At 40.8% G+C, this 72,089-nt stretch overlaps 1 protein-coding gene across 1 annotated transcript; it reads right to left on the bottom strand.

Moving 5' to 3' along the window:
• Positions 1-49,457: 49,457 nt before the first annotated feature.
• LOC125894224 (uncharacterized) lies at positions 49,458-63,235 on the bottom strand. Its single transcript, XM_049585485.1, has 12 exons — positions 63,190-63,235; positions 62,184-62,305; positions 60,850-61,144; positions 59,745-59,830; positions 59,562-59,608; positions 57,702-57,707; positions 56,988-57,289; positions 56,695-56,873; positions 56,267-56,436; positions 55,081-55,295; positions 52,082-52,139; positions 49,458-49,680 (listed from the first exon to the last, which is right to left on the bottom strand). The coding sequence occupies exons 2-12, from the start codon at positions 62,211-62,213 to the stop codon at positions 49,458-49,460; spliced, it is 1,611 nt and encodes a 536-aa protein (XP_049441442.1). The 5' UTR covers positions 62,214-62,305; positions 63,190-63,235.
• Between the last annotated feature and the right edge of the window lie 8,854 nt (positions 63,236-72,089).

Here is a 72,089-nt window from a genome sequence, read left to right as displayed (position 1 = left end):
GCACAGGGCGCAATTGTGTCGACTCGAGCAGCAGGTGCTGGAGCTGCGTGGCCAAGTCTGTGAACTGACTCAGGCCAGGGATGCCTTACAGCAGCAACTTAATGCTTACGAGGCCACACAAGAGGAGGTCGACGCACTGAAGAGTCAGCTGGCAAACTACCGGCTTGCGGATGCCAGCCTGCGGGGTCGAAGGACTGTAAGGGGACAATGTTAACAGCCACGGTAGCTATAAATCCTGCCAACTGTAACCTCTATATGTGAAATTATAGTACTAACTGTAGTCACAATCACTGTATAACAACTGTCATTCTATACCCTCATACCACAACATGACAGTACTAAGCTAGCTCTTCTTCTCTCTGACTCATGTGTGATATATGTGTGATATCTACTACTGATCTACTGATATAATCACTGGAAAATGAAATTATGTATGGTGCTAACAAAATCTTAAGATAATGTTATGGGACTATATAGTCCCAAAGGGGGGATATATATATTTCCCCCCTTTTTCTGTGATTTGAAAGTGTTGTGTGGGACTATGGAGCCCCAAAGGGGGGAATGTAGTGTAAAAAGTCAAAAACCCTCATCTAGTGTTAGACTATATAGGTTGGATAAGATACAAATAGCTATATAACCATGTTTGTGTGTAGTCTGTTACAAAAACTAATACTGCATTTATGTAACATGTAATATAACGGTGTGAACTCTTGGTGACACCTCAGTTGTGAACTCTTATTGTCATATATAACCCGTCACGCTCTGTGTAATAAAAAGCGCATGCACTCACATGATATTATGAACTTACAGGGAACTTCCTATAATTCACCATACACTGTGTAGTGATATAATCAATCAATCAATCCATTTTATTTATAAAGCCCAATATAATGCAGTAACCTACACTCACATGATGTTGTGAACTTACGGTGACACTCATACAAGTTACCACGTGCTGTGTGATGAAGATAGCACACTCACTTGATTGTACTGCCTAAAGCACTTAAGAGTTTATATTATACAGGAAAGGACACACACACACACTCAAATGACTGTATTGCTTAATGTGTACGTAATGGTTCATATTACACGGGAGCACAAGGGACTGTAGCATGTGAGTCCCCAGAGATCACATGTTTTTTTAAAAAATAGAGTGGGAGTGGGTCCGGAAATACTGGTGGCAGATTCCAGTTTGAGCCAGAAACAAAGGCAGAGTCTGCTACCAGTAAAAACGGACCGAGATGGGAAGGACTACAGAAATGGGTGGAGATCTCTTCGACCTCTACCAGCATATAAGCCAGAGCACTGAAAGCAGGTTTTCAGTCATCCTCCGGAGGCTGACTCGTGAGTTTGTCTGTGTTGTTGCCTGTGAACACAATAAACTCGATTGCACCAGATTCTGCCTATCTCTAGTGTTTTTCTAAGTACCTGCCAGCTGAACCTAAGATATTATATTATATCAAAAGACCGAATTATCAGAGACCATAATATTGATAAGCGCTAACTGTATCGGTTCTTTTGAGACGGCGCTGAACTCCTCCACATACACACACACGCCTACACGACACGGCAACCAGTGAACAGCTGAGCAGCCCCGGTGGAACAAAGTGAAAACAACTCAAAAATTACTCGAGTTAACGACAGCTACACTTGTTACTGTAAGTGCAGTTAAACCTCAGCGAGTAAGAAGCCAATACTTTATCAATACGTATTCAGCAAGCATGAACATATAAACATGTAGACAGTGATATTCAATATGCTCCGTCAGCAGTCTCTCATCCACCATCGCTAACGTTATATCTTACACAAGGACAGCACACTAGCAGCTAACGGCTGATAGCAAATGACAGCTGTCTGTATGTAGACTAACTTAGTTTGTTTTGTTTTTTATCTTAAAATACTTATAACCTTAGTTGCTGGCTGAGACAAACAGCCCCAACTTTCTACACCAGCATGTAACCAGTCAAGCTGGCAAAACCAAATATAGGGCACACGCTGAATCATCTACGTCATCAGCCTGATTTGAATACATTTTCCAGAACATTGAGGTGCGGTGGAAATGCAAACCACACAGATTTACTTCCAGGAATTTATTTACCTGGGTAAAAGAATTCCTGGTAAAGTTCCTGGAAATGTTGGTGGAAAAGGGGCTAATGTGACAAAGGCTGCATTACCTCTACCATATAATCAGTTTTAATTTCCCCTCTCATTGTCTTATATTGTTTGTTTTATCTGTTTGCATACCACAGGGTGTGAAACAGGGTTTACACTAGATTTTTATTTGACTGCCAATATGGTTGTTAATATTCCAGAATTCCTGCCATTAAGAACAACTGCCGTCCGTATGTTTTACACAGCCATAGCTTACATTTAAACAGCAGTGAAAGACTTCAAATTAAATAACTTGAAAATAAGCTAAATGAAGAAGCTGCCTATTCAACAGAGTGACTAATCACATTCAGTAACAGAGACAAAGGATTAAAAGGATTCGATGTGCCACAGTATATCAGTTGTCGTGTAGCCGCCTGTCAGCAGCTGCTGGATGTTCACACCAGAAGTGCATTTGCCAGTGCTATTCAGCAAGATATTCAATTCAATCAATTTTCAATCAATTTTTATTTATAAAGCCCAATATCACAAATCACAGTTTGCCTCACAGGACTTTACAGCATACGCCATCCCTCTGTCCTTTGGACCCTCGCAGCGGATATGGAAAAACTACCCCAAAAAATCCATTTAACGGGGAAAAAAAATGGTAGAAACCTCAGGAAGAGCAACTGAGGAGGGATCCCTCTTCCAGGACGGACAGACGTGCAATAGATGTTGTACAGAACAGATCAACATGATAAATTAACAGTAATCTGTATGACACAATAAGACGAAAGAGAGACAGAGACAGAGAGAGATGCAGGACAGATGGTAATGACAGTAGCTTACAACAACATTAATAGAATAGAATAGAATAGAATAGAATAGAATAGAATAGAATAGAGTTTATTGCCATTTGCACAGGTACGTTACAGTCCAGGTACATTGGAATTCTTGTGTGTCTCTCTTTGTCAACTTAGATAAAAAATATAAAAATATAAAATAGACAAGTTCGATTAAGACAAAGAATAAATAAAAGAGCAGCTCAAATAGTGCAAACACACAAACATACAGTCAAAAGTGGTAATACCCTTTTAGAGAAAGACAGTACAGTAGATGTGAGGAGGCTCCGGAGAAGAAGCCGAGTTAGTGACATGCAGTACGGCCGAGTTAGCGAGTTGCAGAAACAGGACATGAGTGTTAGCAAAGGAGAGAGAGAGAGAGAGAGAGAGAGAGAGAGAGAAAGAAGGAGAGAAGGTGCCCGGTGTATTATAGGAGGTCCCCCGGCAGACTAGGCCTAAGTCAGCCTAACTAGGGGCTGGTACAGGGCAAGCCTGAGACGACCCTAATTATAAGCTTTGTCAAAGAGGAAAGTTTAAGTCTAGTCTTAAATGTGGAGACGGTGTCTGCCTCGCGGACCACAACAGGAAGATGATTCCACAGGAGAAGAGCCTGATGGCTGAAGGCTCTGGCTTCTGATCTACTTTTGGAGACTTTAGGGACCACGAGTAACCCTGCATTCTCAGAGTGCAGTGTTCTGGTGGGATAATAGGGCACTCTGAGCTCTCTAAGATATGACGGAGCTTGACCATTTAGAGCTTTATAAGTTAACAGTAGGATTTTAAATTCAATTCTGGATTTTACAGGGAGCCAGCACAAAGAAGCTAAAACAGGAGAAATATGATCTTGTTTCTTAGTTCCTGTTAGTACACGTGCCACTGCATTCTGAATTACCTGGAGAGTTTAAAAACTTATTAGAGCTACCTGATAATAGGGAGTTACAGTAATCCAGTCTAGAGGTAACAAAAGCGTGGACCAATTTTTCTGCATCTTTTCAGGTCAGGATAGGCCTAATTTTCACAATATTACACAGATGAAAAAATGCAGTCCGTGAGGTTTGTTTTAAATGAGAATTAAAAGACAAATCTTGATCAAATATTACTCCGAGGTTTCTTACGGTAGCACTAGAGGCCAGAGCAATGCCATCTAGAGTAATTATGTCATCAGATAAAGAGTCTCTGAGTTGTTTGGGGCCAAGAACAGTAACTTCAGTTTTGTCTGAATTTAACACAAGGAAATTGGTGCTCATCCAGGTTTTTATGTCTTTAAAGCAGTTATGAAGTTTAATTAATTGATTAGTTTCTTCTGGCTTCATTGATAAATACAACTGCGTATCATCCACATAACACTGGAAATTTACAGAGTGATTTCTAATGATGTTACCTAAAGGAAGCATATATAGAGTAAATAGGATTGGTCCAAGCACAGAACCTTGCGGAACTCCAAAAGAAACTTTAATATGTAAGGATGAGTCATCATGAACGTGAACAAACTGAAAACGATCAGATAAACAAGATTTAAACCAGCTTAATGCAGAACCTTTTAGGCCAATTAAATGTTGCAGTCTCTGTAGCAGAGTTTGATGGTCAATTGTGTCAAACGCCGCACTAAGATCTAATAAAACAAGTACAGAGATGAGTCCTTTGTCTGAAGCAATCAGAAGGTCATTTGTAGTTTTAACTATTGCTGTCTCAGTGCTATGGTGCACTCTAAATCCTGACTGAAATTCCTCAAATAAATTATTATCGTGGAGAAAATCACACAGCTGGTCTACGACTACTTTCTCAAGGATCTTTGAAAGAAAGGGAAGACTAGATATTGGTCTATAGTTGGCTAACACCTCTGGATCCAGGGTGGGCTTTTGTAGGAGAGGTTTAATTACAGCTACCGTAGAAGACTGTGGTACATAGCCTGTTAATAAGGATATATTGATCATATCTAATATATCAGTGGTAACTAAAGGTAAGACTTGCTTAAGAAGCCTAGTTGGGATGGAGTCTAAGAAACATGTTGATGATTTAGATGAAGAAATCATTGTGGTCAGTTGTTGAAGAGAAATTGGGGAGAAGCAAGCTAAATATCAATCAATCAATCAATTTTATTTATAAAGCCCAATATCACAAATCACAATTTGCCTCACAGGGCTTTACAGCATACGACATCCCTCTGTCCTTTGGACCCTCAGAGCGGATAAGGAAAAACTCCCCCCAAAAACCCCTTTAACGGGGAAAAAAAACGGTAGAAACCTCAGGAAGAGCAACTGAGGAGGGATCCCTCTTCCAGGATGGACAGAATATATATTAGGTCTTACAGCTGTGTTTGAGGGCAGATAGGTACTATCTGAGGACAGGAGGTCATGAATTTTGCCTCTTATAATTAGAATTTTGTCATTAAAAAAGCTCATAAAATCATTACTGCTAAGGGCTAAAGGAATACAGGGCTCAACAGAGCTGTGACTCTCAGTCAGCCTGGCAGTGGCAGCTGCTGGTCTTGCAAACAGGGGAAGCTCACTTTAAGTTTACATTGTAATAGTTGTCATATTGTGGCGAGGCAGTAACTTATAAAAGGAGCATTTAATTGAAGCTGTTTTTCAACCACACTCATGCCACAGAACCACAGCAAAACACACCTCAAAGATTTTCAGATGGGTGAAAAGACCTGTTACTTTTTCCCACCCTTTGCACCAAATCAATCTGAGGTGTTAATCTGCCCTGCTGTTTAACTCTAAGTTTCTCCTCGTAAGGAAGACTATCAAATGGCTTCACCAAAATCCGGTCGACAATATTCAAATTGTCTGTTATTATGTGCAGCTCACTCGCTGGGGCTGCTGCGCGAGGATAGTGTGACCGCCCGTGAGTGCTTTGGGACGGTGGAGGGACTCACAGCAGCACCCACTGCTCGTTGGGGACAGTAACTGCAGAGCAACAGAAGTCAGAGTCTCCAAACACGAGTACAGTCTCCAATAACACCAGAAAAAGATGCTAGATTTGTCGCTTGTCGTTTTTAACAAACAAAAAGTCACTAAGAGGATTGGAAAAGTCTCCAGATCAACTCGGAACAACGGAATGAAACTTGAAAAATGTTCTGGTGGTGGTTTATATTTCTAGATCGCTGATTCGCTCATTTCGCTGTCAATCAAAAAGGGATTCAGCCTCAGACAGATCATCCAATCATCATGCAGAAGCCCAGCGTCCAGGCTGGCCAAGGCCAGCCCACTGCCCCATAGATCCCCAGAGACACTGAGCGTTGATGGGCGGGACAAAACCGAGCATTTATCCGATGACTGTCTAGTTTCGCTGCGGTGGAACAACCCACTCTATGCTTCCCCATTGTAGTCTTTGGACGCTGAGCTTCCACTGTTTAATGTGCTGTGACGCTACGGGAATGAATGAGAAGAAAGTCGCGTCAGTGACCTGTGATAAGTAGCTGATTCTGAACAAAAGTTGAACGCGTTCTAGCGCATATTTAGTCAATGAAATGTAAACACAACGGTACATATTTGACTTATTTCTTGACATTTTAGGGGAAGCTGAGCTTCCCTTGCAGTCTTAGAACAATCGCCACTGCAGCCTGGCTACAGTGCTGAAAAGAAACCTGGGGTTGTTCTTATTTTCTTCTAATAAAGCTGAGTAGTAGTTTGCTCTGGCATTGCGGAGGCCCCTCTTATATGTTTTGAGACTGTCTGCCTAGGTTAAACGAGATTCTTCCAGTTTGGTTAATCGTCAATTCCTATCAAATTTTCACAGTATTTGTTTAACTTACGGGTTTGCAAGTTATACCAAGGAGCGAACTTTCTTTGCTTTGTTAACTTCTTTTTAAGAGGAGTTACAGAGTCGAGTGTTGTTCACAGCGAGCCTGCGGCGCTATCCACAAGATGACCAATTTGGTAGAGGAAGTCGGTACAGGAAACCTCTGTTACTGAAGGACATGGTATTAAATTTAACGACGGAGGAATCATTTCCTTAAATTTTGCGACAGCAATATCTGACAAACATCTAGAGTAGTAACTGTTGCTGAGTGGCGTGTAATCGAGTAAAAAGAAATCAAAAGTAATCAAATAATGATCCGATAGCGAGGGATTCTGTGGAAAGACTGTTAGGTTATCAATTTTAATTCCATACGTCAGAACTAGACTGAGGTTATGGTTAAAACAGTGAGTGGGTTTATGTACACCCTGACTAAAGCCAATGGAGTCCAATAATGAGATAAACGCGATAGCCAGGGAGTCATTATCGACGTCAACATGAATGTTAAAATTGCCTACAATAATAACTTTATCTGATTTAGGAACTGAACTGGATAAAAACTCTGAGAATTCAGATACAAATTCAGAATACGGACAAAGAGCATGGTACACTATAACAAATAAAAGTGGCTGCAAGGTTTTCCAGGTCAGATGTAAAAGACTAAGAACAAGGCTTTCAAATGAATCATAGTCTAGTTTAAGTTTAGGGCTGATTAACAGACTAGAGTTAAAAAATGGCTGCAACTCCCCCTCCTCGGCTGCTGCCTCCAGGAATGTGGGTATTATTATGACTGGGAGGAGTGGATTCATTTAGACTAACATATTCATCTTGACACAGCCAGGTTTCAGTGAGGCTGAGTAAATCAATATGATTAAGTGACATTAATTCATTTACTAACACTGCTTTAGATGATAGAGACCTGATATTTAACAGTCTGCATTTAATTCTCCTGTTTTGTCTTTCTGTGACAGAAGAGGTTTTAATTTTTATGAGGTTGTTATGCACAACTCTGCTTTGTTTAATTTTAGATTTAGATAATTTAGGTGGTCCTGTATAAAACTATGGGTTGGTCACTGCACTGAGAAGCATGTAGGATTGCAACTCTGAGTCCTGATCTCAACTCTGGGTTGTCAGGGTTTTGAATTACTAATAAACTTTGCCAGGTTTCTCGATAAGAGAGCAGCTCCATCCAAAGTGGAATGAATGCCGTCTTTCCTAATAAGACAAGGCTAGTGGTGAACCGTGGGCTTTGGCTTGGAGCTACGCTTCTCCCGGACATTTACCCAGCCTCCCGGCTACACGGGGGTTACCGGGGAACCGCTAGCAAAGGCTATGCTATGTGGCTCTGCACCAGCTACAGGTGACTGGCTAACTACCGCAGCTACCGGGTGATTTTCCATGGTGCGGAGCTGCGCTTCTAATTCACTGAGCCTCGCATCCAACGCAGCAAATAAACTACACTTATTACAATTACCACTGTCACTAAAGGAGGCAGGGATATAACTAAACATCTGGAACTATGTCGGTACACCTCGAATTGACATTTTCTTTCCTTCAACAACAAACACACATGGTTGGATTTAGGCAACAAAAACACATGGTTAGGTTTAGGCAAACATTAGGTTTAGGCAACCAAAATAACTGGTTAGGTTTAGGCAACAAAAGCATGTGGTTTAGGAAAAAAGAACAGGGTTTGGCTTTAGAATCTTGCAGGATGCGAACACCTTTCTCTCAGAAGAAAGTCAATCAGCAAACACACATGGTTGGGTTTAGGCAACAAAAACACATGGTTAGGTTTAGGCAAACATTAGGTGTAGGCAACCAAAACACCTGGTTAGGTTTAGTCAACAAAAGCATGTGGTTTAGGAAAAAAGAACAGGGTTTGGCTTTAGAATCTTGCCGGACGTGAACATCTTTCTCTCAAGTGAAGGTCAGGGTTTGTTAGACCCATCCACCACCCCTCCCGCCCTCCCCACTTGGACTTTTGTCGCCTTAACTTTCCTCGCCTTAACTTTCATCCTTGTCCTGCAATGTTTCCCCCTGATGCGACCGGGCACTGTTAAACTACAACAGCAAGCGGCCCCGCATCATGCCAACCTTAAAGGATGCCTTTTTTCCCTGTTTTCTGATGCTGCAAGTCACTGCCCAATGGGACCTGGCTTGTCAAACATCATGGTTTGGCTCTTCATTCATACAGGAAGCAAACACAGGGGTCTGAAGTGAATGTCTGGGGGGGGGGTTTTATGGACCCATCCACCACCCCCCTACCCTTTTCAGCTCCTTAAATTATGTCATTACCAGCAGTGTTTCAACCTGATGTTGTCCTGTGGCATATCATACTGCCAAGGCAGGTGCTGTCCAGCAGGTTCATGACCTAACGCAATGTGTCAGGATATCATGCCGTGACAGGTGCCATGTGGACGACTGGCAGCAAATCATAAAACAGTAAAAGGCTCTGTCTGGCCACATTACAAACTGATGCCGCCCCAGTGGCATATCATAACACTTCCAAAGGTGGCACTGAAATCAATGACAAAGTGGCTGTATTTGATGATTTTGAAATGAGAATGGGCTGGATATATAATCCCTCCAGTGAGTTCTGGGTCTGCCCCGGGGCCTTCTATCAGTTGTACATGCCCGGACAACCTCGAACAGGTGGCATCCTGATCAGATGCCCAAACCACCTCATCTTACCCCTTTCGACGCAAAGGAGCAGCAGCTCTACCCTGAGCTCCTTTTGGATGTTCAAACTCCTCACCCTATCCCTAAGGCTGAGCCCAGACACCTCATTCAATCGATCACTAACCAAAGCTCATGACCACAGGTGAGGGCTGGAATATAAATGGACCAGTAAATCCAAAGCTTTGTTTTCCGACTCAGCTCCCTCTTCACCACGACAGTCAGGCACAGCGCCCACATCACTGCAGACACTGCACCAAACAGCCTATCCATTTCACGCTTCATTTGACCCTTACTCATGAACAAGATCCTGAGATGCTTGAACTCCTTCACTCTCCCAACCAATACTGGGCAATCCACCATTTTCTGGCAGAGAAATGGCCTTGAGGTCATGGTGTGATGATGCCAACATAATTACATCTTCTGCAAAAGGCAGAGATGCCATTCTGAGGTCACCAACCGGGGACCATTATGTATTACTCAAATGTAAATATCACAAACAGAAAATGACTTCTGTAGCTAGAGACAGATAAATCATTTCAAAGGTGTCACAGTTTTTACAGGTGACATTAAAAAGTGTGAAAGGGATTCAGGATATTTACACACAGTTTAATGTTTTTTTACATGGCCCTTTTAGAAAGGCGGAGCTTCCCATGACTTGAATTTTTGGATGGATGACTGAAACAACATCATTAAAACCAAAACATGAGAGAAGGAGGCAGACAGAAACAAAATGTCCCTCGACCACAAGACAAAGTGCATGAGAGAAATGAGAGGATTTTATGGACATTGGTTCATTTTGACAGAGACACATTGGACAGTCTCCTCCACTTGCACCCACCAGGAGCCGGGAGTTTCAACACCATAACTCTTAGCTGACAAATTGCCTCTCTCCATCGTCGCTTGAACATCACAGTACAAGCACCAGAAAGGTATTGAATCAGGGATGGTAAAAGAGAAAACAGGCTGCAAATGAGAAAGGCATAAAGGACAGGAAGCAGGAGATTTTCTACTGGACAGATTTGTGCAGTTTCAGCACCACAATTTCTACTTGACAAATGGTCTCATATTTTCTGCCTGTCTCTGTACTGTGACTCTTATTTTCTCCCTTATCTTCACTCTTTCTTTTCTGCACTTTGTCAGAAAGATCTTGCAAGTGAGAACGACAATAACACCAGCTATAAGATCTGTAAAAAGAGAGACTGAAGCAAAAGGTGCAAAGAGAGGAGTTTTTAGGAGGATATATTTTCATTTTTAAAGCAAGGTTTCAACACTAACTTGCTTCTTTTCCTCAAATCTGACTCAGACTGATTCTTTCACTACACCTCTGTTTTTGTCTGTTTTTTCTTCCTTTCCCTGCATGGTGGTAAATATGGTGCAATGAAGAGCCAGACAGATAGAGGGACTAACAGTGAGTCTGTCAGAGCCTATGGGGAAAGCTAAACTGGAGGGAATGAGGATTAAAGGTTTTGACAGAGACACACTGACCAGTCTTCTCTGGTCAGCTCTCATACTGTAGCTGGAGTTTAACCTTCAACATACCCCCCCCCCCCCCCCACCACCACCACCAACCCACCCCCACCCCACCCCCCGCGTGTCACTTCAGCACTTCTATCCTGCCTTACTGAAGCTTCAGCACTGTGTGTTTGACTGTGTGTGTGTGGGCAATTATGTGCATTTACAAACACCACGGTAACACAGACCAAGGTGTGTCTGAGTATGTCTACACATGTCTGGGTGTGTAAATGTGTAAATTCTGTCTGTATTCAGCTGTGTGTGTGTGTGTGTGTGTGTGTGTGTGTCGGTGGGTGCGTGCGTGCGTGCGTGTGTGCATGCGTGTGTGCGTGTGTGTGGACAGGCTGATGCTCATGCTTTATCTGTAAGTGTTCCTTGAGACGACAGGGAGCAGCAGGTGTTCAGCTGCTGATGAGGGAGTGGAATGTGATGGCTGACTGATGCCTGGAACATACATGTAAGCATGTGGTTTTACTTTGGCCACACACAATTATGTGTTGCTGTTTTTATGCCTCTGTGCCTAGCCATGGCCAGAGGCATTATGTTTTCAGGTTGTATGTACATATGTCCGTCCTAATGTACGTACAGATGGACCTACATCCCATTTTTGTGAACATGATACCTCAAGAATGCAATGAGGAATTTCCTCAAATTTGTCATAAATGTTCACGTAGACTAAAGAATAACCTGTGGGCTAATGTGGGCTCAATTTTTTCTCTACTTGCCGGAATACATATGTCAGCTTTAGAGACTTAAGAGTGAGCCGGCTCCCGAACAAAAGAGACTAACTTTGTTTTATACCACTCCTTAGTAATCTTAGCAGAAGACATTGGAGGCACTATAACTATCTATTTTTACCTGACGTTAGCTTCTGAACATTCCGTGAACTGTGTTAGTGTTCTTGGATTCAAGCTGCTAGCACCGGTTTGTTTTTAGCAGCGGCGCTAGCTAGCCCTTCAAACCTCTGAAGTTTCAGCTGATTCCTCAACATCTCGTGTGACTGATCCTGCCCGATACAAACAGCGGGCCCTTTCATGGGCCCTTGCTGGTGAGTTGTAGACCTTCTACCCTGCTTCTACCTGCACTCGGCTTACTTGAATAAGAGAATTAAACGCTGTGGGCTCCGTGACGGAGCCCCTGTGTGTAAATGCTCGTCTCCACCAGCTGATGCTTGTCTCCCAAACCTCACGCTACAGCCAATTCTGTGTTTTTGGTACCTTTGCTGGCCTGTCATCTTCTTTATCCACAGACACAATGCCAGACAGATGTAATGAGGAAAAGAAGCTGTTGGAAGAAGCAAATAAAAAGATTGCTGACTTACAGGAAGACATCCACCGACTGTCAGATGAACTCCAGAAAAAAGAGTCTCTGCTTTCCAGCTTCATGACTCGTCTGCCAAAACTGTCCAGTTTCTTCATAGAAGAGCAGTCAAAACTATCACCTCCGACGACTGCACCTCTCACAGACACAACTGTGTGGGATACGGCAGCCTGCCCACGACCATCCTGCTCTACCCCGAAACATGGGTCCTCCTGTGTCGACGTGGTTCTGGGTAACAAGATCAGGTTATCCTCTACTTAACGCCTGGCTCTCACCAACCAGTTTGCAGTCTTGGATGTTGACAGTCCCGCTCCTCTGGCTTCGCCACCTAAGCCGATGCCAGCTTTCAGTGGCTGCGCTGGGGTGGAGAGTGCAAATGTTCCCGATGAAGTTAAACAGCGTCCCTCTTCCCGAACCTCAACCACCTCCCTATGCTTGAGACTCTTCATCCAGCCCTGGTGATACTGACCCACCTCACCCGCATTGTGGATGTTCTCCCCATCAGCCTCCGACGCTGCCAACCAGCCTCATTCGCATCACTCTCCGGGCCAAACTGATGAGATGGATGCTGCTCCTCAGAACTGTGTTCCCTCTTGTACTCCTCCATTGCCCCCTCTTTTCCCCCTCACCACTCTGATAGTGGGGGATAGTATCATCAGGCATTTCTGCTTCTATAATGCCATCATGCGCTGTTATCCGGGAGCCAAAGTCATGGACCTAGTTGAAGTCCTTCCAGATCTATTGAAATCCCTTCCACCTTCAGTAACCCGTCTGGTTGTACATGTGGGTAGCAACAACACAGCACAACGACAGTCCGAGCAGACAAAAAAAGACTTCAACACCCTCTTCAGTCTGCTCAAAAGATGCGGTCTGTCTGTGTGTCTGGATTAGCGGTCCTCTGCCCTTGCAATCCCCCAGCTCTGAATGCTTCAGCAGGCTCGAGGCTCTCAACACCCGGCTCCAGCATGCCTGCAATGAAGCCAACTTCTCCTTCCTCGATAATTTCAATTTGTTCTGGAACTGACGCTCTTTTTTCCAGTCAGACAGAGTTCACCCAAACAAACTGGGCTGCTCAGTGCTAATGGCTAACATGCAGCATGCTATCCACTCATCACCATATTGATTCGTGTTTACATCACACGCCCCCTCGTCTTCCTCTGTGCCCTCTCGCTGCAATAACAGTCTCACTATCTCCCCCAGCAGGCCACCGCAGTCTGTTTCAATGCCCTCTCACGCTAACAATTCCTATGTTCAGGCCAGCACTGAGCCCATGGTCACCTCCCCCACTGTTTTTGGCTGCCCAGATGGGCCTATCTTAAATACATCAGTAGCTCATTCTCCACCAGTATCCCTCTAATCCATTCCAATCATAATTAGTAATAGACCACCGCCACCCAAGTACTGTTCTATCAACATTTCTAAAGGTGTCAGTTACCAGAACCTTCGCCCATTGCAAAAAGTGTCCGGGACAACTGATGACACTACTCCCGACCTACACTCCCACGTCACTCTAAACATGGCCTTAATTAAAGCTAGATCATTAACAAATAAGACCTTCCTGTTGAAGGATTTTTTCTCCTCCTGTGATCTACACATGATGTTTATCACAGAGACCTGGGTGAAAGATGGTGTTTCCGTATGTTTTTCTGAGCTTCTCCCTCCTGACTGTAACTTTTTTAGTTAGTTAGTTTAGTAGTCCACGTACAACTAGTAAATGGGGTGGGATGGTGTGTGTGTTTAAATCTAGCTTTCAATGCCAACGGATTCCACATATCACTCAATCTAGTTTTGAGCTGCAGCTCATTGAGTTGAACTCGTCTCCTCCTGTGCTACTTGCATTAATTTATTGCCCTCCTAAATATAACAAGAACTTTATTCAGGACTTTGAAAATCTCCTGTCTAATATTCTCGTGATATACAGTACAGGCCAAAAGTTTGGACACACCTTCTCATTCAATGCGTTTTCTTTATTTTCATGACTATTTACATTGTAGATTCTCACTGAAGGCATCAAAACTATGAATGAACACATGTGGAGTTATGTACTTAACAAAAAAAGGTGAAATAACTGAAAACATGTTTTATATTCTAGTTTCTTCAAAAGCCACCACTTTGCTCTGATTACTGCTTTGCACACTCTTGGCATTCTCTCGATAAGCTTCAAGAGGTAGTCACCTGAAATGGTTTCCACTTCACAGGTGTGCCTTATCAGGGTTAATTAGTGGAATTTCTTGCTTTATCAGTGGGGTTGGGACCATCAGTTGTGTTGTGCAGAAGTCAGGTTAATACACAGCCGACAGCCCTATTGGACAACTGTTAAAATTCATATCATGGCAAGAACCAATCAGCTAACTAAAGAAAAACGAGTGGCCATCATTACTTTAAGAAATGAAGGTCAGTCAGTCCGGAAAATTGCAAAGACTTTAAATGTGTCCCCAAGTGGAGTCGCAAAAACCATCAAGCGCTACAACGAAACTGGCACACATGAAGACCGACCCAGGAAAGGAAGACCAAGAGTCACCTCTGCTTCTGAGGATAAGTTCATCCGAGTCACCAGCCTCAGAAATCGCAAGTTAACAGCAGCTCAGATCAGAGACCAGATGAATGCCACACAGAGTTCTAGCAGCAGACCCATCTCTAGAACAACTGTTAAGAGGAGACTGCGCGAATCAGGCCTTCATGGTCAAATAGCTGCTAGGAAACCACTGCTAAGGAGAGGCAACAAGCAGAAGAGATTTGTTTGGGCCAAGAAACACAAGGAATGGACATTAGACCAGTGGAAATCTGTGCTTTGGTCTGATGAGTCCAAATTTGAGATCTTTGGTTCCAACCGCCGTGTCTTTGTGAAACGCAGAAAAGGTGAACGGATGGATTCCACATGCCTGGTTCCCACTGTGAAGCATGGAGGAGGAGGAGGTGTGATGGTGTGGGGGTGTTTTGCTGGTGACACTGTTGGGTATTTATTCAAAATTGAAGGCACACTGAACCAGCATGGCTACCACAGCATCCTGCAGCGACATGCCATCCCATCCGGTTTGCGTTTAGTTGGACGATCATTTATTTTTCAACAGGACAATGACCCCAAACACACCTCCAGGCTGTGTAAGGGCTATTTGACCAAGAAGGAGAGTGATGGAGTGCTGCGGCAGATGACCTGGCCTCCACAGTCACCGGACCTGAACCCAATCGAGATGGTTTGGGGTGAGCTGGACCGCAGAGTGAAGGCAAAGGGGCCAACAAGTGCTAAACACCTCAGGGAACTCCTTCAAGACTGTTGGAAAACCATTTCAGGTGACTACCTCTTGAAGCTCATCGAGAGAATGCCAAGAGTGTGCAAAGCAGTAATCAGAGCAAAGGGTGGCTATTTTGAAGAAACTAGAATATAAAACATGTTTTCAGTTATTTCACCTTTTTTTGTTAAGTACATAACTCCACATGTGTTCATTCATAGTTTTGATGCCTTCAGTGACAATCTACAATGTAAATAGTCATGAAAATAAAGAAAACGCATTGAATGAGAAGGTGTGTCCAAACTTTTGGCCTGTACTGTATGAAAGGTGCCTGATCATAGGAGATCTGAATATTCATGTTTGTTGTAGAGATAAACCAATGGTGAAGGAGTTTCTCTCTGGAGTCTCTGGTCCAACACATGAAAAGGGGCACACACTTGATTTGGTGTTGTCATATGGCTTATCTGTCAGTATAAATGAAATCTGTAATAGTGCCTGCATTTCAAATCATTTGCCTGTTATGTTTTCTGCTACGATTCCCTTCTCTGTTGCTCCTACTCATCCACCAGTTCATTGGTTCCAGGTTATAAACTCAGATACTTCTCTGAAATTCTGCACCACCTTTGAGGATTTTGCAAATTCATCTTTGAATAAGTACAGCACTCTCTGCCCTGAGGAACTTGTAGCTCTTTTTAACTCCAAATGCACTACCATACTGGATTCTATTGCTCCTTTTTGAACCAGAACCTCTAAAGCAGCCTTCACATGATAAGAACAACGTGCTTCGCTCACTGCCAGGTACGGCACAGCGGCACGGTCAAAGTTCAAATAATAATAAATAATAACTCTGAGCGCAATTCTCGGAGTTCGAGCGGTGCGCAACGCCAAGGGTAGCGGTGCCGCTTTGTCAGGCGTTGCCGCCCTCTCCATAGACAAATAATGGGACAGCCAGCGCAAAGCAGTTTTACAGCTGATCATGTGTAGAGGCCCTAAGACTCCCTCTGAACCCTGGATCAATGATTCCATCCTTTCTCTCAGGCGTTCTTGCAGGCGTGCTGAGAGGAAATGGAAAAGGACAAATTACAAACTGCCCTGCTTAAAGTATTTAATGACATTGCTGTAACTGTAGACTCAGGATGTGCAGCAATGCTAATGACCCTGGACTTGACAGCAGCATTTCACACTGTAGACCATGGGACCCTGTTGTCATGTTTAGAGCATCATGTGGGTATTCAAGGGGCAGCCCTCATGCTGATTAAGTCCTATTTGACTGATAGGAGTTTCTCTGTGCAGATAGCCAGTTTCTCCTCTATTGTGGCCCCCCTCATGTGTGGAGTACCTCAGGGGTCGATTTTAGGCCCCCTGTTATTTTCCTTGTATATGCTGCCTCTGGGATCTATCTTCCATAAGCACAACATATCCTTCCATTGCTATGCGGATGATGTGCAGATCTATCTCCCTCTTCGGTTGTACTCTAAGGACCTACTGAAACCTCTATTAGCTTGTCTTGCCGACATTAAGAGTTGGATGAGCCAGAGCCAACTTAACCTTAATGACAAAACTGAGGTATAAAACTGAGGTTACTGTATTTGGCCTTCCAGAAGGCTGTTTTAACTCATTTAATGGTCAGGACCTCCTTGCTATCAAAACCACCCCCTTTATTAAAAGCATTGGTGTAACTTTTGACTCTAACCTTGATTTTAAAAAAAACAAATCAACACAGTGGTTAAAGGGTCCTTTCACCAAATTCGTACTCTGTCAAAAGTCAAGCCTTATTTATCTTTTCATGACGTGGAAAGGGTCATCCATGCTTTTATATCTTGCAGGGTGGATTATTGTAACTCTTTAAATGTTGGTCTAGACCATACCTCACTCCGTCGCCTGCAGCTGGTGCAGAATGCTGCTGCTCGCCTTTTGACAGGCACCAAAAACACGTGAACACATCACCCCTGTTCTGGCCTCCCTCCACTGGCTTCCCATCCATTTTAGAATTGATTTTAAAGTGTTATTAATTGTTTTTAAGATTTTAACTGGTCTGGCTCCCCTATATCTTGCAGAACTTATTTAGGTCCGAAATCCAGCCAGAGCTCTACATTCGTCCAGAGAACTGTTGCTGGATATACAAAGATCTAAATTAAAGACTAAAGGTGACCATGCCTTCTCTGTAGCTGCTCCCAAGCTCTGGAATATCCTGCCACTACATATTAGATATGCGGGATCTGTGGTGCGGTTTAAGTCTGCCTTAAAGACCCATCTATTCTCCCTGGCCTTCGGATCCACAAGACCCTCTACCTTAGCCTAGTTTTTTTTTTTTTTTTTTAATATATAATCTTGTACTGATGTATTTTTGCACGTATGCGTATGTGTGTGTGTATGCGCATATATATGTATATGTGTATGTACATTATGTGTGTACATGTGTATGGATGTATGTGTGTGTGCATATTGATATATACATGTATGTATTTTTTATATATGTATATTTTTTACTTCTGCACTGTAAAGCACTTTGGCTGATAAAAGTGAACTTGAACTTGAACTTGATTAGAGTTTGGTGGTCAAGGTCAAACGTCAAAGTCAACACGACCTTGCATCCATTTCCTTCTCGTGAATGCAATATTTCGATACCTTTAAGGAATTTCTACAAATTTGGCAAAAACATCTGGTGGTCAAAGGTTAAGGTCAGTGTCACCACATCTTTCTCATTCTTGTGAGCACAGTATCTGAGGAGATTAGATGACTGGGAACACTGAGGGAAATCACAGGGAAGTTAGGAAATGACAGTTATCTGAAATGACAGGAGAGGTTAATGTGTGATGCCTGAGTTTCATAAAGCTGACATTCGTGTCTAACGGCTGCCAGAAGTCAGACAGATGTTGCCATATCAGCCACTTTAGCCACTTATATAGGATCTACTCAAGATGAAGATGGTATCATACATACGTGTGGTATCACCTTCATCATGCACATCGTAAAACTTAAATCAAAGCTACTCTTACCTTTCTTGCATTTCACACAGCACAGCAAAAATTGAACTTCCACAACTCCCGCCTTCCTCCAAAGTCCCATTCAAACATGTCAAAAATTCAAATCAAAATGGCCAACATCCTGTTTGGTTTACAACATGGGTCCATGAGAATTTTTTGTGTGTCTTGGCATGTTCTATGAGCCCCCCAATTTTCATGCATGTAGGTGAAACCCACAAGCGGGGCTCGAGGCACAAAATTTTCTAGTTGGCGCTTTGTCACCATTTCACCACGTCCACATACAACACTGGCAAAATATCAAATTTTTCACCAGACAAGACATATATGCCAAATTTGGTGAGTTTTTGCATTTGGGAAAGTGGCCAAAATGGAGCTTACATGTTCGTGATAATAATAATAAAAGCTGCAAGCAGCTGTGATTGGGCCCTCGCTCTCTCGCGCCACCGCAGGGGGCCAACAGCACGCATCACTGAAGCGGTTATGTGAAAACTCATCTTCCTACGTCAAAAAAAAAGAAACCTATGGGGAGGGGCCATCAAAAAGCCAAACGTATTTGGTGGTGAGGGCGGTGCCATAGCTGCCACACCCCTTGACATAGAGAAAAGCTTTTAATAACTTTTGATCAGCATGGTTTCAGGATGATCTGTACCAAATCTGAAGTTGATTCGACAAAATCTGTAGGAGGAGTTCGTTAAAATACAAACTTGTGGAAATCACAAAATTGCCACCGAAATGAAAAGTTTAAATCAAAATGGCCGACTTCCTGTTTGGAGTAGACCATTGGTGCCAGAGACTTTTTTGTGTGTCTGGGCAACTTACACATATGTACACATTTTCATCTTCCTACTCCAAAAAAAAAACCTATGGGGAGGGGTCTTTGAAAATTTCAAGGGGGCGCTATAGAGGCATTTTGTCTCCCCCATGGGTGACACCCCTATCAGATGCCAGAGCTTGCCATTCTTGACCTGTGTGTCAATTTTCATGAGGAGATGAGGTCGTTGAAGCCATCAAAAAGCCAAATGTGTTTAGTGCCGAGGGATCGATAGTCACCACGCCGCCACATGGACACCATTAGATGTAGCTTCACAGCGTTCATGAGGGAGCTTCACCAACTTGTTCTGCATGCATTACAAGTGGAATGAAGTTGATACGGTCAAGTTTGTGGCATTAGTACATGTTAAAGTAAAAACTGGTCACTTCCTGTTACCACCGGGTGGCACTATGAGTAAGGTGGGATATTAACTTATCAGGGCATTCGGGGCAGAGCCATAATCATGTCCAGCGAGTTTGAAGCTGCTGAGATCAAGAATGTGGGCGGGAGAGCTGTTTGAAATTCGATGGCAAGAAAACGAAAAGTTGCCAAAATTTGTCACGTCCTAGCGGCCACGCCCCTTGACTGAGAGAAAAGCTTTTAATAACTTTTGATCAGCATGTTCTCAGGATGATCTGTACCAACTTTGAAGTCGATTGGACGAAATCCCTAGGAGGAGTTCGTTCAAATTTAAGTTGTGGAAATCGCCGGAACAAAAAAATTCAAAACAAAATGGCGGACTTCCTGTTGGGATTTTACCATGACGTTAAGAGGCTTTTCTGTGCGCCTGGGTATGATACACGTGTATACCAAATTTCGTTTGCCTACAACAAACTAACCCCAATGGGGAGGGGTTGTTGAAAAATTTTAGGGGGCGCTATTTTGGCATTTCATGTCGACCATGTGCAACCGCCCAAAAATATCGAATTTCAGATGTGGTCGGACGAATGTGGAAAGTTAGAAGCATTTTGAAATTTGGGAAAGGGGCAAAATTGGGACACAAAGTCGGGTAAAGAATGATAATAATAATTAAAGCTGCAAGCAGCTGTGACCAGGCCCTCACTTTCCTGCATCAACGCAGGGGGCAGCAGTGCGCATCACTGAAGTGGTTATGTGAAAACTCAGAGTAAGTTAACCCTGACATGGTGTGATGTTTCATCTTCCTATTCCAAAAAACCCTCTATGGGAAGGGTATTTTGAAATTTCAAGGGGGCGCTATAAAGGCATTTTGTCCCCCCCCCCCCATGGGTGACACCCCTATCAGATGTATGAGCTTGCCATTTTTGACCTGTGTATCAATTTCATGTGAATATGATGTCGCTGAAGCCATCAAAAAGCCAAACATATTTGGTGGCGAGGGCAACGTCATAGTAGCCACACCCCTTGACATAGAGAAAAGCTTTTAATAACTTTTGATCAGCATGGTCTCTGGGGCTGAGGCTATTGAGCAACCAGGGGCTGCGGGGAGACCCAGAGCAGGCATGTATTAGTGGTGTTAATGTGGGGCTTACTGGCCACTTTATTAGGTACACTTGTGCAATCTAATACAAGTCAATTCAACAGCTCTGCCACACATTCTACGTTTACAAAGCTTTTACATTTTCAGCTTTTGTCAGAAAGGTGATTATTCTACTTTATTATTGAGGTCGTAGTGTGTGGTGTTGGTGTACTGGAGTGCAATATATTTAAAAGTGTTCCGAATATTTTGTCCTCCTCAATTAGACAAAATTAGGAGGCCACCCCAGTACACCACCACCATTCACTATGACCTCAATAATAAACAAAGTAGAGTCACCACTTTCTAGACGATGTCAACAATAACCGAAAATTTATAAGCTTCAGGGAAAAAAATCATGGTATAGTCGTTCTACTGGACTGCATTAGATTACACAGGTGTACACAAAGTGGCCAGTGACTATGTTACATACATAGAGATTTCCTCAAATAGTAGCCGGGGCTACTATTAACAAACAAATAGTTTGGGACCAGGATACAAATAGGGGCAGGCTACTATTTGAAGGAGGCTTTCAATAAAAAATATTTAAAAAAAAAAATCACAGCCAAATCTGAAAATACAAATACTGTATTTTTTAAATTTAAACAGCAGAAATATTTATGTAAATTTGTCTTTACAGTAAAAATGATTATTTTTAGGGCCCGAGCACCTAGCGGTGTGAGGACCCTATTGAAATGCAAGGATTTTTTATGAGGGCCCAAGCACCTAGCGGTGCAAGGACCCTATTGAAATGCAAGGATTTTTTATTATTACTGGGGCCCAAGCACCTAGCGGTCCGAGGACCCTATTGAAATGCAAGGATTTTTTATTATTAGGGCCCGAGCACCTAGCGGTGCGAGGACCCTATTGAAATGAAAGGATTTTTTATTCTTCTTCTTCTTCTTCCTCCAAATGAATTGCCTTTTTGGGAGGCTTAACATACCCAAAAACTCATGAAACTTTGCACACATCTCAGAACTGGTGAAAAATTTGATATTTTAAGGGTCTCGTGCGCGGGTTCCAAAAAATGGCTCAGTAGCTCCCCCTACAAAAATTTGAGAAAACAGCCCCTGAAGCCAGTTTAACCTACATGTATGAAACTCGGCAGGCTTATGTGACACTCAGAGATGTACAAAAAAGCCTCTTGGAGGCATGCTCTAAACCCAACAGGAAGTCGGCTATTTTGAATTTACTGTGCAATTTTGGTGCATTTTTGGCCATTTCCAGGGGTCATAAATGAACGAACTAGTCCTAGAGATTTCATCCGATTGACTTCAAACCTTGGTATGTCCCATCCCAAGACCTTGAAGATGAAAAGTTATCAAAAGCTTGAGTTTTTGTCAATGCGTGTGACTGTGGGATGGTGTCAAAGTTAGGGGTCTCGCCACTAAACAGGAAGTAGTTTATAACTCCAGCATACATGGTCCAATCTTGCCCAAACTTCACAGGATTGATGACAGTCCCACCCTGAACACATCCACATGTCAATAATTAGAGATAAACATAGCGCCCCCTACTGGCAATGGGAAATGTCATGTTTTAGACTTTAATGTACATCTCCTACAGACTTGACCAGATCCACTTCAAACTTGGTGAAAAAAGTCATAACGACGTTGATGACGCTTTATTGTGGAAACTGTGCGTTTTCGTCGAAGGACGTGGCCATGGCCTGGCGGCAAACTTTGATTGTTTCAATATGATGATAAACGTTGCTGTAACTTGACTCCACGTGGGAATATCTTGCCAAAAGTTCACACATATGATGACAGTCCAGCCCTGAACACATCTACAGAGGAATTTTGAATCACCGCCATAGCGCCACCTACTGGCAACAGAAAGCTACTTTATACATTCTTTGATGTCCCACTTCTAGCAGGTTAATCAGACCCACCTCAAACTTGCTGGTCTAAGTCCTTAGACCTTGATGATGCTTGAAAATGAAACTTTTTAGTCTTCATCAAACGCTGTCACCGTGGCGCCGCCTTGTTCGCCATCAAACACGATGTTGTTTTGAAGGGACTAGGGATGCTTGAAAACTCACCAAACGTGGCATACACATCACAGGTCACAAGTCCTGTTGTCCAAGATGGCTCAACAGCGCCCCTAGAATATTTCAATTAAGCAGCCCCCAAAGCTGGTTTGACCTGCATGTATGAAACTTGGTAGGCATCTATAACACTCTATTACGTACAAAAAAGCCTCTTGGAGCCATGCTCCAAACCCAACAGGAAGTCCGCCATTTTGAATTTACTTGTGCCACTTTTGTGCGTTTTTGCCCATTTCCAGGGCTTGTAAATTAAGGAACTTGTCCTACAGATTTAATCAGATTGGCTCCAAGCTTGGTGTATGTAAGCGTGACAAGGTTGTGACCAAAAGTTATCACAGGATTTTCCCAATGTTGAATGGCGCGCCCGCTGCCGAGCGTTGAATCTTGAGGTCTCACCATGAAAAACGAAATTGCTGTAGCTTTGGCATAAATGGTCCTATCTCCACCAAACTTCACATGATTCATATTAGTCCCGCCTTGAACACATTTTCATTACCATATTGCCTGATAATGATAGCACCACCTAGTGACGAAAGGAAGTACTTCTTATCAGACACTTATCTTTGGACTATTGACTACACCACAATGTACTAGTTGTCCTGCCTTGAAACAGTGAATCATCTCATCCTCTGTGCCATCTGCAGCCATCGTGATGCCACACACCTTACAAGACAACATGCCACAAGTTAATTTTAAAACTGGGCTACATTTGTGATAATGACTTTTTATCTCACAATTTTGATTAGGAATGGCAATTATTTTTTCCATTACTGGCGAAAATGGGCTTCCATATATAAAGAGGGTTACACACCCTAAGCAGGCGTCATATGCCAGCTGTTTCCACTTTCCACACAATAAATAGAGCATAAGTCTTTAAGCTGGTTAATATTTTCTCCATCAGCTATCATTCTAAACAAGACTGTTGCCATACATATAACATGAATCTACCTGCATATTATTTACACATTTAACAATGTCAAACACAACACAGAAGACCCAACGCAACCACACTGACTACATCTCCCAGAAAGCCCAGCGCTCTGGGAGCATGCACGAAGCAGTCTCTAGACGGCAGCGTGTACATACTGCACTAGCCTTGGACTAATACGTTCATTGCATGAACGTCTTGAAAACAAACCCCGTTTTTCATTTGGAGGTTCCCGGTCTCGACCGATTCACATCTCCATAAACGTTCAAATCAAACATGTAATGTTCTGATCTCATAGACACAGATTTCACTTACTACCAATGTGCAATACACCTCCCAACTGCTAAAGTGGCGCTGTGGCGCAGTAGAAAGCCAGTGCACTCATTCATTGTAGGACGAAGAAGGGGTGAAGAAAATTTCAAGACATCCCGAGATAAAATGCATGTTTATTGAACAATAACGGATATACAAACACACGGCAACCCCCGTACACCTGCACGTGCACGAAACACAACACAATGCTCTACAACAGACCACGGAGTCAAACATTAGTCCACATTAGCTCAGCGAGTGTTCAACCACTGGCATGTCTCGGCTAACATCGACCACCGAGAATGCTCCCAGGAGTTAGCTGAGTGCTAACCGAGTGAGATGCGCTAACAGTTACACACACATTAGAGGCTGAACACTTATAACGCTAATAAACCACAAATTATAAGTTACCTAAAGCACGTCAGAATAGCGTGGTGAACGTCAGCACACAACCATTCATTCATAATTCAGCCATCGTTAGCAGGCTGTTTGCAGCTAGCAGTTGTAACTCTAACGTTAACGTTACTTACCAATGGTTTGTGATCTCCTGCTGAAGGTCTGAATACAATGAGCTTTGCTCCACTGTGTCTGTAGCTCTCTCTACTCGTGATCTCGTCATCTTGGGAGAAGTGAGCACTGCAGACCCAATGGTCTGCAAGGCACAGTGTCTGGACAGGAGTGTTAGCGTCCATTTGTATCACAACTAAGTTAGCCACAACTTCAGCATCTTGCCATCCGACAAAGGCTGTAATGTTACGAGGGTGTTGCACGACATCTTGTTCTTGCGTCCGGGAAAAAGGCCAGTTTATTTGAGCACTCCACAAACTCCGGTAACACTCCAGGGGGTAGCACGTAAAAGACTCCGTCCCAAACTCTGACTGTTCTACCGTAACACACACACTCCATACACACATACACGCCTACGGTACCAAGCGGGGACGCCTTGCCCCTCCCCTCTCTGCTGCAACACTGACTGACAGCTGACTCCAGTCAATGGAGCCACGTTAGCTACTGACCACGTTCTAAGTAGGTGACAATTCAAATAGCTGGCTCACATCAGATGGTGAGTGGCCTTCGCATGGTCTTAAAAATGCTACATATTAGATAATGGTATATTTACATTTTGATGCGAAAGCTGTGCTACCAACCGCCATGTACACAGCCTAACGGGTCATAATCTGAAAGCCACACCCCCAAAGGGGAATTGTTTCAGATCCGGGGGCGGAGTCGTGAGATTTGGAAATCCGTATGCAGTCAGATTGGCATCAAAGTGATCCACCCTGCCAATGTTTTGAAATACCTAGATAAAGTTAGCAGGATCACATTGATCCCTGACTGAGAGAAGGAGGATTTCATTATCCGGATAATTCTGATCCAGATTACAAGTTCTGAAATACTTAGCCCAGAACCTCAGGTCATCTCACCCCCAGGTCCCCAGGACCTACAGTACAGGCCAAAAGTTTGGACACACCTTCTCATTCAATGCGTTTTCTTTATTTTCATGACTATTTACATTGTAGATTCTCACTGAAGGCATCAAAACTATGAATGAACACATGTGGAGTTATGTACTTAACAAAAAAAGGTGAAATAACTGAAAACATGTTTTATATTCTAGTTTCTTCAAAATAGCCACCCTTTGCTCTGATTACTGCTTTGCACACTCTTGGCATTCTCTCCATGAGCTTCAAGAGGTAGTCACCTGAAATGGTTTTCCAACAGTCTTGAAGGAGTTCCCAGAGGTGTTTAGCACTTGTTGGCCCCTTTGCCTTCACCCTGCGGTCCAGCTCACCCCAAACCATCTCGATTGGGTTCAGGTCCGGTGACTGTGGAGGCCAGGTCATCTGCTGCAGCACTCCATCACTCTCCTTCTTGGTCAAATAGCCCTTACACAGCCTGGAGGTGTGTTTGGGGTCATTGTCCTGTTGAAAAATAAATGATCGTCCAACTAAACGCAAACCGGATGGGATGGCATGTCGCTGCAGGATGCTGTGGTAGCCATGCTGGTTCAGTGTGCCTTCAATTTTGAATAAATCCCCAACAGTGTCACCAGCAAAACACCCCCACACCATCACACCTCCTCCTCCATGCTTCACAGTGGGAACCAGGCATGTGGAATCCATCCGTTCACCTTTTCTGCGTCTCACAAAGACACGGCGGTTGGAACCAAAGATCTCAAATTTGGACTCATCAGAACAAAGCACAGATTTCCACTGGTCTAATGTCCATTCCTTGTGTTTCTTGGCCCAAACAAATCTCTTCTGCTTGTTGCCTCTCCTTAGCAGTGGTTTCCTAGCAGCTATTTGGCCATGAAGGCCTGATTCGCGCAGTCTCCTCTTAACAGTTGTTCTAGAGATGGGTCTGCTGCTAGAACTCTGTGTGGTATTCATCTGGTCTCTGATCTGAGCTGCTGTTAACTTGCGATTTCTGAGGCTGGTGACTCGGATGAACTTATCCTCAGAAGCAGAGGTGACTCTTGGTCTTCCTTTCCTGGGTCGGTCCTCATGTGTGCCAGTTTCGTTGTAGCGCTCGATGGTTTTTGCGACTCCACTTGGGGACACATTTAAAGTTTTTGCAATTTTCCGGACTGACTGACCTTCATTTCTTAAAGTAATGATGGCCACTCGTTTTTCTTTAGTTAGCTGATTGGTTCTTGCCATAATATGAATTTCAACAGTTGTCCAATAGGGCTGTCGGCTGTGTATTAACCTGACTTCTGCACAACACAACTGATGGTCCCAACCCCATTGATAAAGCAAGAAATTCCACTAATTAACCCTGATAAGGCACACCTGTGAAGTGGAAACCATTTCAGGTGACTACCTCTTGAAGCTCATGGAGAGAATGCCAAGAGTGTGCAAAGCAGTAATCAGAGCAAAGGGTGGCTATTTTGAAGAAACTAGAATATAAAACATGTTTTCAGTTATTTCACCTTTTTTTGTTAAGTACATAACTCCACGTGTTCATTCATAGTTTTGATACCTTCAGTGAGAATCTACAATGTAAATAGTCATGAAAATAAAGAAAATGCATTGAATGAGAAGGTGTGTCCAAACTTTTGGCCTGTACTGTACATTAAAGGCCATTAAAGTTGCCCTTAATGTTGCAGCAAATTAGAAATATAGACATGGAAAGGGAGTTGTTGACAAAATTAAAAAAAAAATGACTACTGATTGTTTTTTGTTTTTTTTTTGTATCTGTAGAGTTTGTAAAATTACAAGGTGTGGAAATCACAAAATTGACAGCAAAATGAAAAGTTTGAATCAAAATGGCCGACTTCCTGTTTGGAATAGAACATTGGTGTTGAAGACTTTTTTGTGCATCTGGGAAACTTACACATAGGTACACATTTTCATCTTCCTCCTCCAAAAAAAAAAAACCCTATTGGGACGGGTTTTCACGTATTTATTTTTCCAAAAAGTAGAAGCTGAATACATGCCCAATAGTTCAAGGTCTTCTGACTATTTAAAAGTTGACATGGTGTCTCTAGCTCAAAGTATGAGGGACAAGAAGAGGTTGAAAGTTGATGAGTTTTGAAGAGGATTTGAAGATTTTCCAATTTACTTCCATTCACACTAATTAGACTGCCACCAGAGCGCCACCTATTGGCCGATTTGCACTGAATTTTGCATTAACCCTCATCAGGCCATGAAACACAATTAGCGAAAGTGTTGTGGTAATCTGACTGTATTTGGTCAAGATATGAAAGTCTGTTTTGAAAACAATGTGCAGGAATTTGTTGTTTTATATTTTGGGCGTTCTTTTAATAACTTTTTGTCAGGAGGGTCCACAGATGCTTCATGCAAAGTTTGGTGCAAATCGGTCAAATTGCCTTGGAGGAGATCGAAAAAGTATGTTTTTCATTTGTCGCGATTTAGCGAATGGAAAGTTACCGCGAAAGTGGGCATGACTTACACCACACAATTCAGCTGAATTCAGGGAACACTGAGATATAAAGTTTCAAAATGTGCGACATGTTATGGGGTAGTTGTGGGCAAAAAACTCTTTGCATTGAAAATAGTGCCACCTGCTGGTCATTTTTGGTGTGTGAGTTATAGGGGTCAGTCTATACCACCCCTATCAATTTTATTTCCATGAGTGTTATGGTGTTGGCACAGTGCCAAATATTAAATTAGATGGCCACCAGAGCGCCATCTAGTGGCAGATTGGTAAGTCCTTCGTCAGATATCCTCAGGATGGCATTGACAGTAATTATACCAAGTTTCGTGTAAATCCGCCCAATAGATGTTGAGATATAAAATACTTCAATTTAAAAAGCACCACCTTGTGGTCATCACCCGAAATTTTCCACAGAGCCTCAGGGGCTAATGTGTAAGTGGTGAGCTGAGATTCATGTCATTCGGATACACCAATGTGGAGATATGCAGCACTTCCTGTTTAGAATGAAATCTGCAGGAAGTTGCTATTTGATAACTTGAGTATTGTTTGGACTATCAAAATTCTTTTAATAAGTTTTTGTCAGGAGGGTCCACAGATGCTGTGTGCAAAGTTTCATGCCAATCGGTGAAATTGCCTGGGAGGAGTTTGAAAAAGTAGGTTTGCGACATTTTGCGAATTTGCGGAAAAAAAGGGTACGCGTGGATATAAGGTTTCTCCATGATAATAATTTATTTGAGGAATTTCAGTCAGGATTTAGAGTGCATCATAGCACTGAGACAGCTCTAGTTAAAATTACAAATGACCTTCTGATTGCTTCAGACAAAGGACTCGTCTCTGTACTTGTTTTATTAGATCTTAGTGCGGCGTTTGACACAATTGACCATCAAATTCTGCTGCAGAGACTGGATCACTTAATTGGCTTAAATGGTTCAGCACTAAGCTGGTTTAAATCTTATTTATCTGATCGTTTTCAATTTGTTGACGTTCGCAATGAACCATCCTTACGTACTAAAGTTTGTTTTGGAGTTCCGCAAGGTTCTGTGCTCGGACCAATCCTGTTTACTCTATATATGCTTCCTTTAGGTAACATCATTAGAAATCACTCTATAAATTTCCATTGTTATGCGGATGATACTCAGTTGTATTTATCAATGAAGCCAGAAGAAAGCAATCAATTAACTAAACTCCATAATTGCCTTAAAGGCATAAAAACTTGGATGAGCACCAATTTCCTGATGTTAAATTCAGACAAAACTGAAGTTATTGTTCTTGGCCCCAAACAACTCAGAGACTCTTTATCTGATGACATAGTTTCTCTAGATGGAATTGCTCTGGCCCCTGCCACTACCGTAAGAAACCTCGGAGTAACATTTGATCAAGATTTGTCTTTTAATTCTCATTTAAAGCAAACCTCACGGACTGCATTTTTTCATCTGCGTAATATTGCGAAAATTAGGCCTATCCTGACCCGAAAAGATGCAGAAAAATTGGTCCACGCTTTTGTTACCTCAAGGCTGGATTATTGTAACTCTCTATTATCAGGTAGCTCTAGTAAGTACTTAAAAACTCTCCAGCTAATTCAGAATGCAGCAGCACGTGTACTAACAGGAACTAAGAAACGCGATCATATCTCTCCTGTTTTAGCTTCTCTGCACTGGCTCCCTGTAAAATCCAGAATTGAATTTAAAATCCTACTGTTAACTTATAAAGTTCTAAATGGTCAAGCTCCATCGTATCTTAGAGAGCTCATAGTGCCATATTATCCCACCAGAACACTGCGCTCTGAGAACGCAGGGTTACTCGTGGTCCCTAAAGTCTCCAAAAGTAGATCAGGAGCCAGAGCCTTTAGCTATCAGGCTCCTCTCCTGTGGAATCATCTTCCTGTTACGGTCCGGGAGGCAGACACCGTCTCCACATTTAAGACTAGACTTAAGACTTTCCTCTTTGATAAAGCTTATAGTTAGGGCTGGCTCAGGCTTGTCCTGTACCAGCCCTTAGTTAGGCTGACTTAGGCCTAGTCTGCCGGAGGACCCCTCTATAATACACCGGGCCCCTTCTCTCCTTCTCTCTCTCTCTCGTATCCTATTACTGCATCTAGCTAACCCGGCCATTCTGGATGTCACTAACTCGGCTTCTTCTCCGGAGCCTTTGTGCTCCACTGTCTCTCAGATTAACTCATACCGCAGCGGTGCCTGGACAGCGTGACATGTGTGGTTGTGCTGCTGCCGTGGTCCTGCCAGATGCCTCCTGCTGCTGCCATCATTAGTCATTAGTCATACTTCTTCTGTTATTATACACATATGATTATTGTCACACATGTATACTGCCAGGTATTAATACATACTTTCAACATATTGTACCGCAGTAACCAGAACTATAACTATAATATTATTACTTCCATTAATGTTGTTGTAAGATACTGTCATTACCTCATATGGATTACTGTTAATTTATCATGTTGATCTGTTCTGTACGACATCTATTGCACGTCTGTCCGTCCTGGAAGAGGGATCCCTCCTCAGTTGCTCTTCCTGAGGTTTCTACCGTTTTTTTTCCCCCGTTAAAGGGTTTTTTTGGGGGAGTTTTTCCTTATCCGCTGTGAGGGTCTTAAGTACAGAGGGATGTCGTATGCTGTAAAGCCCTGTGAGGCAAATTGTGATTTGTGATATTGGGCTTTATAAATAAAATTGATTGATTGATTGAAGGTCGTTCAAATGTAAGTTTTGGAAATCGCCGTAACGAAAAAATTCAAAACAAAATGGCCAACTTCCTGTTGGGATTTCACCATAACGTCAAGAGACTTTTTTGTGCGTCTCAGTATGATACATGAGTGTACCAAATTTCGTTTGCTTACGACAAACTAACCCCAATTGGGAGGGTATTTTGAAAATTTGTAGGGGGCTCTATTTCGGCATTTCGCGTTGACCATGTGCAACCGCCCAAACATATCAAATTTCGGATGTGGCCAGACAAATGTGGAAAGTTAGAAGCATTTTGAAATTTGGGAAAGGGACGAAATTGGGACACGAAATGTCGGAATAATCATAATAATAAACAGTGCGATTACAATAGGGTCCTACGGACGACTTAGTCGTCGCTTGGGCCCTAATTAAAGCTGCAAGCAGCTGTGATCAGGCCCTCGCTCCCCCATGCAACCGTGGGGGCCTGAGGGACGTGGGGGCTGTGCCACGCAGCGAGAAGGGAGAAAAAACCTGGCAGAAGTGAAAAAACGCAATATTTCGTTCATCCACCAGGTGGCGCTATGAGCGTAACCACATGTGGCCAGGTGCATTCAGGGGTTTGACCCTCATCACACATGTGACATTTTGAACAAATCGGACAATGCATGAAGGATTTATACCAAGTTGATGTTCCGTGGCAAAGGATGAAAAGAGGCCGCCGCGGCAGTCTGCAACATGACAGGACACGTGTGTCACTGTGGAGATTCATCAACTTGATCATCATCTGGCCACAAAATCTAGTTGATCATGTCAGGAGCTTGAGGTTGGTGTTTGTCAGTGTAAAAGATGGCATTTCCTGTTTCCACAAGGGGGCGCCACAAGCAAGATTGCCTACGAGCATATGGAGGTGTTGAGGGCAGGGCTTTTATCATCTACAGAAATTTTGAAGCAGTTTGGATGAATTATGTGGGAGAGAGAGCTGCTTGAATATGCATGGCGATGGATCAAAAATGGGAGTGCCATAGCAGCCACGCCCTTTGACAGACATGCAGAGCACAACTTTTGATCTGCATGGTCTCTGGATAATCTGTAAAAAATTTGAAGTCGATTGGATGAAATCCCTAGGACTAGTTCGTTAAAATACAACATGTGGAAATCATGTCAAAATGACAAGTCAAAATCAAAATGGCTGACTTCCCGTTTGGAGTAGACCATTGGTGTCAGAGACTTTTTTGTGCGTCTGGACAACATACACATGTGTACCAATTTTCATGTTCCAGCTCCAAAAAAAACCCTATGGGGAGGGGTTTTTGAAAATTTCAAGGAGGCGCTATAGAGGCAATTTGTCCCCCCCATGCGCGACGCCCCTATCAGATGAAAGAGGTCACCATTCTTGACCTGTGTATCAATTTTCATGAGGATATGAGGTCACTGAAGCCATCAAAATGCCAAACATATTTGGTGGAGAGGGAGGCACCATAGCAGCCACGCCCCTTGACATAGAGAAAAGCTTTTCATAACTTCTGATCAGCATGGTCTCCGGATGATCTGGAAAAAATTTGAAGTCAATTGGATGAAATCCCTAGGACTAGTTCGTTAAAATACAACATGTGGAAATCACGCCAAAGTGACATGTCAAAATCAAAATGGCCGACTTCCTGTTTGGAGTAGACCATTGGTGCCAGAGACTTTTTTGTGCGTCTGGACAACATACATATGTGTACCAATTTTCATGATCCAGCTCCAAAAAAAACCCTATGGGGAGGGGTTTTTGAATATTTCAAGGAGGTGCTATAGAAGCATTTTGTCACCCCCATGGGTGACGCCCCTGTCAGATGCAAGAGCTCGCCATTCTTGACCTGTGTATCAATTTTCATGAGGATATGAGGTCGTTCAAGCCATCAAAATGCCAAACATATTTAGTGGCGAGGGATCGATAGTCGCCACACCGCCACATGGACACCATGAGACGTAGCTTCACAGCATTCATAAGGTAGCTTTACCAACTTGTTCTGCATGCATTACAAGTGGAATGAAGTTGATGCGGTCAACTTTGTGGCATCAGTACATGTTAAAGTAAAAACTGGTCACTTCCTGTTACCACCGGAGGGCGCTATGAGTAAGGTGGGATATTAACATATCGGGGCGGAGCCATAATCATGTCCAGGAAGTCTGAAGCTGCTGAAATCAAGTATGTGGGCAGGTGAGCCGTTCGAAATTCGATGGCAAGAAAACGAAAAGTTGCCAAAATTTGTCATGCCCTAGCAGCCATGCCCCTTGACATAGAGAAAAGCTTTTGATAACTTTTGATCAGCATGTTCTCAGAATGATCTGTAGCCAATTTGAAGTCGATCGGATGAAATCCCTAGGAGGAGTTCCTTCAAGTTTAAGTTGTGGAAATCGCCGTAATGAAAAAATTCAAAACAAAATGGCGGACTTCCTGTTGGGATTTTACCATGATGTCAAGAGACTTTTTGTGCGTCTTGGTATGATACATGTGCATACCAAATTTCCTTGGCTTATGACAAACTAACCCCAGTGGGGAGGGTTTTTTGAAAATTTGTAGGGGGCGCTATTTCGGCATTTCGTGTCGACCATGTGCAACCGCCCAAAAATATTGAATTTCGGATGTAGCCGGACGAATGTGGAAAGTTAGAAGCATTTTGAAATTTGGGAAAGGGGAGAAATTGGGGCACGAAGTCGGGTAAAGAATAACAATACAATAGGGTCCTCACACTGCCAGTTGCTCAGGCCCTTATAATAATAAACAGTGCAATTTCAATAGGATCCTGTGGACAACTGTCGTCCTCGCTTGGACCCTAAATAGTATCTCAGCATTAATAGTGCCTAAACAATAATAGATAGCTTAGTATCTAAGCAATAATAAAGAGCCGAAATAATAATTAGTATCTAATCAATGATAAATAGTAGGCCTATCTAAGTTATCTATTAGGCTACCATTCCACTCTGTAAATAAAATTTCAATACAATTTTAATATTATTTTTGCTTATTTCATTATTGGTTTACTTTTTAGTAGTATTGTATTTTCTGAGGATGACTCATTTTAGTAACTATTTACTTTAAAAAAGAAAAAAAAAACAAGCAAATAAACAAACAAAAACAAAAAATCATTTTATACACTGGGCCTTCAAGGTGCTCTCTGAAACTAGACCTGGCATGGCTCCAAAACTTTGTCGTAGAGCTAAACCAAATACATCATTGGAAAGGTCTCAACTTGATTATGTCAGTATGAAGATTCTACATGGCTCCTGCTTTGAAATACTGGCCTTTGAACCTTGAACCTCTGTGCATGTCTGAAGGCTTATAATTCAGCAACAAAAGGGGGTACAGATATGAGACCAACTGTTATAAAGAGCTCTTGACCTCAACTATCATGTGAGTAGAGTCAACAACTGTCAGTGCTGTCAGATATGGGTATGATATGCATAAAATTAATTTTCACCCATTTAGAAATTAGATATTCAAAATCTGATTAAATGATAAATCAGATTTCTCTGATAAAATTGATCCGTTTACTTACTTAAACCATTTTCCTCTTTGGGGAGCATAGGTCATTCATGAACTTCCTCCAGCTAGTTCGGTGTTGGGTGGTCTTCTCTGCTTCCTTCCAGGATGTTCTTGTTTCCTTGAGTTCCACCTCAACAGACCTTTTCCAGCTGTTTCTTGGACTTCCTGGCTTTCTTTTCCCTTGTGGGTTCCAGGTTAAGGCCTGTCTGGTCGTATTGGAGGATGGCTTGCTCAAGGTGTGCCCGATCCAGCCCCATTTCCTGCGTTTGACTTGGGTTTCAATTTGATCTTGTTGTGTGGTTTGCCAGAACTCTTTGTTTGCGATGGTGTTAGGCCAATAAATTCCCAGGATGTGTCGTATGCATCTGTTAATGAATGTTTGGAGCTTGTTTGATGATGCTTTTGTAGTTCTCCAGGTTTCTGCCCCATATAGTAAGACTGATTTAACGTTGGAGTTGAAGATAAGATAAGACAAATGTGTTTACCATCCCCTTAAAGTCCACAGTGTACTCTCAATTCAGTTTTAACAACTTCAAAATCTAGGAAAAATTCTTATATTTTTTTAAAAACTACATTTCCCTAGGACCGCGCCATGCAGCTTGATACATATCAGTAACATAGTTGTAGTTCTTCTGATTTGCAAAGTAGGGTTCTAAAGAGGGTCATAAAAAGATATATCTGCTGAATATATCAAATATCTAGTAAAGCCGAACTAGTAATTACACTGCACCTAGATGAACTATGGTAAGAAAAAGTAAGGATGTTGGCTAATTTCAGATGTTTTAGCTAGTGCTCGAGAAACTGCATTTTTGTGATGGTAGATCTTCCAGTTGTCAAAGAGTGTCATGTTATTATTATTATTGAGGGGAAATTATGACAGAGGAATATATTTGCCGTTTTAATAGCAAGAACACTTTAGTGTTTTTGTGTGTATACAGAAATGTTAAAGATATCATTGAGGAAAACAAGGTTGACGTGATGTTATTGAATCAGGGAATTCGTGTGTACACCAGGACAAAGGATCCTAATTGACTTTACATTGGCATTGTTTCCGTGGTACCGGCACATCATTTCAACCCATTATGTGCTGCCACCACAGAATGCGGTGTTAAGAGGTCGTAGTCATTTCACGTATTTCTGTGAGATCAAGCTGGTCTTGGCTCTGACCTCATCACTCCTTGCCACATACACTTGCACAGAGATGGATTTGGTAGTGACAATAGGAGATATTTTCCCCCAGGACTAAAGTTGGAGCCTGCAGGTGGGTGCTGGGATAGTGGTGCTGTGGTTGAATTATGCAGAGGATAGATATTTTTAATGAAATAGGCAGCAGCAGCTTTGGAAGAACAGGGGGAGAGCTGGCCAGAGGGGAAGCTTTAAAGAGTTCTCCACTGATTTCGCATTACACCCGTACAACACTGTTAGACTAGTGATGAACAGTTTTAAAAAAGTACAAAAGTCAGTGAAGCAGAACCAGAGCTACTGTCACTTGAGGAAATTTATCTTCACACAGCTCCCTCTGGAGACACAAAAGGCTTCTTTGACACATGGTGTATGACTCAAGACTCGAAAACCATAAAATTGGCAGAGTTCCCCTTTAAATAGGCAAAAGGGTGAGTTGGATAGGTGATGTGGATGTAAATGGACGAGGGCAGCTCCAGTCTGCTTACTTGATTTTAAACTCCTAGTAATCTCCTTACCTAGGTCCAGGACAGACGATAATGAGAGTAGCTTACAACAACATTAATGAAAGTAATAATATTATCGTTATAGTTCTGGCTACTGTGGTACAATATGTTGAAAGTATATATTAGTATCTGGCAGTATATATGTGTGATAATAATCATATGTGTATAATAACAGTAGAAGTATGACTAATGACTAATGATGGCAGCAGCAGCAGCAGCAGGAGGCATCTGGCAGGACCACGGCAGCAGCACAACCACACACGTCACGCTGTCCAGGCACCGCTGCGATATGAGTTAACCTGAAAGACAGTGGAGCACAAAGGCTCCGGAGAAGAAGAGTTAGTGACATCCAGAATGGCTGAGTTAGCAAGATGCAGTAATAGAATACGAGAGAGAGAGAGAGAGAGAGAGAGAGAGAGAGAGAGAGAGAAGGAGAGAAGGTGCCCGGTGTATTATAGGGGGGTCCTCTGGCAGACTAGGCCTAAGTCAGCCCAACTAGGGTCTGGTACAGGGCAAGCCTGAGCCGGCCCTAACTATAAGCTTTATCAAAGAGGAAAGTCTTAAGTCTAGTCTTAAATGTGGAGACGGTGTCTGCCTCCCGGACCGTAACAGGAAGATGATTCCACAGGAGAGGAGCCTGATAGCTGAAGGCTCTGGCTCCTGATCTACTTTTGGAGACTTTAGGGACCACGAGTAACCCTGTGTTCTCAGAGTGCAGTGTTCTGGTGGGATAATAAGGCACTATGAGCTCTCTAAGATATGACGGAGCTTGACCATTTAGAGCTTTATAAGTTAACAGTAGGATTTTAAATTCAATTCTGGATTTTACAGGGAGCCAGTGCAGAGAAGCTAAAACAGGAGAAATATGATCTCGTTTCTTAGTTCTTGTTAGTACACGTGCTGCTGCATTCTGAATAAGCTGGAGAGTTTTGAAGGACTTACTAGAGCTACCTGATAACAGAGAGTTACAGTAATTCAGCCTTGAGGTAACAAAAGTGTGGACCAATTTTTCTGCATCTTTTCGGGTCAGGATAGGCCTAATTTTCGCAATATTACACAGATGAAAAAATGCAGTCCATGAGGTTTGTTTTAAATCAGTGTGGCCCCCCACCCCCCCCCCACCCCCCCACCCCCCACACCCTTCAGCCAGCAAGCACAGGCAGGGGTGCTCCTGGATATTGCTAAGTGTTATAATATGATAGAATTTTCATATGGCTGCATTATTACCTTTCAGCATAAATCAGAGTTTTAATTTAGGCTATCACAGCTATCTGCTACTACTTTGGCTTATGACACCACTTCCCAACACTCTGACCCAGCAGGAGGTCACCTCTAACCACAAACTGACACACACACTCTCTCAGAAGGACTGGTTTGCCAATTTTATGGACCGAAGATAAAGCCTCTCCATCCGCCGACCACAGGCCACGAGCCTCTCACAGGCAACAAGTTTTAATCGCACCAATTTGGGAATGTTCTTCGAAAACCTTTCCACTGTCATGGAGCGGTATCACTTCCAGGCCAAAGATATCTGGAATGTGGATGAGACCGGCACCAACACAGTTCAGGTCCCCGACGAGGTTGTCGCAAGCCGTGGGAGGAAGCAGGTGGGAGCGATAACATCTGCAGAGAGAGGAGCATCGGTCACGTTAGCACTGGCAGTCAATGCCCAAGGGAACCACATTCCACCTCACTTTGTGTTCCCAAGAAAAAAGTATCATGACCATTTTGTGCATGATGGGCCTGTGGGTTGTATCGGTTCTTGCAGTGGGTCTGGTTGGATGCAAGAAGCCAATTTTCTGATTTTCATGAGGCACCAACCCGTCTCCAGATTCAAAGGTGCTTCTTCTACTCGATAACCACGCCTCTCACCTGTCTTTGGAGTGTATTGAGTATTGCAGGGAAAAGGGCGTCATGTTGCTGTCCTTCCCTCCTCACTGCTCCCACAGGCTGCAGCCACTGGACCGCAGTGTGTTTGGTCCCCTGAAGCGGTATCTCAACAAAGCCATGAATCACTGCAAAAACAATGTCAATCTATGATCTTCCAAGCATTGTGGCCACTGCACTGCCATCTGCAAAAAAAACCAGCTAACATCATGGCAGGCTTCAGGTGCACTTGCATATTCCCTTTCAACCCACAGATCTTCAGTGACACAGATTTCTTACCTGCTTATGTCACAGATCGTCCTGATCCTGCAATGCTGCAGGAGGCTTCTCCACCCACCACTCCACTGGCCGCTCCACCGGCCGCTCCACCCATTTCTCTGGCTGATCCACCTGTTTCAGCACAGACATCCACCTCCAGTGCGCTGCTCACCTCTCCTTCCCCTGGTGAAGCATCTGCTGAGGATGACTTCAGTCCCGAAGTGCTCCGCCCTTTTCACAAGGCTGTACAGAGGAAAGGGGAACAAAAGGGGAGAAAGCGGTGATCAACCGCCATCTTCACTGACACTCCTGTCAAGAAAGTGCTAGAGGAGGAAAAGGCCAGGAAGGTGCAAAAAGTAAGGAAGCAGCTGCATAAAGACAACACAAAGACAAAGAAGACACCAAGGCCTGCAAAGAAAACTTGAGTGCCTTGTATGCTGTGAGGACTTCCTCTCCTCCAAGCCTGGCAAGGTGTGGGTCCAGTGCCTCTTCTGTGAGATGTGGGCGCATGAAGCTTGCACTGAGGGAGGAAGTGTATACATTTGTCACAACTGTGATAATGAGTGATTTTTTTGTAATACGTGCTGCAGGCTACATTTAATGTTCCAGTGTTAAGCTGGTAGCCTAGTTAAGACACTTTAGTAAGAGCACAGGCAAGTTCAACATGTTCTGCAGTGCAAAATGTCTGCCACTTAATGAGTTGTTTTATGTTTAAAGTAGGCTTGTTATAAATAAATGCACCGTGTAGCCTACGCCCTTGATATTAAAAAAAAGTATTATTCTGTTTTATTAAGCCTACTCTTTATTACAATGATTTAATCATTTTCATGTTGCACTTTACTCCAATGCACCTGTCACATTAAATGTGCATTGTCTTGTTTTGTGTTTAATGATGTGTGTTTTATTAAGCATCATTTATCTGCAGTGCAAAATGTCTGTTTGCCACTTAGAGTTGTTTTATGTTGTTTAAAGTAGGCTTGTTACAAATAAATGCACCGTGTAGCTGATATTTAAAAAAAAAAAAAATTATTCTGTTTTATTAAGCCTACTCTTTATTACAACGATTTAGGCTAATCATTTTCATGTGGCACTTCACTCCAATGCACCTGTCACAGTAAATGTGCATTGTCTTGTTTTATGTTTAATGATCTTTGTTTGATTAAGATCGGCCTGTTACTGAATAAAAGTTTACTAGGCTAACAAATGAATCTTTCATTCTTTATTTTTGAAAAGGGACCTTTAAAAACAATACATCAGTCTACAGTTCATGGTTAATATAAACTCAATAAATACAATGTCAAAATACTTAAGTTAAAAATTTAAATTCATGTTATAAATAGATCTACAGGCTAACTGAGTTAAAAACAATGTTACAGTTCATGATTTACATAAATGGAATTAAAAAATGTTTAAAAAATAAGTTAAAATATTAAAATCATAAGTAGGATGATATAAATATGGTTAATGTGTGATTAAAAATCATTATGTGCTCTGCATCATCAGGTCCGTCATATTTAACAAACGTTTGACAACAGGTGACGAATGTGAACGTACCCGTTTGCTGAAAGGCTACTTTTTAGGGACAGTCCCTTTGCCTGATGTTAATGGGCATCCTTGTATAAGTTAAAACAGCAATAAAAGTAAAACTGAGAAGTATATGCCAGAAAAATGTGTTAACTTACCGTTTTTTGCCTTTTTCGACGACCGCTACAAGTGACCCACTCGAGCACTACAATTGTCCCTCATGTGCGGGGCGAATGTATCACAGCACCTTTCACTTTCAGCCTGATCACGCTCGATATATTAATCCGCGGAACTTTGTTGCTGTTTGTATTGATGGAGGACACATGTAGGTTGCTTGCATACAAATATTGGCAATCTGAGCTATAATTTTTTTATGTAGAATGGTGGAAAAACAAAAAGTGCTACAATCGACCTGGATCTCCCCTACCTGGTCAACCATCCTGCTCCATTTGTCTGAGATTTCTTGAGAACAGACTTTCTTCTTCACGTCTGAACGCATTATCAAACTTCGACAATGCCAAAACTTAGGTTTCAAAAGAATGATGGATCCTGAATTACAAATCAACCCACCTGATTCTGGCATATGTTATCAAGACTACCACATGACCACATGACCACTATGTGGTCTGCACATGTTGGCAAGACTACCCGAGCTTTAAAAACCAGAATAGCTGAACACCGCAGTACCATCAGGAACAAGGTAACTTCCAGCCCGTTGGCTGTACATTTCTCCAAGGCTAAACAGAGCATTTCTACCCTTAGATATATCGCTATTGAATCATTGAAATGTCCACGGAGAGGGGGTGACATCAATTCCTTATTCTGAAAACGTGAACTATTTTGGATACACACATTGCCCCTAAAGGCCTTAATGAAGATTTTGATATTCGTCCTTTTCTCTGAATGTACACTGTCTTAACAACTCCTAACTCCTTGCCCTTACTAATATTGTTGCTGTTTATTCATTGGTGTTACATACCTCCTAACAGGATGGTTTATTTAGTTAGATAGAGGCACTTCTTTTAGTTCAGTACAATATGATGGTTCAGCAACTCTGGAGAAAGGAGAGGGAATGGGATGATCCTCTCCTTCCACATCACATCCTGACAGCCTGGAAATCCTGGGAAAAAGAACTCCATTATCTTCCTCAAATCACCATCCCTCGATGCTATACTTCCAAGAGGATGGATTCTCCCACCACAACTCGAGACATCCATATCTTTTGTGATGCATCTGAACATGCCTATGTTGCTGTTGCATACCTGAGATCAGAAGACAAAGGCCAAGTAGAACTGAGTTTCATACTAGCGTGAACGAGCTAGTATGAAACTAGCTCATTCACGCGTCTCCCCAAAACAACAGTTATCAGTACCAAGATTGGAGCTATGTGCAGCACTAACCGGTGCGCATCTCTGTGACCTCATCAGCAAAGAACTCTTTTTCCCCATCAGAGACACTACACTTTGGACTGATTCTACCAGTGTACTCCACTGGCTTCAAGCAGACTCTTGCCGCTTTAAAGTATTTGTAGGAGCAAGAGTATCAGAAATCCAAAACCTCACGAACAGTCAAGATTGGAGATATGTTGACTCAGCCACTAACCCCGCTGATGATGTAACCAGAGGCAAATCCCTGCCAGATATCCTCAGTCTGAATAGATGGAACAATGGTCCACCATTCTTGTATGGATCTCCTGATACCTAGCCCAAACTTCAGTCTGCAAAACCTGCCAATGATCAAACAGAGTTGTTGAAGAAATCATACTTTTGTGGTGTCACCAATGCCATTCCCAATGTTCCAAACCTGAACAGTTTCAAGACTTACCAAGATCTTCTGGATGTCTCTGCCCAATCTCTCTCTAATCTGACCAGTGGAATCCTTCTACATCTGACTACCTGACAGCAGAACAGGAAAACCTCCGACAAGCACAGATGGACAGCTTTGGTGAGGACCTAGCTTGCCTCAAATCACACAAACCACTTCTAACACATAGTCGTTTGCTCTGTTTATCCCCAGAGCTGTGCGGTACTTCTGGACTCATTCATGTTGGAGCACAAATCAACTGAGTTCACTTCTGGAAACATTTCATCAGATCCTATCTACCATTACTTCAAACACAACAAAAATGGCAAAAGGACAAACCGTATCTGAAGCTGAACTCTGTTGTAGCTCCCAGCTACCAAGAGCCCTTTGGCCTGTGGGAAAGGTGAACGTTCTGTGATGACAGCCACCACCCTGCCAGTTAACCTCCTCCTTTACACTCACGTTCCTCTTCCACATACAACACCTCATCAACATCCTCATCCATTTGACCCTCAACCCTCATCCTTTCATCCCTCATCAATTCGACCCTTGACACTTATCCCTTCATCCTTCAACCATCACTCTCTTTCGAGCCACGTGGAGCCCCCTCCCACCCTGCCACAGCATGCACAGTCAGTGTTCCACCACCATGCTCATGTCCCTCTTCCACACACAATGCCTTATCAGCGTCCTCATCCATTCAACCCTAGACCCACATCCCTTCATCCCTGAACCATCTCTCTCTTTCGAGCTAGGTGGAGCCCCCTCCCACTCTGCCACAGCATGCACAGTCAGCATTCCACCACCACGCTCACGTCCCTCTTCCACACACAATGCCTCAGTCTCTTCAACTCACTTTCAGAAGCCCTGTGCTGGATCCTGACCAACAATTACAGACTCCCTTACATTCTTCATCTTCTCAACAATTTTCTCATTGTCACTCCACCATCCTCACCTCCTCACCACGGGCTCTCTACCCTTACACAAGCTTTCTCAGAACTTGGTATCCGTCCCTCTGGAGAGAAAACCTCAAGGCCTAGCATTTCCATTGAATTCCTAGGCATCAACCTGGACTCACTCTGCTTCTGTCAAAGTATCTTCTGGTAGACAGATGCACAAAACGCCAGCTACTGGCCCTTCTTGGCCACCTCAATTATGCCATTCGCATAATTCCACAAGCCAAACCTCCCCTTCCAATCTTTTAACTAAAGTCGCAGCCATCCCCTCTCTCCATGATAAAGTTGTTTTGGATGATGCATGCAAAATGGAAATGTGTTTGCGGCAACACCTTATACCTTTCTTCTTGGAACAGCATTTCTTTCTTCAATGATGATTTAGTCATTCAACTTAACACATACATAGCTCCTTCCGTAGGCCTCGGCGGTTATTACGGAGGGAAATGGTTCACTTCCACATGGCCCGCAGAGATCAAAGCTCTTGACTCAGAGTCCCACTCTCCCTCATCCACACTTCATGACCTATATCCCATCATGATAGCTGCCATTCTTTGGGGGCACGAATGGTCTAGGAAGTCCATACTAATACACTCTGACAACACTGCAGCCATAGAGATCCTTAACAAAGGGTGATCTCGTTCCCCAGTCATCATGCAGTTCATGTGCAGACTCACATTAATCTTAGCTCAACACCACTTCATTCTCAGGGCAGCCCACATTCCTGGTTACCATGACAGCATTGCCGATTCACTGTCTCAGAATCAGATCTCCACCCTACACCAGTCCCACCATTCTCAGCCACAACATTCAAGTAGCTCCTCAGCTAAGAAACCTCTCTAATGCTTCACAGAAGCCATCCTTAACAGCCTCACCCCAAGCACTCTCTCTGCATACTTAACCAGCTGGAATTGATTCAAGGCATATCACACCACTTACCTACTGCCATTTCCCTCTCTGTACGTCTTGTCAAAATGCAATTTCATCACCCATGCTCATCCCAATCAAAAAATTTGGTCGTCCACCATCCAAACCTACCTAGCTGGTATCAACTTCATTATCAAACTAATCACTGGCCATCATTGCCCTTCAATGTCTCACTCTTATTTCAAATGTTGATCAAAGGCCTGTGTAAACAGGAGCCCACTCTCACAGCTAGACACCGATCATGACTCCGACCTTCTAAGCCTCTGTATTCATTCTCCATGCCCAGGCTCATATCCCCTATGGTGGACTTAACCCTATAATCCATGTTTCTGCTGGCTTTCTTTGGCTTCCTAAGGTGCTCAGAATTCGCACCTACTTCATCCTCCTTGTTACGACCCGGCTCAAGTGGCCATAACAAAAGGGAGACACACCATGATGAACAGTTAACAAAAGATATTTTATTAGAAGCAAATCAAACCAAATTAGACCAAATTAGCAAATAAGTAAATAAGAGCAACATATGGAGTGTGAATGTGATATCAGTACTATGTGTGAGTATTGAATGATGGGTGTGTGAGAGTGTGTATGTCTAGGTGTTGGAGAGTGCATGAAAGCAAAGAAACTAAAACATCACCAAACCAGAGCAGAGTGGTTGCCTGTAGGGAAAAGCAGAGAGAGACTCAGTGAGTGAACACAGCTTTTAACAGTGCACTAGGCCCAGGTGCACTGAGTTGCAATCAAGTCAGCTTGGGAGAGACAGCACAGCAGACACACCCCTAGATGACACAGGGATCATCACACTCCAACAGTCCTTCTCATCATCCCAGCACATCTGACATCACCCTCCACACTTCCAATTCACGCTCGATTGACTGAGCCTGAGCTGAGAAACTCTGAGTTTTTGGTTCCAGAACAGCTGATCAGCATTAGTTCAATCAACTCTGAGTATGTTCAGCCTGAGAGAGGCGTGTTCACGGTGAGCACCGAAAGACATCATCAGTGGAGTGCAGATAACATGATATTCAGTGGCTGAAAGCAGAAAGCCACTTGTTTCATCCTAGCTGAGTCTGAAATTTTAATGACCGTGAAATGAAAAAAAAAAAAAAAAAAAAAACCTAACATGACAGCTGGACAGCTGCAGCTAAACAGCGTGAGGTGTGATGGGAACAGACTGCAGAGTGTGTTAATAGGTAATGTGGAGTGATGTTATATAATGTGATGTGTTAATGTGTCTAATATACAGAAAATACAGAAACCAGAGTTCATATATTTTAATATAATTTGCTGTATCATCTTATTCAGCTGTAATCTGATGGAGCCCAAACACACTGGGCAGCAACTCAAAATCAAACACAAAAATGTTGTACGGACTGGTAAAAGTTTTGCTTATACTTTCTTCATTCTGTCAATATTAGGCTGAGGTTAACTGAATTGCTGAACTGCTGTGAAATGACTTCTGATTCATGTGATCTCCTTTATGCTCAGATGGAGCTATTATGGGGTGTTGAGTCCCATAAATGAGCCAGTTACACCGCGGAATCTTTGAATATATGAAAAGTATTTATGAATCATTGCATCATGTAATGTAGATTAATTTCTGATTAACACTGACAAACCTGCAGTTCTTTGGAATTCAGGGCTTTTGTTGCCTTTAATGCTAGAACAGCGTAATGTGTAGAAAGAGAGGGAACGACGCAGCGAGAGGCTGCAGGCTGGGTTTGAACCCGCGGCGGCTGCATCAGGCGCTGGGCATCTGATCACAGGGTGTCCGCTCCATCCACTAAGCCACTGATGCTCCATTGCAAATACTTTGATAATCGATTCTGATTTATGTCCAGGGAAAAACCACAAAAAACGGGCCTAAGTCTTTTCAAAGCCAGAGTCACTTTTCTTACGGCCCATTTAACCGCTGTCTCTCTAATGTGTTCAATGTCTCTGAAATTATAAAGAAAACTGCCGCTGCCGAAGAATCAAAGGGCAATGCATAAAATTTGCTCCGATGACTATGTAAATCCACAATGTGTAATATTTGATATATCTGGGTGGAACAGATTGTTAAGATAAATGGAAGACTGTGAGGTCAAACAGTATCTTTCATACAGACACTCCTCCGGGGACAAATTTAAACGATGTCTAATCACCTTCTCCTTACGCAGCAGCCTCTGTATAAACTGTGCCCCAACGTCAACCACTTCATTCACTAAAGGACACGCCATGTCTCTCCTACCTGCGACACACTCAGCCTCAGGCTTAGATGAAGCAAACCTGTGAGCCAGCAGATTTGCTTCACAGAGTATGTTGCCATGGTAACTGACTCAGGGTTTTGCTGAGCTGGCTTTCTGAAATGGAAAACTCAGAGTTTCCCTCATCTCAGGCTCAACATACTCAGAGTTTTCACTAATCCTGCTTTCTAAAATAGGGCCCTGGTCAACCATCCTGCTCCGTTTGTCTCAGATTTCTCGGCCCGCCCTCGCTTTCCCTTCCTTTCATGCATCACCCCTCCTACCTCATCCCTACCAATATTTCTTCACCCTCTCTTCCTGTCTTCCATCATCTCTCCTTATTCAATCTGGCGCATACCTCTCCCATGTCTCTTTCTCGGTACCGTCTGGGGGGCCCGTAATCAGCTCAGGTAGGAAAAGGACTGAGATGGAACCCCCACACACAGAGTCTCCCTCCGCCTGATCTCAAGTTCATCCTCCCAGACCAACCTAACAGAAGACATCCCTCTTCCACCTTGACCCCCACTTACATCCATTCACCATTCCTCAGCAACTACACTTCCTGAATTACAATAAACATTTAAACGACATATTGTTGTAGCGTGGTCCTTGCTAGTGAATATATAGTATGGTAGTATGGGGATTGGAACCCACAGTTTGTTTGCGGTTCTTACACAAAGCTCTCTGGTGGGCTGTTTTTTTTAAGGGTTGGGTCCCCATTGGCTCATGAGTTTTTAAGTGACAGTTAAGTGCCTCAGATGTTGTTCACAGCAGAAAGACAGAATTATGTAAAGACAGAACAGAAACCATAAACAACAGTGGCATTTGTTTGCAGATTTCTAATGAAGTGTAAGTATTGATTGTATGAATGTTTTGTGCTGGTGACTGTTTTTCCCATAATTCAGTCTAAAAAGTTAACGTTTAATTTATTTCTTTGATCTCCTCCTCTGTCTTTTCCTCTTTAGTCTGAGTTTAACATTACCTGTCAAATGTCAGTGGCTTGTTGGTTTGTAGTTTGCCCTCAGCACTTAATTCTGCTACCCTTCTATGGGTTAACTGGGGACTTATCCTATGCTTACTGCAAATTGCCTGGCACGCGCATCTGATTTAAGATTGAATGCAATTCATCAACAACATCATCAACAACATCAGGTGGGTAAGAACAGACTTGTCTGTCAGTGCATATTTTATGAATCCCTTGTAGGATTTTCTTACTTTCCTCTCATTGCTTTGTGAAAGAACAAATATATGAAAAAAATAAGAAAACGTTCATGCATGAGGCTCAATGTACAGGTGGGTGGAGCAGGACTGAGGGGATAAAGCAAACAATCACCTCACTTCCTCTCACCTGAAAAAACTATGGCTTTAAAGCAGCAAAGCAATAGCAGCTAAACTTTTCTCTTTTTTTTGTCTGTGTCAGATATTTTTGCCATTGTGTAATGTGTGATAAACCCTTTATTATACACTGCATTTTTCTCAGTGTAAAAATAATTCTTCATAGCCACTGTGAATATCTGGGTCCTTGCATTAACTACCAATAGGTTAAACTGACTATCTATATCTCCTGTTTGAAAAATATGACTAAAAACAAAAACCCAATAAATTATATTTAGATGGACTTGAAGTGTTGAAAGAATGTCCGAGGGCACCAGTAAATCTGCAGCAGAGAAAGTGTGAAGCTGTTTTCTAGCAGAAGAGGCAGAAATTGATTACTTTCCCAAAGCAGAGAGTAGATAACTTCTCAGCTGGCAACCTTACTGACCAATCTGCAGAGCTCTTTCTCTTCCCCTCTCTCCATCCCTCTTCTCTACATCCAATAATTCATTGACAGAGTGCTTTACCTTGATGCCTTCTGCTAAGACCGCCGGAAAAAAATAGAAAAGAAACAAAGAAAAAGCACAGTACAGGAATGTTCCAATGTTTAGGAGATTTGACAACTCAGTGTCCAGCTGTACATACTGTACATCCCTCTGATTACAATATATCTTCCATCTATGACCATCAAAACAACAATACTGGGTTTGTAATCATCCATCCATAACATCAAGTAATATCTCCTTATTGTATTTTACCAGCCCAATAAGACACAACAACGCATCATAACAGGATTTACAAGGAAAACTGTGCTGTGTATCTATTGCCTCATAGCCTATATTCAGCTGTCATACAGTAAGGCAGCAGTAGTCTCACAGCTATAACAGGCAGCTTCTGAACAGGATGTATTAATAAAAAGGGAAAAAAGTGTGTAATATATGTGTGTAATATATATATATATATATATATATATATATATATATATGCACGCCAAACTGCCAGTTTATTTTCACCTCACTGAGAAAACAATAGAAAAAATAAAAACAATTCACATCAATTTACTGTGAATAATAATTAATGGATGTGTATTTATTTCCATTAGCAATGTGAAACCTCTAACCATTATGCAAAAATATAGTGATCAGCTAAAAAAAACAGATCACTGTTAAAAGAAGAAACCTTGTATTTTTCAAATCAGGTCTCAGGCACACCCAAAAATGGCCGCTCTGGCCTGTAGGAATGTCATAGAATGATCAAAACAGGCCCAAAACAGGCTTGCTCGTCTCATCGAGATCTACAAATCACGCGCTGACACCCATGACCTAAACCCAACAGGAAGTGAGCTATTTGCCCTTTCAAAGTAAGATTTAGCCTCAAAAATGCTCTTTTTCAAACTTTTTCGAAAAATATCGTCTCCTACACCATTTATCGTATCAGCTTCAAACACACACACATTACAGGCTAACTCCTGCTGAACAGATCTTCTGTATAACTTTGTCATTACTCGAACGGTTTGGATTTTATGGCCTCTTCAAGGTGACGTTCCACAAAACCTTCTGGCGATCTTCACGCCGGACACACTTTATATTAAGGTACTGTAATAAGCGTTAATTAATGCTTAATAAGCACAAATTAACAGTTAATGAGCACTTATAAGACGGTATAGGATGCTTATTAACATCATCATTAACATATTAATATAAGTGTTTATTACAACATAGTTGACAGTATTGCTTATAGGAGCATTTTAAGCACTTAATAGAAACTTTGGTAACAGTTTATAAAGCTATACTAAATATTGATAAGATGTCTATTTACATTAATTGTAATTTATAAGGGTTAATTATAGAATAATAACCACATTTATTACTGGTTTATAAGACACTATCAGATGAAATTAATAGGGTTTTTAATAACATTAATAAGACCTAATGAGTGTTGATAATAGTATACAACACATTTATTATTGGCTTATATAATATTATTGGGTACTAGAACATCCTTAACAGTTTATAGACAATTTATCAATATTAACAAGATGTTTATTAACATTAATGAGACTATAAGAAGTTAATATACATGCCATATTACAGTTAATAAATGCTTAATTATCCACTTATAAATAGGAAATAATGATCCTTTGCAGCTACCGGATCTAAAGAGGGAACAGTGTCGTATAAAGGTTAATAAATTATTAATATGCACTTATCAACAGCTCATAATGCATCTTGCAGCTACTGGATCTAAAGTGGGAACAGTGTCTTGTTGACATTTATAAACTCTTTATTATGCACTCACTGAAGTCAATAATTCTATTAATTATGCACCTATTGGAACATCCAGATATCAATCATTATTTCAACATTAAAGAATTCTGATGCGTTCTTTTCACTCTAGTATGTTATTATTTTCTTTAGAAAAGGATCATGGGAATCTCATTTCCTCAAAATGGCATATTAAGACAAACATGAGTTATTTGAACTTAAAAAAATTCAGTAGATTTATTCAGAGTTAGGTGCTTTATTCACTCGTGATGAGAATTCAGCCTACCAATGGTGGTGAAAACACAACATAAGCACATATTTCCTTTTCATATTGATTTTTAATGCAACAACTATGGTCAAAAACAGGAAAAAAGGATTGGAAACCCTATAGTTGAGTTCTAAAAAAAAAAATTACAGATCTGAGTTCATTTGGCTTTTTCAAAAGTTTTGTTACTTAGATTGACTGTTTGGTAATACAATGTTCCACAAAGCTCCCTGTCACCCACCCATCAGTTTTCAAACATGGTGGCAGCGGCCTTCAAGACACCCTCATCAAGGTTGCCAAACCACGTGGTGAGGTTGTCACAGAAGCCATTGATCAGTTTATCTTTCACTTTGTGGAAGTCATCATCATCCACTTGTTTCCTGTTGAGTTTTACACCGGAGAAGGTGTTTCCGGGAAAATGTCCCACTCCATCCAGGAACTGCTTCAAGATGCTGACCTGGGACTGTCTGAAACACAGAAGGAAAAAACTTTCACTCTCACGATTGCTAAACATACACCGTAGCATATTAATTCCTCTCTAGGGAGTTTATTTTGTTTACCTGCATGGCTACAAGAGCCAGGGTCGTCTTCTGCAGTCCATCTGACTACATCTGCAATGTTTGGTTTTTTTTAAATTTTTTTTCTTATTAATTTAATACAAGCAAACATACAAACAAACATATCACACACAACAATATACTAACATAACATCAAACAAAGAAACACAAATGAAAACAACAGAATAAGACAAGACAAAATGAAATATATATGATCCCTTCAAATATTCAAGAGATAAATTTCCAGTAGCATCACATTAAAACAAACAAGATAAACATATGAAAGAGCATCTTTATAACTGTATATATTCCCACTTTTCAATAGAGGAGATTTTTTCCCATTTCATATTATGTAGTGCTACTTTACAGTTATTTGTAGCGATTATTTTTTCCAAAAGAAATTGGCTTCACAATATATTTTTTAACAAACTTATATCTAGGCTGGTTCTTGATTGAGCTTTTAATATAAATATTTTACCGAATAAAATAATTGTATTTGTTACCTGGGGACAATTTTCATCCAAATCTCCCAACATAACATTTAAAGGTATAAATTTAAGACAGATATCCAATGTCCTTAGCCAGTTATGGATATTGGTCCACCAACTTGCAACATAGGGACAATAAAAAAAATAAATGCATCTGATCTTCCTCTTCTTCATTGCAAAATCTGCATAATGATGACTCTACAATATTAAACATATTAAGTTGTTTTTTAGTAGCAGTAATTTTATAAAAAATCTTCAATTGAAAAATTCTAGAGTAAAAATCAATTGTTGATATATAAATTGTTCTGAAAAATTGTTTCCAAGGTATCAAAATATTAAATTCGTCTTCCCAAAAAGTACAGACTGAGTGCAAAAAAGCCGTGAGGCCTCTGCACTGTAAAATAAAATTATATATATTTTTTTTTGTTAATTTTTGTTCTAGATAACCATTTCTGACATCTTGTAAATAGGTGCACAGACCTGCAGTTTGTATCCACTACATTTAACTCCCGTTTCCAATTAACTGGGATGGCTGAAATCAACTGATTGAAATTAAAGATATTACATATTTGTCTATACAACCTGCAAAATTTATGACATGAAAGGAGATCACCCGTGCTATCTAGTATGTCGTTTACAAAAACAATTCCATTTCTCCAAAATGTTTCCCATAGAACAGGCTTCTCATCTATTAATACGTCTGAATTCATCCATATTACTTGATTTCAAATATCTTCTGGGGTGTCTGGGGTGAGGATAATACTGGAAACTCAACCAAGCCTTCAATGCATCTTTAAAAAATGGTGAAAGGTTCACTAATATACCTTTATATGGCAAATCAAGATGGTAAGATTTTAATTGGAAGAACGGAAACAATTTACAGTCAAAGAAAAAATACACTAATAATAGGTTTTGACTTGTTCTCCAGGAACTGTTATGGTAAATTTTCAATCCAGAATGCTTTTAGGGATAAGTTCATTACTGCAATATTTTTTAAATTCAAGCCACCATTTTCATGTGAATTATAAATGTATTGTCTTTTAATCTTATCTGGGTTATTATTCCAAAGGAAGATGAATATTTTTTGTTCAAAAGTTTTAAGAAAGGATGCCTACGGTGGCCCTGAAGTGCAAATCACAACAACAAATCAGAAAACACAACAACAAATCAAAAAACACAACAGCAAATTACTAAACACAACAACAAATCAGAAAACACAACAACAAATCAAAAAACATAACAGCAAATTACTAAACACAACAAAACAGAAAACACGACAAATCAAAAAACACAACAGCAAATTACTAAACACAACAACAAAACAGAAAACACAACAACAAATCAGAAAACACAACAGCAAATTACTAAACACAACAACAAAACAGAAAACACAACAACAAAACAAAAAACACAACAACAAATTACTAAACACAACAACAAATCAGAAAACACAACAAATCAAAAAACACAACAGCAAATTACTTAACACAACAACAAATCAGAAAACACAACAACAAATCAAAAAACACAACAGCAAATTACTTAACACAACAACAAAACAGAAAACACAACAACAAAACAAAAAACACAACAACAAATTATTAAACACAACAACAAATCAGAAAACACAACAAATCAAAAAACACAACAGCAAATTACTTAACACAACAACAAATCAGAAAACACAACAACAAATCAAAAAACACAACAGCAAATTACTTAACACAACAACAAATCAAAAAACACAACAACAAAACAGAAAACACAACAACAAATTACTAAACACAACAACAAAACAGAAACGACAACGGCATTAACCAAACCGGAAAAGGTAGGTACCCTCGGGCGACATGAATCGTCGCTGATTGGACTGGTCCGTCCCTTGAACCGGAAGGACATGGTTTACATGTTTTCAAAATATGAGCGCCGCCAGTGATAACGTACGCGCTGCTATTAAAGGATATTTTGATGCAGGACATGGATATGATATGATACTGGATATGCTGTCGACAATTCACAACATAAACATGAGTCTGCGTACGCTGAAGACACGTGTAAAAGAAGCAGGGCTGTATAGAAGACTCAACTATTCCCCACTGCCTGAGGTGAGGCGTGCAATTCTGACTGAGCTGGAAGGACCAGGGCAACTCTTCGGTTATCGGACTATGTGGCAAGTTCTCCAACAAAAACACAGGCTTCACATTAAACGTGATGTAGTAATGAGGTTATTGAAACAACTGAATCCACAAGGGACGGCTTTGAGAACACGCAGGAGGTTTACAAGACGTACGTATCACTCCATAGGTCCAAACTACATATGGCATGTAGACGGATATGATAAACTGAAACCATTTGGCCTGGCCCTCTCAGGATGTATAGATGGCTTCTCAAGAAAAATAATGTGGCTTGTTTGTGGACCAACAAACAATAATTCATCTGTCATCGCTCACAATTATATTAACTGTGCCAAGAATGTTGGTGTGGTTCCAATGAGATTAAGAACTGACCTCGGAACATAAAATGGGACTATGGCAGCAATACAATGTACCCTCCTCCATGTGCATACGGACTACTATGCCGGCTCGTCTAGCCACAGTTACGGCTCATCAACAGGGAATCAGCGCATCGAGTCATGGTGGTCTTTTTTCAGAAGAGGGAGGTTGGTACATCTGTTTGGATTAAAAGTAGCCTACAGTGGAAGCTGTATAGTGATCACCTCTGTCTCTGTTAAACTGATCAGTGCTGATTATTAAAATCCCCTTCCTTGTTTGTCATTGTGATTATTATTAGTGTTCTTCAACTGTTAAACTCTAAAGCAGACCACTTCAACACTAAGTGATAATAATGAACATAGGAATCCATAGGAATTATTCTTTCCCAAAGTTATTGAATCACATCAGCAGTTGATTACTATTGTGATAAATCATCTGATTTCTCTGTGATGCTTTTATTAAGATGTATCCACCAGTGCATCCTAAACGTGACTTGTGGTTATTAATTTTTTCCTCTCGTGTGAAATAAGCCACTTTGCATCTAATGTATCCCCAGGTCCCAGTTTTGGATGGACTTGTTTGGAGACCTGAGAGACTCTGGACTCTTCAATGGCAGCCATGAACACCAGTGCTTACTGAGATTTAGCTTCAGTAATGTTCTGCAGCAAGACCTGGATGAATGTGTGGACCTTTGGAACAAGCACCGGATTCGACCAAGCAGGCTTGCATCATGTCCAGGAGGGATTCCGAATGAACTGTATCTCTTGCCTCACAGGTAGTAATTATCATACATTACAAAAAATGCAAGGTGTTATGGTATAGCCTAAACTGGGATATATTTGGACAATTGTACATGTTGGTATAATCCATTCTTGAATTTAGAAGCTATCTGTCTCTACCATTGTTTATAAATTTCTGTATATCAACAAGCAAACAAATCTAACAATGACCATTTCAAACCTTGTCCTTTATATCATTGTATCATCTAATTTTGCAGATTTGGTTCAAGGGACTGTGGATTCATTGTTGAAGACAGGGAACTGGATGTGTTTTCTGAGGCAAGACAAGTGATTGATTTATGTGGTGATCCAGACATTGAGGAATACCTACAACAGGCTGTGGAACGAAACGGACTACAACAGCCACAAGACTGGAAGACAGCCTCAGAACTGTACATCACTCTGAAGGAAATAGCTGGGCTATAGACATGGACTATTGGAACCCGTTTTTACCTTTCTTGTGTATCCCACAATAACATGGACTTAAGACAATATTTTCCCGATGATTGGTGGACTACACCTGAGTTTTGGAAAACACTTCCCATTCACAAATGTGATCTGACATTTACAAATTGCTTCAAGGGATAAATTACAGGATACGATCCCAAAAGTCTCAAATGTGGTTCTTTTGAATTTTCAGGTTTGGCATCTTGAACTCTGGGACTGAAGTGGAGACATATTAAACTTAAATTTTATTCATTTTCTGATTCAGTGTTTATGTAAACATCAATTACTTGCAAAAAACATTTGTTCTGATTTTACGTTGTGTTTTTTTTTTTAAATATATATTGAGCTGTAAAAAACAGGAAACAGCAAAATAATAAATGAAAATCAGGACACATCAGAAGCCCTCACACGGGTGAACAGAATCACTTTTATGCATAACAAGTCCCAAATTGCCTTTTAACAATAGGCAGTAACTGATGCAAACAAGCAAACGTGACCTTGTACTTGGGCATTATTCTGACCAGAAAGTTGTTGAGAAAAAAAAAAAAAAAAGACAAAAAAATAAATAAATAAAAGAGAGCCTAAATCAGGCCACAGCTCTTATTACATTTATGGGTAAGATCTGTAAATAGCTAACTGCACAGATTCAAATGTATACAAGCCCTCACACAGGTGAACAGAATCACTTTTATGCATGTCCCTTTGACATCTAAAAACATCCAAATCCTGGAGCATTCTGGATCCCAAATTCCATGTTTGTCTTAAAGACACTGTAGGAATCCAAGAGCGGTAGCTTCAGTGTGTTTGCACATGTGCTTGCCATTGGAAAAGGTGAATCAGTTAAAAACTCAATGCTTGGAGGGGGTGCTATTCCTGCTGGTGGAAGTGCTGCTAAACCAGTGGCAAACATCAGCACATCCTCGAGGGACACAGCCGTCACTTTTTCTAAAAAGAGAAAGCCAACATTGTAGTGCATTGTTTGACTCTGCATTATCTAAAAACATAAAGTGAATCATTACTCTTATATTTCATTAAAGAAACTAAGATTACTAAGAAACTACACTACACAATTTATATATATCTAACAAAACAGCCTTGACAAACCTTCACAATCGAGAAGAAAATCAGCCCAAAATCCAGTTATTTTGACCTCCTTCTGCCGCCTGTTGCTTCCTCTTGGGCTGAGGTCTGGACTGAACATGCTTTCCATTTCTGCAGCAGTCAGGGCCTTGGAAGAATGGTATAGGACAGGAGCCAGCACACCAGAATGCTGCTGCAGTGCAGTCAAAAACTGCAGACTTGCCAGTCCATCTTTGAATCTATCAAGGACAATTATTGTGTAAGACATAGGTGTGGTTTATCAAGTCTGTCAGAAAAAAAAAACTACCAAACATATAGCAACAATGTATGCAAATATACTTACAGACCAGATTTTTAATTTAATATATTTTGACATAAATTCTGATTGTATAATCTCATGCCATAGGTAGATTGTTTATATAAGAGCATACAGAAAACATTTCATAGTGCACAGAAATTAATAGTGATGTCAAAAAAGGAGAGATCATCATGATTTGGACTTCTCCCCTAAAAATCTTGCTTTCACACTGCAAGAAACAGAAGTGTGCTAAACAAAGCACAATAATTTCTTTGAGCACTAAGTACACCGAGGGTCAAATGGAGCATAACCTGAGCTGCTAATTACTGAACCCTTATGAGAAAATGAGTTTTTGGTTTCAAACAGCTGATTAGTGTCAGTAGTACCAGCTGGTTACTCTGGGTAATTGTGTATAATGAACAGAAACAATCCAGTGGAGCTCAGATATGGTTTGCCATGTCAAAAGGTACATAAGACAGAACTTTCAATTGAATCCAGTGGACATGCGTATGTAAAAGTTAAATATTCGTCTTTAACAAAGTTTAATCAGTGTCAGACTGTACTTCATGATTTACATACTCATATTTACTTTGTGGATCATAAAAGTGATGGAACCTAAAATTAGGCTACTATTGTTCAATACATTAAAACATTTCCCTGAAGGGGACAAAAAGAGGAGCAACTGAAGATTGCACTTTTACAGTCTGATCCAGTAAGGATGCTCCTCAATCCTGCTATTTCATAAATACCTGATGGCACTGTCTCACAATTTGTCAGTGGCTGCAGTGATATGCAGATGGCAATACTGACTGAATGTTGGATTAGTGAAAAACTAAACTATTACATTTTTTGATGATTGTTGGCAAAATTTTTTTAAATAATATCATTTTAAAACTTTAAAAATAATATTACCGTTGAATGGCAATGTGGTTGCGGTCTATAATGTACCATCTGAGGTACTCCTCCACGAGTGTATGCTTCTCACAAGCTTTGACACGTCGGAAGCATCCAGCTGTTTGGAACATTGTGCTGTTTTGCAAAATTAGATTTTGCAAAGACTCCTCCGATTCTGCTTCCTGGACCTATTTAAAAGACATTTATTGGAAGACCAACCCAAAAATATCCATGCTTGACTACTCTTCTCCTTCATTAATACAAATCTAGGCTAAAAAAAAAAAAGGATAAAATGACTTTTACTTCTCGTTGAAATAAGTGGAAATCTGTCCCTTTAAATAAATAAAACTTATCATATCTTGAGTGTCGTCTTACTCTCAATTACTGAAATAATTTTCAGGTGTCCTCTTAGTAAATTCATTCCTTGAGTCAAGATAATTTTCTACCTGACGTAGAGCTTTCCCTATCTCCTCATCTGTTACATCTTCTACAGTGGCGCTGAAACTTGGCTTCCCTATTATGTGGTTGACAAGGTCCTTTGAGAGGAAATGTGGTGCTGGTCCCCCGTGTATGATAGACACAGCAATCATCTTGCCTGCAAGAAAGTACTCATCTTCCCTGACAGCTGTTACAGAGAGTACAGAATTATTATGGATAATTACCATCTACATCAGTGGAAGATTAAAAAAAATTAAATTATTTAAAACTTCAAATTTTAAAATGACGTCAAAAAACCCACCTGTGGAATTGTACACAAGATATCGTCTTTCTGGAGGTCCATCGAAGATGGGGCGATTTCTCAGGTGATTCATTAGAAGTGTGAGGAATTCTCGCCTCGGCCCACCTGTGTCCAACCCTTCTTCAAAGGACCCTGCATCGTCGGTAAACTTAACGAAGATGTCGCTGTTTTCGGAGTATGAGCTGCGTCGAAATCCTCTGACGGCTCCATCCCATACGTCAGATCTCGATATATTGAACCTGCTGACTTTCTTGCGGTCAATTGCAAGTGCCAAATTTGCAATTATTTCAGGTGCCTGCACACTTGTGGGTCTAGAGAAAAGTGAGAAACTTACTTTAGACTTTAAAAATATACTCAGAGCATAGTAGCTACTTTACTAAACAAAAATCTTTCATTCCATATTCATAAACTATATCCTGACACTTCATTGAAATGAGAGACACTGATGAGTCAGTCTCTAAAACAATGAGCAACTTTTTATTCTTATCAGCTTAATTCCAATGGACTCTCTTCAAACACACATCTCAACAACTGGACCTGATCCAAGCAGTTACAGACAGAGAAAGTCAGATTGGTGTTCATTTTAGTGACTTCTCACTTTTGTATAATTTAATTTTGGACAGAATAGAGAGCTGGTTAATTTTCCACTTATGTCTATATGACTCACTCAGATTCTTCTGAGGGCATGTCATTTGTTTCCTCAGGAATGAGAACTTCATCCTCATCATCATCAATGACGATAGGTGCAAAGAGATTGGTGTAGTTTCTGCAAAATGAAGACATTATGTGCACACAATATAAATATAAATACACATAAATGCATAAACACGCAGTAGATTAGCAAATATTTGCCCAATCAAATGGTTGACCCGCTGTTCCAGTTTAAACTCAACAACATCTAATCTTTGTCAGGAGAGAAATGTGTTTACCCCTCAATAATGTTGCGTTTCTGATATTTTGTCCACCACTCTATATATAATTACACATAAGACAAAACACACCTGTAACAGGAGCTCTTGACGTCAAGACATCTGGAGGTACCTGGATCAGTATGATCCTCATCCAAGTGTATAGTCTGAAAATTAAGAAATGTAGAAATAGGTTAAATATTCAATCAAATGACAACATAATTACGTAGCTAACTCTATGGATTACTTAAAAGGGATAGTTAAACATTTTGGCAAATTTGCCTATTGCAATAATCCCTATAGTCATATGAGTAGGTATATTCCCAGTGCCTGTTGTTTTGAGAGCCATGAGGCAGAGATGCGCGCTGCTCAGTGAACACAATGGAGGTGGACGATACAGGTCGCTCCATCCCTCAAAACTAATCAAATACACAATCCTACAATTCCAAAATGCTCTTATGGACAAGTTGTGTTCACAAAGCAGCACGCATCTCTGCCTCACGGCTCTCAAAACAACAGGCACTGATAATTAAAGGGACTGTACCTGCTTATATGACTATAGGGATTAATGCAATAAGCAAATTTGCCAAAATATTCAACTATCCCTTTAAGGATGTGACATAATTAAGAATAGCTTCTAAATGCGAGGAGATGACGTTCAGTGGACACACTTTCACATTCACATTTCCCTGTTTACTTTTATTGTTGTAAATTTAAGTGAAATGTGATACAATTGCCAATTAAAACAACTGCATGAAGCAAATATATGACATGATTTAAGTAATGGACAAGAAAGAAAAAAATGCAACATGCTAAAGTACTGAGGAAACTTTTCTCATATGTGCTTCTATGGTTGAAGAGGATATCTGAAGTGATTTTTGATGCATCTACGATCATCTAACTCTCTATATACCCTTTCCATTTCTTAAGTCAGGCACATTCACAAAAAGGTTGTAGTTAACAGTCCATCTGAAGTGGCTTTATATTCCCCCTGAATGAAAAGCAAAGCTTAAAAGCACACAACTGCAATAAACACAATACTATGATTATGAGTTTACTTCAATAGACTTTGGTCTAATGGTATTAATATAATCATAACATTAAAAACAGATGGTGGACAACGGCTCCTCTCTCTTCACTGCAGGATGGAGAGATATAGAAGATCCTTTGTACCCACAGCCATCAGACTTTATAATTCTTAACTGAACTGTAGATGAGCTGCCAGACAAGTGAATTTCCCTCTGAGGATCAATTAAGTTATTCTTATCTTATTAGACCATATGATATTTACATTAATGGTGTCTATGTAAACATTTAGCTATTGTTTTGTTTCATACCTAAAGTCATGGGACAATGAGGACTCTATGTAACTATTATAATACTCCATTACCTGTTGTACTTCAGTAGAGAGTGACAGCCCCCCAGCACCATTCCTGAGAGGGCATAAAAGCATAAATCATTGTGTACTCCAAAATATATTGGTGACATTGCAAAACCAAACAAACATTTAGATATTGGAGTAGCAATGCATTTACGTATAGTAAATGTTACAATAACCACAAATTACAAAGCTATGTCGATAGCAAATAAATATGTATGCAAATGCAGTAAAAGCTAAATTTTCTATGGTATACACACACACACACACACACACACAACTACTTACACCTTCTCTTTGTGTACAGGACTGCTTTTGTGATGAGGTTCAAATGGCTGTAGTAAAGACATAATTTAATTAAAATACAAGTATTTGTTTAGTACTGGTAGGCCGATGTCAAAAACCCACACAGGTTTGAGGGCAGGTTAATCACAAAAATGATCACCCAAATATGTTTTAAATTGCACTCACCAGTGTATCAGCTAGATCAAAGTCTCCTGATGTTGTTTTTATCACAATCTCAGAGTCAGAGTCAGATGTGTCTGGCAATTCTCCAACTGCAAAACATGAAAATAAATGAAGGTCACCTCAATGATAATTGCTAAAAAGGGAAGCTAACACCTAGAGAAAATGTTTAGATAACTCCAGGCTGGTTAACAGAATATGAACATGAATGCTGAAAACACAGTAGGGAGTAACTAATAAAATCCAAGGGCCTATTTCAAAAGACAGCGTGACTATTGATCCCAAAGTGAGGGAAAGTCTGCATTTTTTCTGTTTCAGAAAGGGAAGTAAAACCTCTTAAAAGTTACTAGCTAATTAAAGAATAATATTTACTTTGGTGATTGTATGGGCCATCTTTTGCAAAAGCAAGCTCTTCATCAAAATATATATAAGCTCTTCAAAAATGATTCCAAACTCTACTGACAAACACCAAATATATTAGACCTTTTCATCAACACCTCCACATGACTGTGCTGAATCAGAAACACTTTTCACATTCCTTTTGTGATGATTATATGCTAAATATAATTACATTACTGATACATATTTCAGACATTTTTCATTTGTGAATTTAGTGGGATTTCAGTGTCCTTGTGGAGCTAGTCAACAGACACAGGCTTCCAGTCTAATCTAGAGGATTGTTTGACATTTTACATAACACTAGGTGTAGTGTTTTGTTAAAACTGTCAAGCAAAAAATGTGTAGTATAATTCTTTAAGTGATGACTGACATTTTGCTCCGTCTATGTCAATTTTTACTTTCTATTTATTGTTTTTAATTTGTCGTGTGTAAACAATTATAAAAAAAAACCCTCAGGCAGAACTTTTTTGAAACTGACTGAACAAATTACTCCACTGTTCCAGAATAGAAAATTAAGATTTTTCCTTTTCAAGGTAGATCAACTCAGAGAAACTCAAGACTCCATTCTGAAACAGGACCCAGATTTTTGATAAATAAATAAAGATACAAACAAACAATAAATAGCAGATTCCTCACTGACTAACATATAGCAGTACAGCACGTCAAGGCATCTTTGTACTGGACACAACTAGGTCATAACAACATAGTTTACCTTCCTCAAAGTCTTTTTTTGAGCAGATAAAAACAGTGATCCGCTGATATGGCCTGCCAATTTCTGCCTTGTATGTTTTTAGAGTAAATGGTCTTTGTGTCCCAGGGATATTAATAACTTCAGAGCCATCTGGATAAAGAAGGAGGAAAGGTCCTTCATCCAGGTCTTTGTTGAAGTCCCTCATTTTTTTCACTGCCTGATTAAGCAGATCTAGGGCAGTGATGTCAGGATGTGTTTTCCCACGCTGTGGCTTGACACCACCACCCTTCCCAATGGTCATCAAACCAACATTTATCTGCAAAAAAAAAAAGTGGACTGTTAGTGGGTAATGTTTAAAGAAACGCTGTCTGACCAGGGTTCAAAACATCACCAGAGACCCCTCCCACCCCCATCATGGACTGTTCTCACTGCTGGCCTCTGGAAAGAGATTCCACAGCCTACGGAGCAGAACAGCCAGGCTCAACAACAGTTTCTTCTCGCATGCCATAAGACTGCTGAACACACTATAATATTTCCCCTCCCCACCCACACACCCACACACACCTACACAGGACTGCTCCATAAGGACCTCTGGGCCATACTGCCGTGGAATAACACATCACAACTAGATTTTTTCTGTGCAATACATTTTCCTGTGAAATATATTTATCTTATTTATCTTCTCTTTTTATATGCATATTTATTTTATTTTGTATAGACTTGCTTTTCTCACTATTCCTGCTATACTATGAGCCATTGCATCGAAATCTCACTTTGATGTAAATCTAAATGACAAATAAAGTCTGTCTAAGTCTTAACTTAAAATGATCATTAATGCTATGTTAAATGTCACACTTGGATACAAAATGGACAATTATTAACTCAAAATATCACTCAAAGCAGAATGACCAAAACCTTTAAGTTTTAAGTTTAAGTAGCCTTTATTGTCATTATACAATGAACTGTACAACACAATTATGAAGTCAGAATGGAGGGTTAGTCCTGAGCTGCTGCGACTGAGCACGCCGCCACTATGGGCAAACCTAACCTTAAGTGCCCATCATGCATGTCCTAAAGCCAGTAAACAGCAGATTTGAAGGGTACTTTTCGAAACAGATAATTGGTAATACAATGATCAGAAAGTAGCAAATATGTACAAAAGTGAAAACAGGACAGTGTCATTATCTGAGTAATATGGTTGTGGCACAAAAGCCCATTAGTACAGGCAAAAATATGTTGGTCACCATAAAACTGACCCTACCATCAGGCTTACTTTTAGAGGACTGAGATGATGGAAGAATGTCAACAGCTAGTTAACAATTGTTCATTCTCACTCTGAGCCATAACCAACTTACCTGGACTTTACTTGTTTTCTTTGCCTCCATTTTCCCACAAGAAAACTTTTGCCTCTCCTCTGTTTTTCTCTTTCTGTACTCCAGAAAGGTCCCTAGTGTAGGGGTTTGAATAGTCTGTGATTCTACAGGGAAGCAAAGGAAAAATATGTTACATTATACAGACACATAAATACAGCAGTAGCCTAATGTTTTACAGCATACAAGAATCAAATTAAGACAACACATTATTTTTTTGCAAAATAGGGGTGCAGTTTTGGGGACACAAACAAACTGAAGCAAGAAAGTAAACAAATCTAGAAACAACACACACAATCTTTTCCTTCTGGCCTGCAAATTTCTAAACTAAAGCCTGAAGTTGCTTCATCTGTCTTCAGTTTCACTGCCTATCAATCAATCAATCAATCAATTTTATTTATAAAGCCCAATATCACAAATCACAATTTGCCTCACAGGGCTTTACAGCATACGACATCCCTCTGTCCTTAAGACCCTCACAGCGGATAAGGAAAAACTCCCCAAAAAAACCCCTTTAACGGGGGAAAAAAAACGGTAGAAACCTCAGGAAGAGCAACTGAGGAGGGATCCCTCTTCCAGGACGGACAGACGTGCAATAGATGTCGTACAAGATGTCAACCTATAACATGCACTGTAACGTTACTGACCACCAAAAGATACTCTGGCAACAGCGGTAACATCAATACATCTTTCACTCCAAACAGCAGCATTCATGAAACACCTGTTGCCCCCTCACCCCTAGATGACAACACGTGCCTTATCACGTCTTTAATTTACATGCACAAACACAAACCGTTCCTCTAACAAGTCGACCATTATGTAAATGTAATAAATGTGTACGTGTATGTAAACTGTAGCTGTAGGAATTGCCGAGTAAGGTCTGGAAACTGACCTTAGTTAGCTAACTTGCTCTGGTAAGCTAACGTTACACCATTCAAAAGTACGTTAGCCTAACATAAACATTACATTAACGTTACATCCGTCAACTTACTTGAAGGTCGCACATGAGTATCGTCACCGTCTTCTTGCAGCCTTTTCCCACAATCACTGCAGAAGTTGGGTTTTTCCTCGAACTCTTTGCCACAATTGTGGCAATACATCGCGGCGTGTTCCTTTGTTTCTGTTTGTCTGGCAAGTTGTCCTTCCGGTTCAAAGGACGGATCAGTCCAATCAGCGACCATTCATGTCGCCCGAGGGTACCTACCTTTTCCGGTTTGGTTAATGCCGTTGTGTTTTCTGATTTGTTGTTGTGTTTTCTGATTTGCCGTTGTGTTTTCTGATTTGTTGTTGTGTTTTCTGTTTTGTTGTTGTGTTTTCTGATTTGCCGTTGTGTTTTCTGATTTGTTGTTGTGTTTTCTGTTTTGTTGTTGTGTTTTCTGATTTGCCGTTGTGTTTAGTAATTTGTTGTTGTGTTTTCTGTTTTGTTGTTGTGTTTTCTGATTTGTTGTTGTGTTTTCTGTTTTGTTGTTGTGTTTTCTGATTTGCCGTTGTGTTTTCTGATTTGTTGTTGTGTTTTCTGTTTTGTTGTTGTGTTTTCTGATTTGCCGTTGTGTTTTCTGATTTGTTGTTGTGTTTTCTGTTTTGTTGTTGTGTTTTCTGATTTGCCGTTGTGATTTGCACTTCAGGGCCACCGTAGATGCCTCTGGTGAAGGACATGCCATTAGGAGATAAATGAACTGAGGAATTACGAGAGCATTAATCAATGTAACCTTTCCTTGTAAGGTCAAAATCCTTCCTGTCCAAGGTTGTAAAACTTTTTCAATTTTCTTCAATTTTCTATCATAATTTATCTGAACTAAATCTTTTGGATTATCTGGAATATGAATTCCCAAAACATCTACTGAACTATTACACCATTTAACTGGAGCTTGGCACTGTAAACCAAAATTTGTTCCTCTCAATGATCCTATTCTCATAATAGTGCATTTACCAAAATTCGGCATTAGTCCAGACAATTTTGAAAAAAGGTTTAAATCTAGTATGAGGGCATCTAATGAAGATTTTTCAGGCTGCAGAAAAAAAGTTGCATCATCTGCATATAATGTCAACTTCGTTTCAATACCATTTGGTTTTAATCCTGTAATACATGAGTTACTTCTGATTTTAATAGCAAGAATTTCAATACATAACAAGAACAGGTATGGAGACAATGGACACCCTTGACGTACGCCTCTAGATGGAGTAAAACTATTAGATAAGTGTCCATTGTTTACTATTTTACTGTTGGGTTGGTTGTACACGATCACCCATTTAATAAGAGTTTCTCCAAAATTGAAAAACTGAAGAGATTTTTGGATAAAATCCCATCGTACTTTATCAAAGACCTTTTCAAAGTCAGCAATAAATAAAATTCCAGGTTTTTGTTTGCTTTCATAATAATCTATTGTATTGAGGAGATGCCGTATGTTATCACCGATAAAGCGTCCTTTTATGAACCCCGTCTGATCATAATTTATTATATCACCAATTATTCTTTTTATTCTCAATGCAATACATTTAGAAAGGATACGGGTATCACAGCAAAGGAGTGTCAGTGGTTTCATATATAGAGGATCTTTATAACGCCCTTGTGAATCTTGCTTTAAAAGTAATGTAATAATGCCCTCTTTCTGTGTATCCGATAATATACCTTGAGCAAAAGAGTAATTAAGGATGCCATGAGGGGTTTTTTAATTTCTGTACAAAAAAATCTTGTAAACCTCAATAGGAATACCATCAATCCCAGGTGACTTACCCGGGGAAAAAGAGTTAATGGCATCCTCCTCCTCTAGTATTTCACCTTTGCAACTTAATTGCTGCTGCACTGAAAGTGTCTGATCACAGTTTACCGGAAAGAATTAATCAATATCAGAGTCAACAAGAGACTCTAGTTCTTTTTCAAAAGAAAATATGGCTTTAAAATAATCCACCTCCTCAAACAATATTTCCTGAAGAGATGTTAAAATAACACCATTTGTGGCATATAAATTCATAATATTTTTTTTTGACAAAATTACTTTGATGTAATCTTAAAAAATGAGTAGTAAACTTCTCCCCTTTTTCCATCCAAGTAACACGAGACCTATTGATGATACCATTTACACGCTCAGAATATAAATTTTCCAGTTCCAATTGCTTATTTTTAAGTAAATAAGTTATTTCTACAGAGGGGAGCCGCATATCATCCAACTTTTTATTCAGTTCATTTATCTCTTCGATTAAGCTCCTCTCCTTTATCAAATATTGTTTTTGTTTCCATGACCCCATCTTAATAGCATGACCGCTGAAAGCACACTTAAAGGCCTCCCAGATGTTATGTGGGTCAGATGAATTTTCATTATTTTCAAAAAATTCTCTGATAAAAACTTTTGTTTTTTCAGTAAACATAGAGCCATTTAAAAGCGACAGGTTGAATTTCCAGTAGCCACGCCCTCGAGGATGTTCAGCGGTAAAAATTTGAATCGTTACAATAGCATGGTCAGATCTTAAACGATCACCAATAATACATTTTGACACCTTGGAAGCAAGAGAAAAAGAGATGAGGAAATAATCTATACGGCTTGCTTGTTGTCCTCTATGCCATGTGTATCTATTTGAATCAGGGTTTTGTAACCTCCAAATATCCACTAGATCTAAAGATGCCATGGTTTCTTGAATTTCACTAAGTGGGAGCAACAGGAAGGAGTGTGATGGCAGCATGAGACCGTGAGACCACTGTGAGATTTTGAGATTCAACATGGTGGCGCCTAGCTGCTAGATTAGATGTCAACAAACTAGCCAAACAAATATAACTATCTAACGGGTGACAACTCCAGCCTGCACCATCAGCCAGAGTGGAGGACCTAGAACAGTTTATCAATCACTACTACTACGAGTGCGTCATGGAGGGTCCTGCCGACAACCCCAATAAGAGTAAGAAGACTGACTCTGCTACCGATACACAAGACTTATTATCCTCCGAATTTAGCGTCTTGGAATCCATCAACAGGAAGCTAGAAGTGCTCGGTACGCTCCACCAGGAGATAAAAGACCTGAAGGTAAGCTTGGAGTTCACTTACCAGCAGATTAGTGACCTGCAGAAAAACAATGCTGAACTCCGCTCCACCTTATCGACAGTCACTTCAGATGTAGATCTCCTCAAAAAGGAAAATAAACTCCTGAAGGAAACTGTCCTCAACGTGCAGTCCAGAAGCATGAGAGACAGCGTCCTCGTCGAATCATCGCCAAATTCGAACATTATCAGCAGAAAATGCTCGTTAAGAGTAAAGGACGAGAGCTAAAAGGCACTTCGTTCGGTTTGAACGATCAGTTCCCCAGGGAAATCAACGAGAGGCGGAAAGTGTTATATCCCATCCTAAAAGAGCACAGGCAGAGGGTAAATAGGATCTCTCTTGTGGTCGATAAATTATACATTGATGGGCAGCTGTTCCGGCACTCTACCACCACCCCATGGCTCTTCTAAATGAGATAAGTGCCCCTAAATCCACATATCAATGTAGAATCATGGCTTAATTGTATTATAAAAGGAAAAAGAAAAAAAAGAACAAAAGATGTGTGTATGCATGTATATATATTGGGGCTGCACTATTTTGAAAAAAAAAATATATATCTAACTGCGATTACTTTGATTGATATTGCGATAGTGATATGATCTGCAATATTAAAGTGAATGGCAACCTATACATCATTATTTTCATTATGTTTGAAAAACATATCAAAATGACTAAGGTGTGACTATTGCAGGGATCTGTACAAAACAGAGACATCTTCTTAAGTCTGCAGAATATAATATATAACCCACAGCATCTCTGCAACATGACAATATTTAATCTAATATTTTATTCAAAATGGTATTTTGACACATTTCTCCTGCAACAAATAATTAAGCATTCCTGTGATTGCAATGTGATTAATTGTGTGGCCCTGGTATATATGTATGTATGTGTGTATGTAGACGTATATGTATGTACATGGGGATATATGGATATATATGTATATATAATGAACACAACACTGAACTAGTGAAAAGGAAAAAAAAAAAAAATCTCAAGGTGTGAACGTACACTTCACATACTCCACCCAGAATTCTCCCTTTTCTTCTCATTTCTTCCCTTCTCCACCGGGAGACTTTAACACAGTCCTAAATTCATCATTAGACCGATCTAGTAACTCAGTCCACACAAAGCAATCACAATCGGCTCAGGTAATACAGGAATATATGGATGATTTTGGGCTTGGCGATGGCTGGAGACTCAAATACCCATTGAAGAGGGAATATACTTTCTTCTGTCCTGTGCATGGCTCATTTTCAAGAATTGACTTTTTTCTCTTAAATAACTCCATCTCACAAAAAATTACCACAAAAATACACCCGATCATTATCAGCGACCGTGCACCAATATCACTCAGTCTGCAAATAGAAACCATCCATAAACGGTCCCCAACATGGTGCTTTAATATCTTTTTACTTAAAGACCCAGACTTTGACAAAATGGTGAGACGGGAGTGGGCAAACTTTCTTGAAGATAATGACTCTCCAAATTTATCTCCTTCTTTAATATGGGAAGCTGGGAAGGCAGTAATCGGAGCAAAAATTATATCATTCTCCTCCTACAAGAAGAAACAGGAATTGCAAGCAGAAAAAAACATTGAGGAAAAAATTTAACAACTAACACAGGAATATGCAAACAATCCAAGTGATCAAGTATGGAGCCAACTACAGTCTACAAAATCACAACTGGACAATATTCTATGAAAGAAAACTGAATTTATCATACAGCAGCTAAGATATAATAACTTTGAACACAGTAAAAAATCTCTGATACCAACAAACCAGGGGCCATCCGGCAATTACACACAATCTCCTCAGGAGATTAATCAGATTTTCTATACTTTCTACCATAACAGTAAATAAATATAACAGTAAATAATCCAAACCCAGAAGGTATTCAGGCTTTTCTCAATAACCTCAATTACCCACTGAACACAGAAACATCTTAGACGTTCCCCTGACTATGAATGACCTAGACAGCGCATGAGACAAAATGCCAACAGGTAAGGCTACAGGACCAGACGGCTTTCCTGCCGAATTTATAAAACATTTCTGGACAATATTAGCACCACTTTTCTTCAGGACAGTGACAGAGATCAAAAAGAATGGAGGTATAAGATCTCACATGAATATGGCAGCAATCAAATTATTTCTAAAGCCAGACAAAGACCCCACACTTCCTTCTAGCCCTCCTGCTCTCCTCGATATTAATAACAACTCTGGTATTCGCGGGTCATATTGACCCGATTTTGATTGACTGACATAAAGCATGTGGCATAAAATTATCACCAATTTCTGTGTTTCATCTTGTTAGTCAACTTCACTCCAACTTATTAAATTATATTTTACACTTATTTTTGGAATATATGACGTCATAGACCTCATTTGCATAAAATTATACCTATTTTTTCAGTAAAAATAGTCAGTAATTATGAATTATGAATTCTGAGTTTGAATATAAATTGATGAATTTTTACAGAGTGGTATACATCAAAGTTCTGTGAAAAATTTTTTTTGAAACCATTTCTAATTTTTGAATGGCAGCAAATAATAACACCTCTGGTATTCGCGGGTCATATTGACCCGAATTTGATTGACTGATATAAAGCATGTGGCATAAAATTATCACCAATTTCTGTGCTTCACCTTGTTAGTCAACTTCACTCCAACTTATTAAATTATATTTTACACTTATTTTTGGAATATATGACGTCATATACCTCATTTGCATAAAATTATACCTATTTTTACAGTAAAAATAGTCAGTAATTATGAATTATGAATTCTGAGTTTGAATATAAATTGATGAATTTTTACAGAGTGGTATACATCAAAGTTCTGTGAAAAAATTTTTTTGAAACCATTTCTAATTTTTGAATGGCAGCAAATAATAACAGCTCCGGTCATTGAGCTGCTTTTGTCTGACTGGTTATAAAGTGTAAAGTATCACATATTTACACAGTAGATTTCTTTTGTTTTGTGTTGTTTTGTCATCTCATCCTCAAAATAAATGAACAGGAATCTGATGGGAGTAAATTCACTCATCTAATTTGTGAGATTTGTGTCTCCATTGATAGTGAACAGTCCCTAATCCACCTGTGATCCACTTCCTTGTTTCTCAAGTAAACCCAGCCATCATTACTGTTCACAGCCCTGCTTTTACCACCGCTGCTTCCTCCAACACGTCCCCTCCTCGTCTAATTTCTGCCACCCCGACCACAGCGAGGCGAAGTCTGCTAATTACCGAAGTCATGTGCACCTGCGTGGTGCAGGCATGGATGAGAACTGTGTTGCGCATGGCGCACCTGCAACGCATCGTCAATTTCATCACTCGGCGACCGATCGTCATCAGAGAGCAAATATTTCCCGTCAGAATCAGAATCGGCAAGTAACTGACTAAGTACTTCATCAACAGTGAAAACTCCTTCAGGCATTTTGTGTGTTTTTGTTGTATTTTTCTCTGAATTGGCTGGCTTTCTCACCGTCCTCCATTCTCCTCCTCTCTCTGTCTGTCAGCGTCCTCTCAGTCTGCTCGCTGCGCGCTCAGCCCCTCCCCCCGTGTCTCTTATTTCTCAAACTTACTGAATAGAAACACACCCACAAATGACGTCAGGATTGCAGCTGCACATGTTCGCCACCAAGGGGTACAAAGTAGTAACAAGATTTGGCAGTATATTTGAAGCTTAGGTCTGTTATATTCAGCATAATGCTGCTTGTTTTGTATTGCGACTTTGGTGCTTTGTTTTGGATTATCAGAGACTGCTATATGTCAAGTATTAGCCAGAATATTCTCAGGTCAAAATTGACTGATGCAATTTTATTCACAAATATCAGGGAGCAATGTTTCTATTTACAAAGACTAACATTTATTGCCAAAAATCTCTCAACAAACTTCAACTCTCAACTTTGAACACAACAGAACAAAAACAGAACTGTAAGTGTGTGTGTGTGTGTGTGTGTGTGCGCGCGCGCGTGCGTGCGTGCGGGTGGGTGGACAGTCAAACAAAACAAATGGTAAATTTTGACCTGGGATGACCACAGGTGTAGGTCCTTGTGTGTATGTCAGACAGATATCATTAGTGGTTGAGGTAAGTCTGTGTGTGTGTGTGTGTGTGTGTGATGGCTGGGGGGTGGGGTGAGTGAGAGTTTGGGTTTAGATGTGTTGTTTGTTGTTGTTGTTCTAAAAAGCACGATATTGTCAGTTTTTATCCTATAGCACCACCTAGTGTGTGTGTGTGTGTGTGTATGTGTGTGTGTGTGTGTGTGTGATGGTTGGGGGGTGGGGGTGGGGGGGAGTGAGAGTTTGGGTTTAGATGTGTTGTTTGTGCTAAAAAGCACGATATTGACACTTTTTATCCTATAGCGCCACCTAGTGTGTGTGTGTGTGTGTGTGTGTGTGTGTGTGTGTGTGTGTGTGTAGATGGACAATCAAACAAAATAAATGGTCAATTTTGACCTGGGATGACCACAAGTGTAGGTCTTTGTGTGTATGTCAGACAGATGTCATTAGTGGGTGAGGCAGGTCTCTGTGTGTGTGTGTGTGTGTGTGTGTGTGTGTGTGTGTGTATTTGTGGTGGGGGTGGTGGCGTTGGTTGGGAGGTGCGGGGTTGGAGCTATGTGTGGGTGAGTGAAAGTTTGGATTGAGATGTGTTGATTGTGCTAGAAAGCACGATATTGTCACTTTTTATCCTATAGCGCCACCTAGTGTGTGTGTGTGTGTGTGTGTGCCACGGTGTGTGTGTGTGGGCGTCGGGGTGTTTGTTGGTCTGAGTGTGTGTGGACAAGTGTGAGCGTGGGTTTGGATGCGTTGATTGTGCTAGAAAGCGCAATAGTGTTTTTTTTTTTATCCAATAGCACCACCTAGTGGTGTTTGGGTCTATAAAGACCCTAATACCAAAGTCATTGCAAATTAAGAAAAATACCCATAATGCAATGCAAAGTAGTAATCATCAATTTTGTTTGAAAAAGTGAATAGTTATACACGACATTTGCAAATTTCAAACAATTACATGGAAAATAACCATATTTTTATAGCGCCCCCTAGTGGCCGTCGGGTCATATAGACCCGAGGACAGAATGAGGGCTAGGTATCGTCCTCTATCACTAATCAATAGTGATATCAAAATTATCTCAACGGCACTCGCTTCTAAGCTGGAGAAAATAATCGCATCAGTAATTCATAATAATCAAACGGGATTCATTAATGGCAGACACTCAAGTAATAACGTCAGAAGAGTTCTTAATCTGATGAGTAAAGTACAGCACGGCAACACAAAAGCAATTATTTTGTCACTTGATGCAGAAAAAGCCTTCGACAAGGTCAAATGGTCCTTCCTATTTGCCACCCTGAGTGGATTTGGCTTTGGAGAGTCATTTATCCAGTGGGTATCAGCCTTATATAATTCCCCTAAGGCCACAGTCACCACCAACGGGATCACATCTCAAAGTTTCACTTTGCAGAGAGGAACAAGACAAGGGTGCCCACTCTCACCTCTACTGTTTGCAATATTCACTGAACCACTGGCTATGGCAGTCCGTCAGAACAGCAAGATCATAGGTATCCATTCCGCCAATTCAGAGCACAAAATTAATCTATATGCCGACGACATTTTATTTTATCTACAAGAACCGGAATCGTCTTCACATTAAGTATTTAATCTCATAACAAATTTTTCTAAACTTTCCGACTACTCCATCAACTGGTCCAAATCGACAATACTGCCAATAACGGAGAGCTCTTGGAATCCTGCAGACCAAAAATTCTCTTTCCCTGTGGGCAACATAAGATATTTTGGCATAAATATTTCACCCAAACTATCAGACCTGGTCCACCTGAACTTTAGCCCGCTGCTAGATAAGAT

Source organism: Epinephelus fuscoguttatus, linkage group LG9, assembly GCF_011397635.1.
Source record: "Epinephelus fuscoguttatus linkage group LG9, E.fuscoguttatus.final_Chr_v1".
Taxonomy (NCBI): domain Eukaryota; kingdom Metazoa; phylum Chordata; class Actinopteri; order Perciformes; family Serranidae; genus Epinephelus; species Epinephelus fuscoguttatus.
The sequence above is the reverse complement of the archived record's forward strand: the minus strand, read 5'-3'. Positions and strand labels throughout refer to the sequence as shown.

Bases quoted from the DNA above. Each gene is read 5' to 3' on its own strand.
- LOC125894224 (XM_049585485.1), bottom strand. From the start codon at position 62,213: ATGGAGGCAAAGAAAACAAGTAAAGTCCAG. The intron at 56,874-56,987 runs GTGGGTTTTTTG...TCTCTGTAACAG, and splicing joins TCTTGTGTACAATTCCACAG to CTGTCAGGGAAGATGAGTAC. The intron at 49,681-52,081 runs GTTTGGTTAATG...TCTGTGTTTCAG, and splicing joins GAGGGTACCTACCTTTTCCG to ACAGTCCCAGGTCAGCATCT.